This window comes from Mesoplodon densirostris, chromosome 5, assembly GCF_025265405.1.
Source record: "Mesoplodon densirostris isolate mMesDen1 chromosome 5, mMesDen1 primary haplotype, whole genome shotgun sequence".
NCBI lineage: Eukaryota > Metazoa > Chordata > Mammalia > Artiodactyla > Ziphiidae > Mesoplodon > Mesoplodon densirostris.
Genome location: NC_082665.1, coordinates 39,879,151 through 39,951,239, shown reverse-complemented (window position 1 = coordinate 39,951,239; position 72,089 = coordinate 39,879,151).

Genomic DNA, 72,089 nt, shown 5'->3' with positions numbered 1-72,089 from the left:
ACACAGATCTGCTTTCATATAGTGTCAAAGAGCATAAATTCAATTCACTGCTATTTCGTACTTATCAAAACTGGGCTGAAATGGATAACATCTGTGGAATATTGAATGAATGATATTTAACACTCTGCTCATTTATCAATCAATTTACATTAGTGATTTCAGAAAAATTAAGCTCTGGAATACTCTGTTCTAACAAGGCCTTGAGCAAACAGTCACTGTGTAATAGAGATGAAGGTGGGATTGTCTTATTTGGAGTGTAAGTAGACAGCCTTCATCCCAGCCACCAAGAACATGGATTTCCCTAGATCTAGAGAGCAGTGTTTGGGAAACCTCACTCTGACTCTGTTAATCTGGTTTGATGTATTAAGACATTCCCCCAAAGGATGTGCACCAAGGCCATGCTGTTCAAATCCCCACCACAGGATTTACCTCATTGAATTGAATGTGTTGTTAGGCCATGGATGTGACATAGGCCATGGATGGTGTAAGAAAGAAACGGTCCTTTGAAACTCATCATAGCATCTATTACAATTACGATGTTGACATATTTGCCATGATATCAACTCCTCTTTACTCACAGGAAAACTTTATTTCACATATCACAGCTAGGAATAATTATACTCATGTGAAGTCAGTTTGTGTTCATCTTTGGAACACCAGGGCACAAGTAATGTGTTCCTAATATTCATTGGTTACTTATAAGCTGATGGACAAATTTGTGGCTAAAATCTAGCAAGTGTACAGTGACCTCTGGCCATATTTTGTGTGTTAGTCTTTGATTTTGTGTGCTCTGGTTGTGTTTTTGTATGTTTACTTGGGGGTTGGTTTTAGACTTTGAGTTTATCTTTAACCTGTTTTTTTTCTCAAGTGAAAAAAAAAAGAATCTGATTACAGTATTTGTATTTTTGAGTGCTGCCTGAAATTCATGTTTGAGGGTCTTTGTTTTTGAACAAACAGGATATAAATTTGTTAGAATAATTTTAAAATGTATTATCTCTTTTTCCTCATCCATAAGAAGTCTTGGGTGTGTACATTAATTACGGCACCTTCTGAAGCTTTCTTTCTCTCTTCTCAATACTTGTCTTCTGTAAATCGACTTAGTCCTAATCTGTCTTTTCACACACACTATAAATAAGGTACTAACAAGTTTTCAAATATTTGATGTGCTCATAAACAATTAATTGTGAACAATCCTTTTACTTCAAAAATAATTTAGGTAGAAACATTTGTCTTCTACTTTTAATTCAAATACCTCCTAGGTTCCCAGTTTGGTACAAAAACTATAAATGCAAAATGCTTCCAAAATCTTAACAACTGGACAGAGTAATTGGATAATAAAGGCAGCCACTAGTGCCCTTGTACTTCATTAGCAGAAAACTAAATAGAAGAGCTTTTAAGAAATGTTTTTAGAAACTAAGTGAATACACCAAAGAGAGTTATTTTATGCACAGAGATTTCAGACATGTAAATTGAGTTGAACTTTGTTTGCATCCATCAACCTGTCCTCAATGAGGTTAACCAGGAATTTTGTAAAGCTTTGTTACAGTAAATGATATATCTAAAATAATAATAGTCTCCAAATTATGGTCTATTAGAGGTAGCAACCTTAACATTGGGGAGAACAGAAATTTAACTTTATCGTTTCCAACCATACTTCAGGGTAATAGGGGTGTTTCAGTGACACCAATTGACTGACCAAATTAATAGTTAGTCCTCAGGTGTCCTTAAATAGTTAAATAATTTTATTAAGAAACACTCTTCTTACAGCATCTGGCTCAACATAACTACCTGACTTAAAATAAATATTTCCCAATGTTAAAAGATTATCTGCGTAATAGTCAGAGAGTCTAGCAGATCCCTAGGGATAATTAGACAGAATCACACTATGGAAACTGGGAGGCACATCAAGCATATAATTTCTAATATATTTTAAGCAGTGGCTCTCCACTTTTGCCCTGTAATTATTTCTCACACAATATGATCCATCCCAAGGCAGAATTTTTGTATATAAACATAACTTTCTGTGGGAACGACTAATGAAGGAGCAATGATCAGTGCTATCTAGCACAAGGACATGCATAAATCATAATCTCAAAATGCAAAAAACAGAATGAACTACTATATTAATCAACAGTTACAGTCCTCAATACATTGGTATCTTTCAAACTAATGACATAAAGTAGACTTTCATTCTAGCTAAAACTTTCTAACCCACAAAAGCAATATGAATATGTTTATTATTTCCAAATTTCCTAATATATTTTCTAATTAACTATAATTTGGGGCAACATATTAATAGCATTTCTATCAAAGCCAGTATTTTAATCAAACCAAATATTCCCCAACATGTTTTATACATTTATTTTTTTTATAAATTAATCTAATGTTTTTTATATAATAATTGTGTTCATCTCTAACTTACTTAAAATTCTGCCACAGGACAAAATCTGTAGACAGATTTTTACAAACTTGAGATCCAACATAATATTTGGAAACCAAGCAGACAATGATTGATAAAAAAGAAAATTAATATTTTTTTCTGTTCCACCTAGAGTCAAGACCAAGACAGGAAATTAAGCACCGTATTGCCTTCTAGGTTTTTTCTAGGTTTATTCACTGTGGAGTCAAAGAATCCTCTGTGTGTGTGTGTGTTGACAGTAAGGAGAGGTTTCTAACTTGACCTTTCATTCTTCCTTAGACCCAGGATTTTGTCACAGTTCCCGTATATGTGCACACCCTGCTAATGCCATATTATAAAGCCCTAGGGTTTGGCAGATGCCATCTAGGTAAATGTTATTCAATATCCCTTCATCCTTCGGAACTCTATTTGTCTCCTCCATTTGTTTTCCTAACTTTCCCTCCAGCTCATTCATTTAAAACAAAAGCAGGTCTTATATTCACGTATTATTTAATATATTTGGTGTTTTGAACTGGGAGAACTATTCTCTACATCTTGCTAATGTAATTCCAAAAACTTCCTTTTAATTATATTTTCTGAACTGCAGCAATTTTTATTATGCTTTAACCTGTTCCTTCTACGGAAGCCTGGATGAGGTGAAGTAGAAGTTACATCTACTTGTCCTTACTGGTTAGACATGTCCGGAGTTATTCTATTTCTCAAAGAAGAGGTTGAGCTAAAAAATGTAGGGGATTTTTAAAGTGGTCTTTTATTTTATTGCTGGGTCTAGCTCTTCCAATCAGAATGCAGAATAAACTCTAAGACTAATTACAGGCTTTGTCTGAATTGTGAAGATCTGGCCTAGATTTTGTTGGTGGGTATCCAACCACCAGATCTAGTAGCTAGTAGCTTTGTGAAGGGAAACAAGGAAACACAAAACAAACTCAAATGATTAGATTTTTTGTGAAGTTTATCCCAAAAGATGTGGCCACTTTGACAAAATAAAGACACGTGATGTGTAGTTCATTTGGATATTTACAGCACAATAATGGAAGACATTTCCATATATATTATTGAAATGTAATGAACTAGTCAGAGTCAGTGAGGGAATATCATTTTGGAAATATGGCATATATACACACACTTCAATAATATTTTTCAAGTTTGTCCAAAATAATTGCTATCTGCAGAGCAAAATAGTGGGCCAATTGAGGAATAGAAATATGAAAACAAACTCTCACTCTTCATGCCTTTTTGAAACTAATCTTATCACATGAAGCATGTTTTGCTAAGCCTCTCTATTTGATTTAATAATGAAAAAAAGAAGAGTAAATTATCCACTTCCATTTAATTGAATGATGAAATATTTGCAAAACTGTTGTTGGACCCAGTTGACATGAGGAAGAATTGTTTCCCTAAATATACTTGGCCTTCTCTCAGCCCTTTTAACCTCCCTGTCCCTAGATGAATATTGAATGGTTCTATCTATAAATTTAGAAAGAATAACCTGGGCAAGAATAACATGGGCAGGTTTCTCCTCGTCTTCTTGAAAGAGTTTCTAGACATCACAAGCTTGAGTTCACAATTCTGTTCCATTCCTTCTCTTCAATTTTATCTTGGCACTGCTTGTTAACTTTCTGAAACCTGATAGGGTAAATTCTAGGATTTATCTAACAAGCCAACTTGTCTCTCAAATCAATTTATGTTTTTCAATCTAACTTCTATCAGAAATAAAGATTATATTTTGGCTTCCATCTTTAACTTTTGTTTTATTACTTTAAAAACTGCTATTTATAAGAGGTCACCCCAGAGATCCCAATAAAACCATGTACATTTTCTATGGTTTCTTATTGAATTATATGTGCTCGATTGCTCCTTCTATATAAATTAAGACATAATTAATATCAAATCAATCTCTACCAGATTCATAGGAGATGTAAGTGTAAAAGCAATTAGAAGACCTACTTAAGAGAAAATTGTTGAAAAATGTGAAATCTGGTATGTTTTATCAAGCCATATAAATTGGTCACCAGGCTGATGCTGACTGAAAGTTTGTATTTTAAAGCATTTAAAATTTCATATATGCCAAAAAATATTCAGTTTCCCTCACAATTATTATATCACATCATTTCTGTAATGGTCTTTCTTTATTTAGAGATTACAAACCACAGGCTCAGACACAATCTTAGGGAGTACCTAATGCACTTGGCTTATTTTCCTGTAGAAACCAAAGACTGGAGAAATTGAATTATTTCTTCAAAATCACACAGCTAACCATAAACAGAGACACAATTCAATTCAGTTTTAGGAAAAAGATCAAACTCTTCAGATGTTTAAGTACTTACCCAAAGAGACATTTACTATTATTTAAATAATATGAAGGCTTACATTTGTTGAACAAGTCATATATGCTGAACACTGTTCTTAGCATTTTACATACATTGTCTCATTTCACACCACAAATTTACAGGATATACATATTATTATACTCATGTTCTAGATGATGAAAGTTAGACTTAGAAAGGTAACTTGCCCCCTCCTTGTATGGTGAGTAAATGCGGCAGCTGGGATGTGAAACCATGCCTGATAAATATGAAGTTAACACTTTACTCTGAAGCTAATCTGTCTCTTAAAGTATAAATGATTACCAATTTTCATCTTAGTTCTACATTTTTTCAATTTCCAACTTCTCCATCTTATCGTTATGGGTAAGCTTTCATTTAAGTTTGTGTTACAAACAAAATAATGCTAAAAGTAAACAATGTTCAAACACAGATACTCAGCAGTTTTCTTTTACTTGTAATATATAAATATGTTCCCAGAATCTCACACATAGAAAGGAGAACTTAATGTCAATAACCAAATTAAAATTTTAATTATCATAACTTTGCATCATGGCTTCTGTGCATTTTCACAAAATGCTTAACCTATTTTGGGAATCTGAAGACAAGTATACATTTATTTATCTATGATACAAACAAAAGTACACACAAAATATAATAATAATTAAAATAATAATAATTACTACTTAAGGTACTTGTTACTGCCTAGCATTTACTAAATATAAACTTGTAGTATAAAGTTTACTTTATACATTTAAGTACTAAGAGATAGATAATATTATTTATTCACCTCATACCCAGTTTACAGGTAAGAAAGCTGGGGGAAAGTAAGTAAACTTTAAGTTATCCAAGATTACCCAGGTATATCGTGGATTTAATTCTGAGTAGCCCAGCCACAGAGTCCATGATTCTAACCATTATTTGTTACTGCCTCAGTAAATAGTTTTGGGTCTTACTATACTTAAATTAAAACAATGGGATCTTTTGAACTGCCTAGTTCAACCAATTAAGCTCTATTGCTTAAAACTTATAGCAGCAAAAGACAAACCCAATGCAAAGTTCATTAGTTGTTAGACATTATTTATTATGTATAGATCACAGCTATAGAAAATACTATAAATACAGCATTGGACTTTTTTCTAGAGCAGCACTGTCCAATAGAACTTTCTGCAATGATGAAAAGTTTTGATATCTGAATTGTCCAATACAGTAGCCACTTGTGACTACTGAGCACTTAGAATGTGGCTAGTATGACTGGGGAACTGATTTTTTAAATTTTATTTAATTTTAATGAATTTAAATTTAAATAAAAGAGACCCATGTGGCTAGTAGCTACCATATTGAACAGTTCAGCACTAGAGAATGTCCTAAAATAATGGCTTTCAGTCCTTTATGACTGTGACTAGAATAAGAAATATATTTTACATCACAATGTCATATACCATAATTGTGTGATTGTTTCTGTATGCCTATAGCCAAAATGAAATTTTTACAAAATAACACTTACTAACCAACATTCAATCTGCTATTAGCTGTTCAATTCTATAGTTTAGTGAAAATTATGACTCACAAATTGATTTTATGGTATATGAACAGTTTGAAATCCATTTCACAACTCTTCAGCAAAGGATTTGTAGGTATAAAAGTGTCGTTTTCACTCTCATTTTCTAGAGAGCTGAAAGCCACTCTCAAGCGCCAACACAAGCTGCACTGAACATTTTACTCTTGTACACCTTTTACTGGGGCTAAAAGAAAATAAGAGTGCCTTGAGTCTTGAAAATAGAGAATCTCAGTGGTAGGTTTATTATCTGTTTTCAGTGGATCTGGTACTGATGGTTATAAAGTGTGTTCAGGAATGTTTGAAGATAGAGAACCTCCCCTTTTCAGGCCAAAAGTCTAAGAAGTGTGCTCAGGGATACGTGAATCTGCAAAGCACCACAGTGGATCTCAGGAGGAAGGCTAAGGAATTGATCAAAGCTATAAGGAAATCTAGGAAGGGAGACCAAGGCAAGGAACAAAAGCAGTCTTCCCTTTCCTGAGTACAAGAGTCTGCTTCATGTCTCAGAATCCACTTACACACACCCACCTTAGTGACTGAATAATCTCATCCTCAAAATAACAAAGGGACATATTAAAAATCTCAGTCACCGTTAGCATATGGCAAATCTAATGTTTATTGATGATGTCTGCTAATAAAAGTTCTTCCTTAAACAGTATATAAAAGTATTGACAAGTAGAATGTGTCAGGCTGTCTTGTGTTATCTCTTGTATCTGGATGAAGGCTATGGATCTTCCCTTTCAATCTATGAACTTGGTCTAGGCTTTTTAATAGTACTATTATAATAATTCAGCTTAATTGATTGCAAACAAAAATATACACAGTAAGTTATTGAAACAATTGTATAATCTTACCTTTGTGACAAGGAGTTTAAATTTTTGTTTTTCTTGTCCTTTGTGACAAGGAGTTTAAATTTTTTGTTTTTCCTGTTCCACTTATATGTGTTAAAATTAGGCTTACTATTAGATGTGTATGAAATCTTATCAGTGTGATCTGAAGTTGGAAAACTGAAAGTCAAACTAACTTTATAATAATTTTCAAAATCAGTGTTAATGTTTTTTTTTCTTTTTCCTTTTTGAATTGTTATTTAGGTTATCAAAACACTATCTCCTCTGTTTATTTATCTTCTCAACCCCACTGAAAATTTATCTATTTTTCTAAAGTCTTATCTTGAATTTGTTCTAAATGCATTGCCTGACCCTGCATTCCAATTTCTAAGCAGTTTGTGGGAAGTTTTTGTAAATTTATTTTACAGTATTCAATGTTAGAGATTAGCAAATTTATGTCAAGTGGGTGGATGTCTATACCAGAAAAATACAGATGAAAATGTGTTGTCTCATTCTCCATTAACCTCCATTCATTTTTTTTCACAAATATATTGTAGTTTTTTAAATATTCATGGGATTTTTCTCAGATTAAAATTTATCACAGGCTTATATAAAATAATTCAAAGAGAATATAGAAGAAAAAGAGGATAAAAATGAATTTGGGTGTTATTCTGTACATTTTCTCCCTGTTTTCAATTTTAGTATATGTGCTTTGAAGTAAGCATCACATAATGGTTTATAAAGTTTATGATCTTCAAACTTTCAAAGCCAAAGAACGTTTAATGTTAATTTTCTGAGGTGTCATGTGTTTGTAACAAATACACTAAAGATTACATTTTATTTGTTCGTTTATTGTGATGGTTTCTTAGAATGGTTTTCTTCTAAGAGGAGGAGAAAGTATAGGAATAATGATATTTGGTTGGATATTTTGCTCTCTTACAAAATCTATTTTTATTTCACTTATTGTGTACACTTCATGAAAATGTGCTCAAGTGATATAGAGTATTATATTTATGTGTGTATGTATATGTATAGGTATATGTGTGTGTTTATATATGTGTGTGTATCATCAATGTTAAAATAGGAAACTAGGGAATATAATCTTTCCAGCAAATAAAGATATGATTCTTTCTGTGTTCTGTAGAAACCCTGCCTAAAATTCCCAAAGATGCAAAAGACATGCCATTTTGCTAGGCTATACTTATTAAAAAGTAATTTTTTATATTGAGCCAAACTTTGTTTGGCTGTAACTTCCACAAGGTAATACTAATTATACTGTAAAAAAATAATAGCTGGTCTTCAAAGTGATATATTTTCAACTATAGGTTCCAATCATTAAAAGAGCTTTATTGATTTTCCTGTTAAGAGCATAATAAATTTTATGAATGACATATATTATACTATAAAGTATCTTTAATAAATAAAGTAACAATCATTCATAACCTTATAATCCAGAGAAAAAAAACTATTAATATTTTTATATAAGGTGTCAGCATTTTAGTGAATATATACATAGCCACATCTTAGATAAAATTTTTTTGAAACTACATAAAATTTTATGCCTACTTTGTTCCATTATGCAATGATATCTTATCATATATGTGTCTGTGTATATATATATAAAATCTAAGTTTTATTGGATGCAAGATATTCTATCACTGGAAGATAATATAATTATTTAATCAAATTTTTACTAATGGACGTACACATCATTTGCTGTATTTGCTTTTCTAAATAATGCTGAAATTAAAGTCATTTTTTGTATAAATTTATGTCTTTGAGGACATCATTCTATTTGTAGTATTTAAGAATTTTATAGTCTTTTCTTAAAATTAATTTCTATAAATTAATTTGCTGGGTCAAGTTACTTTGTATATTTTTAACAACATTGATACATATTACCCTTTATATAGTGTCTGGCTCCTGAGAATGGAGAAATGGATATTTGAAACCAACTCCCACTGTGACCAACCAGAAAACCTGAACAAAGGGCCTTCCCTTTGATATCACTGGAGACTAACAAAGTAGTGTTTCTCATACATTTTAAATGAAATAACACCAAGTTCACAACAAATTCAAATTTTCCTTAAATCCAGCCCCTAGCTCATTTTACTAAGTCAGAATTTTCTTGATACTAAAATTTGAGAATGATATCACAAGAAAAGGAATATCAGGCCAATTTCAACTCTTAAAAGTAAATGCAAAAATAAAATTATCAAATAAATTGAATTAGAAGTACATTCAAAGTTAATATATCCAGAAATATAGAATTGTTTTTAATGTTTGAAAATTATGATCATCTCCATATATGGAAAAATCATTTTTTAAACAATTCAATATCAATTTATTATCAAAAATCCTAACACACTACAACTGAGAGGTTTTATTAACTAGTTAAAGGGAATCTACAGGAGAGGACCTTCAAGATGGCGGAGGAGTAAGATGTGGAGATCACCTTCCTCCCCACAAATACATCAAAAAATAATCTACATGTGGAACAACTCTTACAGAACACCTACTGAATGCTGGCAAAAAGCATCAGTCTTCCCTAAAGGCAAGAAAATCCCCAAGTACCTGGGTAGGACAAAAGAAAAAAGAAAAAACAGAGACAAAAGAATAGGAACAGGACCTGCACCTCTGGGAGGGAGCTGTGAAGGAAGAAATGTTTCCACACACTAGGAAACCCCTTCACTGGTGGAGACAGGTGGTGGGCAGGGGGAAACTTTGGAGCCATGGAGGAGAGTGCAGCTACAGGCATGCGGCCAGCAAACTGGAGAGATTCCCACACAGAGGAATGGTGCTGACCAGCACTCAACAGCCTGAGAGCCTTGTCTGCTCATCTGCCAAGGCAGGTGGAGGCTGGGAGCTGAGGCTTGGGCTTCAGATCCTAGGGAGAGGACTGGGGTTGGCTGCATAAACATAGCCTGAAGGGGTCTAGTGCACCACATGGAGCTGGGAGGGAATCCGGGAAAAAGTCTGGACCTGCTTAAGACGCAAGAGACTATTGTCTTGGGGTGCGTGAGGAGAAGGGATTCCTTCCCTGTCTGCCCACAGAAGGCAGAGAACTGCCTAAATTAGCTCCAGAGACAGGGGTGAGCTGTGGCTATCATCTTGGATCCCAGAGATGGGCATAAAATGCTAATGCTGCTGATGCAGCCACCAAGAATCCTGTGTGCAAGCACAGGGCACTATTCACACCTCCCATCCCAGGAGGCTGTGCACCCCTCCCAGGAGGCTGTGCATTGACTGGGTCCCATGATCCAGGGCCAACTTCCCCAGGAGAACACATGGCATGCCTCAGGCTGTTGCAATGTCATGCCAGCCTCTGCCACTGCAGGCTCGCCCCACATCCGTACCCCTCCCTCTCCCTGCCTGAGAGAGCCAGACCACCCTAACCAGTTGCTCCTTTAACCCCATCCTGTCTGGGTGGGAACAGATGCCTGAGGGTGACCTACACACAGAGGTGGGGCTGAAACCAAAACTGAACCCCAGGAGCCATGTGAACAAAGAAGAGAAAGGGAAATCTCTCCCAGCTGCCTCAGGAGCAGCGGATTAAATCCCCACAAACAATGTGATGTACCCTGGATCTGTGGAATACCTGAATAGACAATGAATCCTCCAAAAAATGAGGCAGTGGAATTGGGAGCAACTGTAGACTTGGGGTCTGCTGTCTGTGACTGATTTGTTTCTGGTTTTTATATTTTTCTTAGTACAATTTTTAGTGCTTGTTATCATTGGTGGATTTGTTTATTGGTTTGGTTGCTGTCTTTTTAAATTATTAATATTTTTTTCAATTTAAAAAAATATTTTTTAATATTTTATTTCAATAATTTTTTTTTCTTCCTTTTTTTCTCCCTTTTCTTCTGAGACATGTGGCTCACAGGGTCATGGTGCTCTGGCCTGGTGTCAGACCTCAGGCTCTGAGGTGGGAGAGCCAAGTTCAGGACATTGCACCACCAGAGGTCTCCCAGCCCCATGTAATATCAATTGGGGAGAGCTCTCCCAGAGATCTCCATCTCAACGTTAAGACTCAACTCCACCGAATGGCCAGCAAGTTGCAGTGCTGGATGCCCTATGTCAATCAACTAGCAAAAAAGGAAAACAACCACACCCATTAGCAGAGAAGCTGCCTAAAATCATACCAAGTTCAGAGACACCTGAAAACACACCACTGGATGCAGCCCTGCCCACCAGAAAGACAAGATCCAGCCCCACCCACCAGAACACAGGCACCAGTCTCCTCCACCAGGAAGCCTACACAAGCCATTGAAACAAACTCACTCACTGGGAGCAGACACAAAAAACAACAGGAACTATGAGCCTGCAGCCTCTGAAAATGAGACCCCAAACACAGTAAGTTAAAAAAAAAGCGAGAAGACAGAGAAATATGCAGCAGATGAAGGAGCAAGGTAAAAACGCACCAAACCAAACAAATGAAGAGGAAATAAGCAGTCTACCTGACAAATAATTCAGAGAAATGATAGTAAATATGATCTAAAATCTTGAACATATAATGTAGAAAATACAAGAAACATTTAACAAGGACCTAGAAGAACTAAAGAGCAAACAAACAATGATGAAGAACACAATAAATGAAATTTAAAATTCTCTAGAATGAAACAATAGCAGAATAACAGAGGCAGAAGAATGGATAAGTGATCTGGAAAATAAAGTAGAGGAAATAACTACCACAGAGGGGAATAAAGAAAAAGAATGAAGAGAATTTAGGACAGTCTCAGAGTCCTCTGGGACAACATTAAATGCACCAACATTTGAATTATAGGAGTCCCAGAAGAAGAGAAAAAGAAAGGGACTGAGAAAATATTTGAAGAGATTATAGTTGAAAACTTCCCTAATATAGGAAAGGAAATAGTCAATCAAGTCGAGGAAGTGCAGAGAGTCCCATACAGAATAAATCCAAGGAGAAATATGCCAAGACACATATTAATCAAACTACCAAAAATTAAATGCAGAGAAAAAATATTAAAAGCAGCAAGAGAAAAGCAACAAATAAGATACAGGGAATCCCTATAAGGTTAACAGCTGATCTTTCAGCAGAAACTCTGAAAACCAGAAGAGAATGACAGGACATATTTAAAGTGATGAAAGGGAAAAACCTACAAACAAGATTACTCTACCAAGGAAGGATCTCATTCAGGTTCGACTGAGAAAGTAAAATCTTTACAGACAAGCAAAACTTAAGAAAATTCAGCACCACCAAACCAGCTTTACAACAAATGCTAAAGGAACTTTTCTAGGCAGGAAATACAAGAGAAGGAAAAGACCTACAAAAACAAACCCAAAACAATTAAGAAAATGGTAATAGGAACATACATATTGATAATTACCTTAAATGTGAATGGATTAAATACTCCAACCCAAAGACACAGATTGGCTGAATGGATACAAAAACAAGACCCATATCGATGCTGTCTACAAGAGACCCACTTCAGACCTAGGGACACATACAGACTGAAAGTGAGGGGAAGGAGAAAGTTATTCCATGCAAATGGAAATCAAAAGAAAGCTGGAGTAGCAATTATCATATCAGAAAAAATAGACTATAAAATAAAGACTATTACAAGAGACAAAGAAGGACACTACATAATGATCAAAGGATCAATCTAAGAAGAAGATATAACAACTGTAAATATTTATGCACCCAACATAGGAGCACCTCAATACGTAAGGTAAATGATAACAGCCATAAAAGGGGAAATCGACAGTAACACAATCATAGTAGGGAACATTAACACGCCACTTTCACCAATGGACAGATCAACCAAAATTAAAATAAATAAGGAAACAGAAGCTTTAAATAACACATTAAATAAGATAGACTTAACTGATATTTATAGGACATTCCACCCAAAAACAACAGAATAATCTTTCTTCTCCAGTGCTCATGGAACATTCTCCAGGATAGATCATATCTTGGGTCACAAATCAAGGCTTGATAAATTTAAGAAAATTGAAATCATACCAAGTTTCAGTTCTGACCACAATACAATGAGTCTAGATATCAATTACAGGAAAAAACCTGTAAAAAAAAATACAAACATATGGAGGCTAAACAATACACTACTAAATAACCAAGAGATTACTGAAGAAATAAAAGGAAATCAAAAAATGCCTAGAAACAAATGACAATGAAAACACAATGGCCCAAACCTATGGAATGCAGCAAAAGCAGTTCTAAGAGGGCAGTTTATAGCTATATAATCCTACTTCAAGAAACAAGAAACATCTCAAACAAACAACCTAATTTTACACCTAAAGCAATTAGAGAAAGAAGAACAACAACAACAAAAAAAAACAAAGTTAGCAGAAGGAAAGAAATCATAATGATCAGATCAGAAATAAATGAAAAAGAAATGGAGGGAACAGTAGCAAAGATCAATAAAACTAAGAGCTGCTTCTTTGAGAAGATAAAAAAGATTGATAAACCTTTAGCCAGACTCATCAAGAAAAAAAGAGAGGAGACTCAAATCAACAGAATTAGAAATGAAAAATAAGTAACAATTGACCCTGCAGAAATACAAAGGATCATGAGAGATTACTACAAGCAGCTATATGCCAAGAAAATGGACAACCTGGAAGAAATAGACAAATTCTTAGGAAAGCATAACCATCTGACACTAAACCAGAAAGAAATAGGTAATATAAACAGACCACTCACAAGCACTGAAAATGAAAGTGTGATTAAAAATCTTCCGAAAAACAAAAGCCCAGGACCAGATGGCTTCAGAGGCAATATCTATAAAACATTTAGAGAAGAGCTAACACCTATCCTTCTCAAAATCTTCCAAAATGTAGCAGAAGTAGGCACACTCCCAAACTCATTCTACAATGCCACCATCACCCTGATAGCAAAACCACACAAAGATATCAAAAAAAAAAAAAAAAAAAAGAGAGAAAACAGGCCAATATCACTGATGAACATAGATGCAAAAATCCTCAACAAAATACTAGCAAACAGAATCCAACAGCACACTAAAAGGATCACACCATGATCAAGTGCAGTTTATCCCAGGACTGCAAGGATTCCTTAATATATGTAAATCAATCAATATGATACACCATATTAAAAAATTGCATGGTAAAAACTATATGATAATCTCAATAGATGCAAAAAAATCTTTCAACAAAATTCAACACCCATTTATGATAAATCTCTCCAGAAACTATGCATAGAGGGAACCTACCTCACCATAATAAAGGCCATATATGACAATCCCACAGCCAACATCATTCTCAATGGTGAAAAACAAAAACCGTTTCCTCTAAGATCAGGAACAAGACAAGATTCTCCACTCTCATCACTATTATTCAACATAGTTTTGAAAGTTTTAACCACAGATATCAGAGAAGAAAAAGAAATAAAAGTAATCCAAATTGGAAAAGAAGAAGTAAAGTTGTCACTGTTTGCAGATCACATGATACTATACATAGAGAATCCTAACGATGCTACCAAAAAACTACTAGAGTTAATCAATGAATTTGGTAAAGTAGCAGGATACAAAATTAATGCACAGAACTCTCTTGTATTCCTATACACTAATGATGAAAAATCTGAAAGAGAAATCAAGGAAACACTCCCATTTACCACTGCAACAAAAAGAATAAAATACCTAGGAATAAACCTACCTAAGGAGACAAAAGACCTGTATGCAGAAAACTATAAGGCACTGAGGAAATAAATTAAAAATGAAACAAACAGATGGAGAGATATACCATGTTCTTGTATTAGAAGAATCAACATTGTGAAAATGATTATACTACCCAAAGCAATCTACAGATTCAGTGCAATCCCTATCAAACTACCATTGGCATTTTTCACAGAAATAGAATTTAAAAAAATCACAATTTGTATGGAAACTCAAAAGACCACAAATAGCCAAAACAATCTGGAGAAACAAAAATGGAGCTGGAGGAATCAAGCTCCCTACTTCAGAGTATACTACAAAGCTACAATAAGGAAGACAGTATGGTACTGGCAGAAAAACAGACATATAGATCAATGGAACAAGATAGAAAGCCCAGAGATAAACCCACACACATATGGTCACCTTATCTTTGATAAAGGAGGCAGGAATGTACAGTGGAGAAAAGACGGCCTCTTCAATAAGTTGTGCTGGGAAAACTGGACAGCTACATATAAAAGAATGAAATTAGAACACCCCCTAACACCATACACAAAAATAAACTCAAAATGGATTAAAGACCTAAATGTAAGGCCAATCAGTATAAAACTCTTAGAGGAAAACATAGGCAGAACACTCTATGACCTGAATCACAGCAAGATCCTTTTTGACCCACCTCCTAGAGAAATGGAAATAAAAACAAAACTAAACAAATGTGACCTAATGAAACTTAAAAGTTTTTTCACAACAAAGGAAACCATAAACAAGACAAAAAGACAACCCTCAGAATGGGAGAAAATATTTGCAAATGAAGCAACTGACAAAGGATTAATCTCCAAAATATACAAGAAGCTCATGCAGCTCAATATCAAAAAAAATCAAACAACCCAATACAAAAATGGGCAGAAAACCTAAATAGACACTTCTCCAAAGAAGATATACATATTGCCAACAAACACATGAAAGGATACTCAATATCACTAATCATTAGAGAAGTGCAAATCAAAACTATAGTGAAGTATCACCTCACACCATTCAGAATGGTCATCATCAAAAAATCTACAAACAAAAAATGCTAGAGAGGGTATGGAGAAAAGGGAACCCTCTTGCACTGTTGGTGGGAATGTAAATTGATACAACCACTATGGAGAGCAATATGAGGTTGCTAAAACACTAAAAATAGAACTACCATATGACCCAGCAATCCCACTCCTGGACATATACCCTGAGAAAGCCATAATTCAAAAATATACATGTACCACAATGTTCATTGTAGCACTATTTACAATAGCTGGGACATGGAAGCAACCTAAGTGTCCATTGACAGATGAATGGATAAAGATTGTGGTACATATATACAATGGAATATTACTCAGCCATAAAAAGAAACGAAATTGAGTTATTTGTAGTGAGGTGGATGGACCTAGAGTCTGTCAGACAGAGTGAAATAAGTCACCAAGAGAAAAACAAATACTAACACATGCTAACATATATATATGGAATTTAAAAAATAAAACAAGTTTCTGATGAACCTAGGGGCAGGACAGGAATAAAGAGGCAGATGTAGAGAATGGACTTCAGGATACAGGGAGGGGGAAGGGTAAGCTGGGATAAAATTATAGAGTGACATGTACATGTATACACTACCAAATGTAAAATAGATTGTTAGTGGGAAGCAGCTCCATAGGACAGGGAGATCAGTTTGGTACTTTGTGACCACCTAGAGGGGTGAGATACGGAGGGTGGGTGGGAGAAGCAAGAGGGAGGGGATATGGGGATATATGTATACATATAGCTGATTCACTTTGTTATACAGCAGAAACTAACACAACATTGTAAAGCAATTATACTCCAACAAAGATGTTAAAAAAAGTAAAGGGAATCTACGAAACAACAATAGCAAATATCAAATTTTTTTTTTCGTGAGTTTTATTTTTTTATTTTTATTTTTTTAAATTTTTTGCCTTATAACAAATTTAATCAGTTATACATATACATATGTTTCCATATCCCCTCCCTTTTGCGTCTCCCTCCCACCCTCCCTATCCCACCCCTCCAGGCGGTCACAAAGCACCGAGCTGATCTCCCTGTGCTATGCGGCTGCTTCCCACTAGCTATCTACCTTACGTTTGGTAGAGTATATATGTCCATGCCGCTCTTTCACTTTGTCACAGTTACCCTTCCCCCTCCCCATATCCTCAAGTCCATTCTCTAGTAGGTCTGTGTCTTTATTCCTGTCTTACCCCTATGTTCTTCATGACATTTTTTTTTCTTAAATTCCATATATATGTGTTAGCATACAGTAGCAAATATCAAATTTAAGGAAGGAATTTTAAAAGACATTGGTCTCTAATCTAACAAGATAAATACTTAAATTACTACAACTTCTACTCAGCACTACAAAGGCAATACTTGGTAGTGAAATGTCAAGAAAAAGAAACTGAATTTCAAAAGATTGAAAAAGTAGAATTACAACTTAAAATGCTTAGAAAAATTCATTATATATATAAACTTTCATACCCTGTAACCAGTTTTTAATTAGGTTGTTTTTTAATATTGAGTTGTATGAGTTTTTTGTATATTTTTGCTATTAACTGCTTATAATGTATATCACTTGCAAATATCTTCTCCCATTCAGTAGGCGGCCTTCTCATTTTGTTCATAATTTCTTTTTCTGTGCAAAGTTTGATGTAGTCCCATTTGCTAATTTTTGCTTTTGTTTTCATTGCCTAAGGAGACATATCCAAAAAAAATATTGCTAAATTGATGTCAGAGTGCACTGTCTATTTTCTTCTATGAGTTTTATAGTTTCAGGTCTTATATTAAGTCTTTAATCCATTTTGAGTTTATTTTTGTATATAGTGCGAAACAGTAGTCCAACTTGAATCTTTTTCATGTAGCTGTCTACTTTTCCCATCACTATTTATTGAAGAAGCTGTCTTTTCCCCATTGTATATTCTGGCCTCCTTTGTCATAGATTAATTTACCATCTAGGTATGGGTTCATTTCTGGGCTCTCTGTTCTGTTCTATTGATATGTGTCTGCTTTTTGGCCAGTACCATACTGTCTTCTACAGTACCATACTGTAGCTTTGTAGTATACTTTGAAATCAGGGAGTCTGATTCCTCCATCTTTGGTCTTCTTTCTTAAGATCATTTTGGCTAATCAGGGTCTTTTGTGTTTTCATACATATCTTAAAATTATTTGTTCTCGTTATGTGAGTGATGCCGTTGTTTTTTTTTTTTTTTTTTTTTTTTTTTTTTTTTGCCGTACGCGGACCTCTCACTGTTGTGGCTTCTCCCATTGTGGAGCACAGGGCCCAGACATGCAGGCACAGTGGCCACGGCTCATGGGCCCAGCCGCTGTGCAGTACATGTGATCATCCCAGACCGGGGCATGAACCCATGTCCCCTGCATTGGCAGGTGGACTCCCAACCACTGCACCACCAGGGAAGCCCGATGCCATTGGTATTTTGTCATCAGTTGCATTGAATCTGTAGTTTGCCTTAGGTAGGATGGCCATTTTAACAATATTAATTCTTGTAATCTGTGAGCACGGTATATCTTTCCATTTGTTTCTCTTGTCTTCAATTCATTTCATCAGTTCTTATAGTTTTGAAAGTACAACTGTTTTACCACCTTAGATTAATTGCTAAGTATTTTATTCCTTTTAATGTGATGGTAAATAGGACTGTTTTCTTAATATCTCTTTCTGATAATTCACTGATAGTTCATTGCTAGAATATAGAAACACAACAGATTTGTGTCTATTAATTTTGTATCCTACAAATGAATATAGTTAATCATTAGTAGGTTTTTGGTGGTATCTTTAGGATTTTCTATGTCTACAAACAGTGACAGTTTTACTTCTTCCTTTACAATTTGGATTCCCATTATTTATTTTTCTTGTCTGATTCCTGTGGCTAGTGCTTTCAATACAGTGTTGAATAAAAGTGATGAGAGTGAGCTTCCTTGTCTTGTTTCTGATCTTAATGGAAGTGCTTTCAGCTTTTCACCATTGAGTATCATGTTAACTGTGGGCTTGTCATATATGGCAGTTATTATGTTGTGGTATGTTTCCTCTATGCCCACTTCACTGAGAGCTTTTTATCATAAATGAATGTTAAATTTTGTCATAAGCTTTTTCTGCATCAATTGAAATGATTATATGATTTTATTCTTCAAATTTTTAATGTGGTATATCACATTAATTGATTTGGGAATATTGAACCATCCTTGCATCCTTGTGATAAATTCCATTTGTTCATGATGTATGTCTTTTTAATGAATTATTGAATTTGGTTTGATATTTTTTTATCAAAAATTTATCAATATTCATCTATTAATAATAGATAATATTAATATAAATAATATTCAATTAATAATATAAATTGATAATATAAATATTATCAATATCTATGTTCATCAGTGATATTGGTCTATAATTTTCTTTTTTTTCTGATATCTTTGTCTGGTTTTGGTATTAAGGTCATCGTGGCCTCATGGAATGAGTTTGGAAGCATCCCTTTCTCTGCAATATTTTAGAATAGTTTGTGAAGGATGGGCATTAACTCTTCTTTAAATGTCTGATAGAACTCACCTCTGAAGTGCAAAGCCATCTGGCCCTGGACTTTTGTTGGGAGTTTGTTTGTTTGCTTGCTTGTTTGTCTAATTTCTGATTCAGTTTCATTACTGATAAGTGGTGTGTTCATATTTTCTGTTTCTTCCAGATTCAATGTAAAATTGGGCGATTGTACATTTCTTGGAGTTTGTTCATTTCTTCTAGGTTTCCGATTTTATTAGCATATAATTGTAGCAAATTCTTATGATCCTTTGTATTTATGTAGTGTCGGTTGTAACTACTTTTTCATTTCTGATTTTATTTTGGCCCTCTTTCTTTTCTTCTTGATGAGTCTGGCTATAGGTTTATGGATTTTGTTTATCTTTTCAGAGAGCTCACTCTTAGTTTTGTTGATCTTTTCTGTTGTTTTTCTGGTCTCCATTCATTTCTGCTCTGGTCTTTATTATTTCTTCCCTTCTACTAACTTTATGGTTTGTTTGTTCATCTTTTTTCTGGTTAGTTTAGGTGTGAAGTTAGGTTGTTTATTTGAGATTTTTGTTTGTTTGTTTTCTGAAGTAGGCTTGTTTTACTATAAACTTCCCTCTTGGAACTGCTTTTTTTTTTTTTTTTTTTTTTGAGTCCCATAGATTTTAGATTGTGTTTTTGAATTTGTCTCTAGTAATTTTGTTTTCCTCTTTCATTTCTTCAGTGACCTTTAGTACTTCTTTTTCTCTCAAATGTATCCTGATTGGACAATAAATTGTATGATCACTCTAATCATAGATTTTTATTTCCACTGCTTTAAATAAAAGTTAGCCTCTTGCAAGCAGACCCCCCTTTTGCAATTTCCCCTCTGTAAATGTGAATCTTAATGTATTAGTTGATGTTACTATGACATATCACTGTTAAAAATTGTTTTCAGATATTTGTTTATATTTTCCAAGCAATACTAAAATGATAATAATATTAGATTAGCCTGATATTTATAATAAGGAAACTGATGCTCAGACTTAAAAATCTCACATGGTGAGCCATGGATACACTCGGCTGCCTCAGGCATAATGCCACTGGAAAATTTATTCTATTATCCTAGATTTTATATTGGTATTAATAAAGTGTACATATAAATTACTTCCTTGCAGGAGCTAAATCACACTTTTGAGAACGTTTTCATAACAATGATCCTGTCTAATTTGTAGATATTGTTGTTCTTTTTTGTCTTGTTGCTCTGACTTCTTGTGGTGTCACAAGGGAATTCTGTCACTTGCCCCAAGTATTTTAAGAGCACAGGTTTAGTTGTCTTTATAGTTATTATTATTATTATTATTATTATTATTATTATTATTTTGTCAGCTCATTTCAGGCTAGAGAATTCCAAGGCTTTATTATTTTTTACAGATCTTTGCTTTTGGAAATATATTAGCTTTGAGTTATATTTCCTCTTCCCATCATATTTGTTCCCATTAAAAGTAATACTTTTTAATCCAAAATTTCATAATGAGTTGAAAAATAGAACTTCATCTTGGATGTTACTTGTGTGCCTACCCCAAACTATAAATTGTCACTGTGTCTGTGTGATTGACTTTCAAGCTAAATAAACTCAGTGAGATTTGTTCTGTTATCATTATTCAATCTCTTATTGAAATTGTAGTCTATTCATTCTTGCCTAAAATGACTTTAGATCTTGCTGATTCTTCTATAATCTCCCAAAAATACAATTAAAATTATTACTTATGAATGAATATTCATTATTTATTGAAAAGTCCTATGTATTTTGTAATTTCCATCTGTGAGTTTGACTGTGAAAACGTGAATAAGTGCAGCAATTCCTAATCCATTCCGTTTTGAATAAAATGCATCAATGTCAATTTTTTAGATACGTGAACATAATAAAATGAAGTTTTTTTGTTTGTTTGTTTTTATGCGGTACAAGGGCCTCTCACTGTTGTGGCCTCTCCCATTGTGGAGCACAGGCTCTGGACACGCAGGCTCAGCGGCCATGGCTCACGGGCCCAGCCGCTCCAGGACATATGGGATCTTCCTGGACCAGGGCACGAACCCATGTCCCCTGCATCGGCAGGTGGACTCCCAACCACTGTGCCACCAGGGAAGCCCAAAATGAAGTATTTTTATATGAACAAAGTCTGCATTTCTTTACCAGTGTTATAGGAGAAAATAAAGAGGTTTCAAAAGTCATTTATTATTTGGCTTTAAGGTTACTGTTAGTCTTATTTTTTTCAAGTATTTATAATCCTCCTCTTCTAGTTAGTTAAATAATGCATTTTTGCTATTATATGAAAAATAAACAATTGAAGCTTAAAATATCTCCCACATTGCATCACTTTCATTTTGTTCTTCAGTATATTACAAAATATGAGCAAACCGTTGTTAACTTGTCAATTATGAAAGTGAAAATTTGCTTTATTATTATATGATGAAAGCAAAATTTCTTCAGATGAATATTTCCTTTCTTTAAATTCTTAAAAAGAATGGGAAACATAAACTAACCTGTGTCACAAAGGATTTTGCTGCTTAAATATTTTATTAAAGGGATTCTTTCTACTATGTAAACAACAATTTGCTTTCTTATTTCTAATGAGTTTCACCTTGATATAAATGTGAACTCTCAATTCTATTTCCTTCCTGATTCTGCCTTCTGGCAGAACTAATTCAAGCATAAGTCTTCATAACTCTGTGCTTGGGTCATTTCTGTGGAAATATAAAGTAAAATGAGATAGTTAACCAACTTAAGGTACTCTATAACTTGTGCAATGTGTGCAATATTTACAAAGATGAAGAGAGTTAAAGAAAAGCTATTGGTTTCAAATGGTCTTCAGGGAGAAGAAATAGCTATGACATACTTGGCCTTGAATGTGATTCTGAAAGTTTTATGATAATGTGCTGTCTACCAACTTGCCACACATGTCACTTAATCAACTAGAAGAATAAAGGTGCCAGGGTAGACAGTTCCCATCAAGATGGATTCTTATATGCAGCGACCCACTAGCATCATATTTCATATTTTGAAGCTTCCCTTATTATCATTTCATCTTTTATTTAATATTTCAACTCTATGGTTTCTGCCATGCCCTTGTTTTTACTACACATATTAATAAAAATTCATGCAGCATCACATTTTAAAAAGTATCTTGTCATAAAAAAATCAAGAAAATATTGTGACTTCTCTGAACTCTGGGCAAGAAAGGAGTTTTAAGCATAAGTCTAAAATGAAAAAAGGATTGAATGATAAATAAGAGAAGTCAATTTTAGGCAAAATATTAATTTTTATTATGCAAAAAGTTATAATCAAAGCTTGAAAGTCCAACAGAAAAATGTTAACACATATAAACATATAACCTTCCACAAAAGAAATACAAATGACAAAAAATTAGTAATCAATAAGATGCAAAGAAAAATAATTCAAGACTGTCATTTGGCTTCTCAAATTAACAGAGATTCAAATACAGTTAGAGGTCTGGAATGAAGATGAAAGAGAGACAGGGAGATAGAGATATATTCTGGGCTGGAGAGGTGCAGGGAAAAGATTCAGATTACTAGCCCACTTTTAGAAATTTATCAGGAAGTATTCAGTATCAGGAAGGAAGTATTCAGTGATGTACACAGATATTAAGCTTCATTACAGACTTGCTTTTAAAAGCAAAATAAATATTAAAAAAATAAAGGTCCAAGAAACAAATTATTTTGCATATACCTGGAGAAACATTTCATTTAACCTTTTTTTCTGTGCCTAATATTCTAGGAATTGTGCTCAGTATATATTATTAATGAAATAAAAAGCAACTTTTACTTTCTTTATCTCTGTATATACTATATGACCCCATGGTTAATTTGGTTAATTCCTGCAAAATAAAATTATTAATGCTTTTCACATTCTTTATATATTTCCATATTTTCTAGTCTCCACAATTTATGTATTACTTTCCTAATGAGAAAAGGATTTTAAAGTAATACTATAACTTTATTGACATATCATTAACTGATTATTTTCTTTAGATACTGTGTGAATTTATCCTTTCTATAACTACATGCACTTTTTAAGAAATGAATTATTTGTCTCTGAAAAGGTATTTTGTGTGAAAGTCCATAAAGATTATATCATTATTAAGTAATTTGGAAATACTCTCTTATAATTCATAAGCTAATATACAGGAAATTTATTGAGACTTAACTGGACTGTATCAGCTTTATAAAACTGTTGGCTCATCTACAGCATATAGAGGTGAATTAAAATTTTGGATGTCTGTTTTTTTAATTCAATCAAATAAACACTTCTGTCTACCCTACCAAATAGTTAAAGAATAATCTGAATAATTATTTCATTCAAATATAGTCAGTTTTCAGATTCATCCCTGTAAACTATATGCAACCCCTAGGCAAGACTAATTCTATGTAGCCAGACCCTAGCCATCCTGCCAGCTAGCTGACCAAGATGCTTGAGCAGGCCCAGCTTAAATCAACAGAGGATGTCCTGGATCAATAGAGTTGCCCGGGCAACTTGTAGACTCATGGGAAATAATAAAGGATTTTTTTTTTGTTTTAAGCTATTAAAGTTTTTTTTGTGGTATGAGGGCCCCTCACTGTCATGGTCTCTCCCATTGAGGAGCACAGGCTCCGGACGCACAGGCTCAGCAGCCATGGCTCACAGGCCCAGCTGCTCCATGTCATGAGGGATCTTCCCGGACCGGGGCACGAACCCGTGTCCCCTGCATCGGCAGGTGGACTCTCAACCACTGTGCCACCAGGGAAGCCCCTAAGCTATTAAAGTTTTAAGTGGGTTTTTATAGAGCAGTAGCTATCTGATAACTGTATTAAATAAAGCACGTTTCTAAATTCTTTACAGTATCATATTTAATTATCTTTCTGATTTTAATTCACTACAATTATAGGATTTCCTACAAACTTTTGAGAATCTGTTCTCAGATCCAGCCTTTAATAAGCTATTTTAAATATCTTAGAATTAGATCCTGAGAATATGATTTGGCCCTATATAACACAGTCATTTTTAGTTATAATAACTACATAATCACAAATATAGGAAAAGTAAAAATAAAGAATATTTGCCTTTGAGGAATGTAATAAACTATAAGCAATATTTCATTATTCAGAAATGAGTCAGATAAAGTTTAGCCCTGGATTTGTCCATCTCCCTACTAATGTCAACTGGTTATTGGCTAGGTGAGTGTAGGCAAAGCACAAACATTATCTTTCATTTCCCCTTTCCTTCCCTCCCCTTAGTGTCTACTCTCACTCTTCCCAGATCAACAGGGTCTTTCAACAAACTCTGAGTCCCCAGTTAATGATTTCAATCTAGGAGATTAATATGTCCCAGGTCTTAATTATGATTTTACTCATTTTTCTGACCCTGAAAAACTAGGCTGACATTATAAATATAATAAGCAGAATATTTGGAAAATAAAAGTTTTCTTTTGTTGAGAATAACAACTACAATGAAAAAGCTTAATTCCTTGCTATCCTCAGCACTTTATCCATTAATATTTTAGAACATCCTAATAATATGTTATCTGCTTAATCATTATCTGCTTAATCATTAGAAGCCTATTGACTTTATTCATTGAGTGAAAACAGATGGCTCCAAATTAACTAGTGAATAGGTTCACAAATCTTAAAAATTATCAATATATCAAGAAATGCTTCTAATGAACATATGTGGGAACTTCTTATTTCCCAAGGCTGCCTTCTGAAAATGTGAATGTAGAAGCAGTAATCTTTAGAAAGGAGATGAGGTAGACTACTTCACTAGACAGCAATGAGACCTATATTGGGTGAGGTACCTGTATTTTTCAGCAAGATGATTGCCTACCATAGCATTCAATTCTTGCAGTCTGTCATGTGGCTGATATGGTGAGAATTAGAGCAATTTATCTGGGTCAGAGTGTTTACTGAAACTCATTAAAATGTAAATATATTACTTGAGAAAGGTAACACTGTAAGTCACAGAATGTATTAATAATTTAACATGTATTATATTATTCTAAAGTTCTAATAATTGATCTGTTGACAAAGCACTTAGAAGATACATTCACTTGCATTTTTAATAATAGGCTTCTCAAACTCAAGATTATTTGTACTCAATTCTTCATCTCCACCATCTGCATAGTCCCCTCACCTGTTATTGACTGAATGTGCCCCCTAAAATCATATACTGAAGACTTTATTCCCAATGTGATTGTATTAGGAAGTGAGAGCTTGGGAGGTAATTAGGTTTAGATGAGGTTATGAGGGTGGATCCCCGCACCCCACCCCCATGATGGAATTAGTGTCCTTATAAGAAGAAGGAGACACCAAATCATCCTCTTTCTACCATGTGAGGACAGAGCCCTCACGACTGTGAGTATACAGAAGGAAGCTTCTGTTGGAATTCAGGGAAAGGACACCCACTAGAACAACCCATGCTGGCATCCTGATCTCAGACTTTCAGCCTCTAGAACCCTGAGAAAATACATTTCTGTTGTTTAATCCATCCAATCTATGGCATTTTATTATAGCAGTCTGAGCTGATTAGACACCACCCACTCAACCATCTTCTCAATCCAAGAACCTGGGAATCATGTTTTGTTCATTTATGGTCTGCATATCTCATACCTAAACCAGCAGCAAGTTCTTTGGACTATTTTATTATGTTTCCTGACGAAAATCTTCCAATGGCTGGTCCTGCAATAATAATGCAATCTAAACTACTCATTTTAACCCATATTTACCTCTCCAACACTTCCCTTACCACTTCCCTCTTGATTTACACACTTCAGTCACATTAACTTTTCTGTTACATGCATCACAAAGTCCATTCCCAACTAAGGCTCTGTACTCCCTCTTGCTTTGCCTGGAAACCTCTTCTTTAATACCTTCTTGGGCTATCTCATCTTGTCATTCATTTCTCAGTGTATGGTCCTGCTGTCCAAAGAGCCCTTTTCTGACCATGCTCGCTAAAGTAGCTCCCAATACCACACTTGTCATACTTTATTTCCTTCTGGGAATTTATCACTGTCTGAGTGATTATTACTTTTTGTTTCTTTGCATGTCTTATTTCTGTCTCACTTTACAAAATATATCCAATAAGATATGAATGTTATTTATCTTATGAGTTGCTATATCCTCAATATGTACAACAGCACCTTAATATATCAAAAATGACTCAAGAAGGTACTTTAAGCAGTATGCTAAAGTACGTTAATAAATTTAATTCTATAACACATTTAAAGAAATTTTGTTTACCAAATATATATGATATGCAATACAAAATCATAATTCCAGTCAAATGTTTGAATCAGAAAAGAAACTTTTAAATAAAGCATAACAAGATCATAGCAGGATTTGCCCTTAAAATATATTTATAAATTGTTCAGCCTCTTTGGTATTTTCTGAACAGAAGCAAAGTAGTAATATTTATAAAATATACCATAAAATAATTTTTCAGTTTGCTATATTTTTCAGTAAAACATGTTTACTAATATAACTGTGACAAATTTAAAAATAGAGGAAATTATATTCATTAATAACTCCTCCTCCCACACACACAGATTAGGAAAATACAATTACCATTCAATATCAGTTAAGTTATCCAATCATGCATTCCTTTCATAAGCATATATAAGTTAATGACTATGTATGAGGGTAAGAGTGGCTTTCATATTAGAAAGCAAAGATATTTGTAAATGATACAGTCCTGTCCTCAAGGAAATTCATTTAGGTAAAGAGACAGACATGAAAATAAATGACTAAAATGCAATGGAGTTATACAGTCAAAAATAGGCATGTACCTAGGCTAACATGGAATCATAGCGGAGGAGGTTTGCAATAGTTGAAACGCTGTGGGGAGAGGGAGGAGGTGGTTCTGAGCTGAATCTTAAAAGGTGACTAGATGTTAGGAAGACAAGGAAAAGAGGGTGAGTCTATGTAGGGGGCTATGTGAGAGGCAAAAAATAACACAAAAGTATAAGAGATGAGGAAAAAGCAGGTAGGACTCATTAGATACTGCTTTGTCTTCTCACTTCTTTGTTCATCGATCTTTCATTTATTCCCTAAACAAATATTTGAGTAGCTCGTATTAGGTGCCTTGCAGGTACTATGCAAGACACTTCATAGTAAAGAGTTTGAAATTTGTACTATAAGTGAGAACAATAGATTTTATGATGGCTTGTATTTTAGGATACATTACTCTGGCATTTCAGTGGAGAGATAAGTTGAAGGGTTTAGGACTGCAGACAGGAAGGCTGTTGTAATAATCCATGCAAAAGTTGATAATAGTCTTCATTAGGGCAGTGGTAATAGAGTAGAGAGAATGAGACAGATTGAAGAAATATTTAAGAGAATACAGGGGATATGGGAACATATGTATATGTATAACTGATTAAATTTGTAAAATAAAAAAAATAAAATAAAAAAAGAATACAGTAGCAGATTTTACAAGTGAGAGAGAGAAGTAATTGTCAGCCATATGAAGTGAGCAAGGAGAGTTGATTAACCTTTGTCTTTTATCAGTTCCTTAATAGCTTGAAAGGCAAAGGTTTTGTAAAATGGCAAGATCTGTCTAGTCTAGGTGCTCCAGCTAAACTCTCTTGAGAAGGAGAAAAGAAGTTGTCTCTTTTCCTTCTTTCCATGTTGCCCTTGCACTGGTGTCAGAGCCTTACAGACTTCTCTCCCTGAAGGAAGAAGTCTGTAAGACACTGCAGGTCAGAGGAGAGACAAGAACTCCCACTCCAATCTTGTCATTGTTCTTTAGTCTGTTCCTCTCTTAGTAGATATATCATGAAACTAAATGAGAAAAGAAGAGATATCTGAGCATTTTGCATGTGCACAGCTTGGATTTTTACATACTGCCCTTACTAAATAAAAACCAGGAAGGGACTATTTAATTGACCCTCTGCCCTTGGGTTGGATTCCAACTAAAGATTTCAGTGTAGCCTAGGCTTTTCATTTACAATCACCAAGACAGAAAACAGTATAATCATTGTTTTACAGTATGATTTTTAATTACCAGCATATTTTTAATGTTTATGTAAGCAAACTTGCTTTCTTTATAAAGATGGATACAAAATTCCAAAACACTGAACTTAAAAAAAACTAGTTCAATTCTTAAACAGAAAATTCCAATAAAATTTTTCTAATACAAAGTATCTCACCAGACTATTATAACAATTGGATTAATTTCTGATTAAAGAATTATTCTAATTTAATTATCTATAAGTCTAGATAAGATTATATTTGCAAGTTCAAAAATATCTTGTCTCCTTTATTTATAAATATACTACTACTCATATATAAAAATATATTTCAATTCTTAATGAATATTTATTTCTAACTATAATGTAAAGAAATGAACAGGTAGAATGTGTAAAATAGATAGCTAGTGGGAAGCAGCTGCATAGCACAGGGAGAGCAGCTCAGTGCTTTGTGACCACCTAGAGGGGTGGGATAGGGAGGGTGGGAGGGAGATGCAAGAGGGAGGAGATATGGGGATATATGTATACATATAGCTGATTCACTTTGTTACACAGCAGAAACTAATACAACACTGTAAAACAATTATACTCCAATAAAGATGTTAAAAAAAAAAAGAAATGGACAGGTAGAAAAATTTAAGTTCTACATAGTGGGTAAATTATGTATTTTTTCTCTTCTACTCTAATAACATTGAGTGTTACTCATTATTTCATTTTCATTTAACAACATTCTGGAAAAACTCTTATTTAATCTAATTTAAGTATTTCCTTTCTAAAGGACATTACATTATGCAGTTAGACAATCTTGAGTGTGTCTTTAATAAAAATCTGTGGAGATCTTAAATATTTTCCAAAGGTTTTCTGTTGGATAAAATGAAACTGGAAATCTTTAATATTTGGATATTATACCAAAATCTATGATTGACATTCCCATCAATTATAAATTAAAATATTTTATTCTTAAAGTGCATTTAATCACATGATTGAGAGAACAACTTAGGCATTGAAACAACAGAGTGATTGCAATAACTTTTGGTATCTTTATTTTTTTAACTGGTATATTAAAATTAATTACATTTATTTTAGCCTTAAAATGATAAGAAATTGACTAGAATAGCTAGTACAAAAGTGAATTAAAATAGTAGTGGCAAAGATTGAATGAACTCTAGGTCATAAGTGGGCTGCAGGCTCTTTCATTATACTTAAAAATTAAGAAGCATTAAGAATTTTTAGACTATAGTCCAGCAGGATTTAAAATATAGAAATATGTCATTTTACTTTAAGTGCTTCCAGATAGATAGGTAGATAAGTATAGATATAAAACTTTATATCTATATATAGATATAGATATCTTATCTATACAGTTTTAGAGTTTTAATTGATATTTAGTATGCAGAAGTGGATAAGCATCTATGCTTATATGATGCTTCAATTTTTCAACAACATTCAGTCAACTTGTGTACTTTGCTTTGTGTAAAGGTCATATTTGGGTGCCTGACCTCCTCTGTAGCATGGAGTAGGAAGGTGGGGAATAACAGACCTGCCTACTTTTACATATACCCATCACCACCAGCAGCCTGACAAACTGTCTGAAATTCCCTGAATGTCTGAAATTATGTAGGATATTATGTGACTATATTAACTGTGATGGATAATGCAAAAAGTTAAGTGTTTTGTAAAGTATACAGAGCTATAAAAAGTGTAAGCTATTATCAGCACACAAGTCATACTTTGTCATTATTGTTTTTATCATGTCTACTAAAAAAAAGAAACTATCATTTATCTAAAAAGGCATTAGAAAAGTTCTATTTGAACACATAAAAGCCATCTCTAATAATGAAATGTTACAAATATCAAAAAGAATATATTTATATAAATATCTTGTCAATAAATATTTAAATATTAATCTATTTAAATATCTTATCAGTAAAGATTGTTATATATATTTTTGTTAGTTTTCCAATAGAATTTCAATATGTCATAATTTAGTAAATTTCAGTGAGTTTGGATACTAAATTATACTAAATTATATTCTTAATTTTCTCTTTGTTTTAAATGTAAATGTAATACCAGTATGCTAAAACCTATTTTACTTAGGCATATTCTTAATAATTAAAGGCATTCAACAATCGTAAGCTTGCAGTATTTAACAGATTACTATTCTATGAAGAACAGTAGGATCTCTTGGGCAGTCTTTCTGTGTGGAGTTTTATTGATAATACATTTCAGGACACTGTAATACAAAAATTAACAAAGAAAAAATATTTCATCATCTCTTGGGTATTGTCTAATGCAAATTTTACCAGTTCTTTTCTAAGGCAAAACACAAACCTCTCACCTATTAAACATGATAAATTAACATAAAAGATACACTGGAGTCCAAAGACAAAATTAAAAAGATAGTTTTACTCACTGGGAAGTCCAAACACAATGGAAGAACTTGAATTATTTTTACTTTGTGCAACAAAAGAGCCATGAAAAGCATGGTAAACTCAACAAGCATTGTCTTCTTATTTGTACTTTCTATTTGAGAAGAAGTATTCTTTAGTATATTAAATAACTATATTCACCCAAAATAGTAAAATTCTATTTATTGAGTCCATTTTCTATTAACATTTAATACATATTTGAAAGTTATTTCATTCAGAAAAATGTTTCAAAATAACAAAATTGGAAATATAATATCTAAATTAAAAAAGAAGGCAAGAGCAACAATTAGAAGATAAATGGCTTTTTACAATGTCAAGGAAGGGAAAATTAGTTCGGTTTTGGTCCAAGGGGAAGAAAATTGTTTCATTAAGAAGAAATGTATTCCAATAAAGGTCTCAAATTTCTGTAATTGAAAATTTCAACTAAGTTTATGCTCTAATTCAATCATCCATCTCAAAAGATCTCTGTACTTGAGACAATCATGTTTCTACTTTAAACAGACTATGCATCATGATAAAACTTTCCAATATGGGATAAAAATTCTGATGGATAAAATTCAAAAATTTATCCCTAAAAAAATGTGCTGCTAAAGAAATAAGCGAACTGTAAGAATCTCCAAAAAGACAAGAAATGCAACCCAAGAGATAAAAAAGAAAAAACAAGAACACTAAATTTCCTTAGGGACATCTGTTGAACCTTGGTCTAAGGTAGCCTGAAGATTTTGTTTTAACTGGCTGAGCACCATAAATGGGGCAAAGCCTGAATAGTAGGTTAAATCAGAAAACTCTTCATAAAGATAGAAGTCTGGAAAAAGTATTATTTTCAGTATTTCAAAAAATACTAAAATTCAGAAGATGTTTGGGACACTTTTATTTTGCCTAAAGAATCCAAATCTCTCATGAGATTTTCTAAACATAGTCTGCTGCCAAATATACTTGACATCAAAATTGACTATCATGTAGTGCTAAAACTATAAGCTGAAGATTTAAAGTTGTCCTAGGCAGGTTCTTGCCCCTACTTACCTAAGAGGAGCAACACAAATAGTCTCAGAAAAAAAGAACTTTAAGTAAAGACTTCAAAAAATCTCCAAGATTTATTTTTAAGAATACAAGGTTATCAAAAATGATAAGTAGATAATTGTTACCCTGAGTGAAAGTTAACTGAACAAAAATTTTATAGTCAGGATTTAAAAGTCTATAATTATTGAAATTATCAGATACATAATATAAAAATTATATATTTAATATGCTTAGAGAAACAAAACATAGAATTCAAAATATGAGAAAACAAAGAGATTATCAAAAAGATCAAGGTAGGTTTGAAAAATAAGCAACATATAAATAAACATATATATATATATATTAAATGCAATGTAAATATATACCTGAATAAAAATTCAATGCAAGATTTCTTGTGTCTGATATTTATAAGCCAAATTAGCACAACCAACTCAAAACTATGACTCATAAGTATAACATTAACAAAATATTTCTTTAAAATAATTGAAGATTTGACAAGATCAAAAGATGATGTCAAACTCAAAACCCAGGGAAATAAATATGTAAGAAAATTTCTTTCTTTGAGAATAAATGCTGAGGTTGGCAAATTTGAATATGGTGTTGGGGGAATAAAATAAAACCACACTGCTTACAGAATATGGGAATTATTTAAAGATAACCATCTCCTTCATAAGGTTAGGATCAACTGAGGTTGACCAACATTAATTGGAACTGACAGCCCAAATGTAACTCAACTGGATCTTCTGAGAAACCTCAAGCCTTAAATTTAGTTTAAGGTTGTCTTACACTAGCAGCAACCACAGTCAACTGGCAAACAAAGACATCTTTTTCTTTAGTCTTCAATTATACTTTCATGTACTTTTTTTTGTACAATGGCATGCACACAGTCAAAGCAATCAAGGCACTCAAGAAAACAATTCAGTGTAAGTTTGACTACAGAAACAGACAAGGAACAGACACAAAATGATTTTGATATTGAACATTGGACTCCAAATATAAAGTAACTAATATATATAAATAGCACATATACATATAAAGTCTATATATAAAACTATTTTAAAATATATAAGCCAGAGGAAACTATAAAAAATGATAGTGAATATAAAAATCAAATCAAAATAAATCTAGAAGTAAAAAACAGATTAACTAAAATTAAAATACTATATATAAATAATATTTATAGTACCATAAATAATATATGGTTTTATAACTATTTAGACTAAACTGAAAACATAATTGGTAGACTGAAAGAGAGGTCAGAAAAATTACCCAGACTTGAAAACACAAATTTATATCTATGAAAAATACAATGGGAATAGAAGATGAACCCTTAAGGTCTAATATGCATTTAAATATAAACTCAGAAGAGAGGATAGGAAAGACACAAAATGTGAACAGTAATCACTAAGTATTTTTAAAACTGATGAAAATTATTAAGCTATAGAATCAAAGAGCCCAATTTATTTAAAAAAGAATAAATAAAAAAATTCACACACAGATACATGATAATAATACTGCAGAAAACAAAATACAACAAATTCTTGAAAGAGCAGAGGAGGAGGGAAGACAGATCATCAGTAATGAACAGTGAGTGGACCAGCCTCAGACCAGAGAGTACACTTCGAATGATAATAGAACTCTATATAAAACACACCACACAAACACACACAGCCACACACACACATTACAATTCAATTTTCTAAATTTTTGTTTAGTATGATGTTTAGCAAGGTTTCTATTTGTAAGGTCAATGAGCAGAGGTCAACTGCATTTTTTAAAATAAAAAGTTGAAAATTTAAAATAATACATATTTGTAATATTTAAAAAATAAACACTGTCTAGAAATAAATCTAACAAAAGTTACAGAAGAGCTATATTATAATGCATTAAATATTTATATAAACCATTGAAAAACTCAGTATTATGAAGATGTCTTTATTCCACATATTGACTTGGGGATTCAGTTCAGTGTCAATGAAATCATAACCAGCTGTTTTGTGGAAATTGATAGGCTGATTCTAAATTTTAATATTAGAACAAAGAACCAAGTGTAAGCAAAATTTTCCTATAAAAGAAGTCCATGGAGGGAGAGGATGTATTATATAGTTTTATTAAATAAAGCATTATGGTATTAGTGTTCAAGTATAAATAAATGGACCAATATATTTATGAAAATATAACAGAAAAGACATTACAGATCATAAAGAAGAAGATGGGCTATTCTAGTATTTCTCATTCCAATATAAGATTCAGCTGTCAGACTTAGTTTTGCTTTTGTGTTCTGTGGTGGGTTTTAACATTTTCCATCCCTTTACTCTGGTTTTCAACAAAGTTACTATGCTTCATCTAGGTGTGGTTTGTTTTGCATTTATCTAACTTTGAGTTCATTGTGATTGGTATCACTCAGCAAAATTTTGATAATTCTCAGCCATTATTTTTTTATTATTTTGAATTTTTTTAATACAGCAGGTTCTTATTAGTTATCTATTTTATACATATTGGTGTATATGCATCAATACCAATCTCCCAAATCATCCCACTACCACCACGCCCCACTTTCCCCCTTGGTGTCCATATGTTTGTTATCTACATCTTTGTCCCTATTTCTGCCTTGAAAACCAGTTAATCTGTACCATTTTTCTAGATTCCACATATATACATTAATATATGACATTTGTTTTTCTCTTTCTGACTTACTTCACTCTGAATGACAGTCTCTAGATCCATCCACGTCTCTACAAATGACCCAGTTTCGTTCCTTTTAATGGCTGAATAATATTCCATTGTATATATGTACCACATCTTCTTTAGCCAGTCATCTGTCGATGGACATTTAGGTCACTTCCATGACCTGGCTATTGTAAACAGTGCTGCAATGAACATTGGGGTGCATGGGTCTTTTTGAATTATGGTTTTCTCTGGGTATGTGCCCAGTAGTGGGGTTGCTGGTCATATGGTAATTCTATCTTTAGTTTTTTAAGAAACCTTCATACTCTTCTCCATAGTGACTGTATCAATTTACATTCCCACCAAGAGGGCAAGAGGGTTCCCTTTTCTCCACACCCTTTCCAGCATTTGTTGTTTGTAGATTTCCTGATGATGGCCATTCTGACCGGTGTGAGGTGATGCCTCATTGTAGTTTTGATATGCATTTCTCTAGTAATTATTGATGTTGAGCAGCTTTTCATGTGCCTCTTGGTCATCTGTATGTCTTCTTTGGAGAAATGTCTATTTATGTCTTCTGCCCATTTTTTGATTGGATTGTTTGTTTTATTTTAATATTGACCTGCATGAGCTGTTTATATATTTTGGAAATTAATCCTTTGTCTGATGATTCATTTGCAAATATTTTCTCCCATTCTGAGGGTTGTGTTTTAATCTATTTTATAGTTTCCTTTGCTCTGCAAAACTTTTAAGTTTCATTAGGTCCCATTTGTTTATTTTTGTTTTTATTTTCATTACTCTAGGAGGTGGGTCAAAAAAAGATCTTGCTGTGATTTATGTCAAAGAGTGTTTTTCCTATGTTTTCCTCTAAGAGATTTATAGTGTCCGGTCTTACATTTAGGTCTTTAATCCATTTTGAGATTATTTTTGTATATAGTGTTATGGAGTGTTCTAATTTCATTCTTTTACATGTAGCTATCCAGTTTTCCCAGCATCACTTATTGAAGAGACTTTTTTTCCTCTATTGTATATCCTTGCCTCTTTGTCATAGATTAGTTGACCATATGTATGTGGGTTTATCTCTGGGCTTCCTATCCTGTTCCATTGACCTACATTTCTGTTTTTTGTACCATTACCAGACTCTCTTGATTGCTGCAGCTTTGTAGTATAGACTGAGGTCAAGGAGTCTGATTCCTCCAGATCCGTGTTATTCCCTCAAGATTGATTTGGCTATTGGGGGTCTTTTGTGTCTCCATACAAATTTTAAGATTTTTTGTTCAGGTTCTGTAAAAAATGCATTGGTAATTTGATAGGGATTACATTGAATCTGTAGATTGCTTTGGGTAGTATGGTCATTTTCACAATATTGATTCTTCCAATCAAAGAACATGGTATATCTCTCTATCTGTGTCATCTTTGATTTCTTTCATCAGTGTCTTATAGTTTTCTGATATATATATGCATGTAGCTGCATATATTACAGTATATATTTTTTCATATATATTTTCTGGATTTTCTGTTTGTTCTCATTATATGGATTTGTTCATTACCTAATTCATTGTTACAGGGAAAAGAACTCTGGTAACTTTTTTTTTTTTTGAACCTGAAAACTAGACACTGCTCCTAACATTTCACTACAGTTGAACTCTGTTTTATGTAACTATATTTTAGGACTATAAATGTCTGTAGGCTAAAATTTTCCATATTTTTACTCGTTTAGTTTTATTGTTACATGGGCATCCAAACAATATTGTCACTGATATAAATTGATGATTCAGTTGAAACAGGGACAAGTTCTACTAACTTTAACCATTAACATAGCTGCCCAGGTCTACTGATTGGTTTCAACAGAAAAATGTGTGCTCCAACATCTTCTGCTGACTTCTTCATTTTCTTAAAAACCAATTTACTTGCAGATAGGGAGAGAAAAGCAGGGTATGCATACTGGTGAGAATTATGAAACAAAGATTAATGAATGGTGCTTATCAAAGACTTGCTGAAGTTATGTATTTTGCACAGGTTTCCTGATACAGCAGTCATGCATTCATTCAGTCTATAGAGTTTAGGACATAAAAATGGAATCATGTCAGATGAGTGAGCTAAGGATATGTGAGCACTTGAATGGTAGCAATGCATTCCACATACTTCACCTTAATAAAGCTGGGCAAGTCACCCTTCTTATACCTCATTTTTCCCCCTGTCAGCTAAATATGGGTAACAGTTTTAAGAAATAAAGGATATGAATGGTATGCAAAATACTTCAACTTTTAATTTACTCTCAAAGCTCTGTTTGACTTTTCAGCATGCCTGCTATGGTACCAACAGGTAATTTAAGAGAAATTAATCTGCATTTAAAAAACTAACTATAGATACATTTAAAATGTTCATATAAACTGTAGTTATAATTCATAGTACCAGTATAATAGACTTTTAGTGATTGTTGATATCAGATAAATAATTTTGAAAATATTGGAAGCAAGATTTAAGTTGTCATTGTAGCACGCTGTTCTCTTTACTTACATTTAGTGAACTGTATCCTAATTAGCTTCTAACTAAACTATTAGTAGCTTACTTTGCATGTCAAGCCAACTATACATCAATAACAAATTATTACTCCAATATGCACACCTTGAAAGATTCATAATACATCCTGTAATATCATTTCCTTTCCTTGGTCAAAAGGACTAACAAGAATATTGGGCAGTGACAAAAATCTTTCTTTATAGAGCAAGACACTTGTTTATCTAGAATGGAAATCACAGTTTCAAGATAAATCCAGATCTCCATCTAAATATCACCTCTGCTTTAGGGTTATTTCAATCCAAAATATTTATTCACCATTTGGTTACAGAGGAGGGGAGTTGGGAAGTGGGTAAAATAAGCAAAGAGGGTCAAGAGGTACAAATATCTAGTTATAAAATAAATAAGTCATGGGATGTAATGTACAGCATCATGACCATAGTCAACAATATTGTATTTCGTATTTGAAAGTTGCTAAGAGAGTAAATCTTAAAAGCTCTCATCACACACACAAAAATTGTAACTTTATATGGTGATGGATGGTAACTAGACTTATTGGGGTGATCATTTCACAGGATATACAAATATAGAATTATTATAATGTATACATGAAACTAGTCTAATGTTATTGTCAATTATACCTCAGTATAAGAAATAATATTAAAATAAAGAACAAGCAGCAATCTACTAACCAAAAAGAAACAAATACTTTGTATTAATAAAAAAGTATCATGTTCTTAAATAAAACTTTATACCTCATCATTTTTATGATAAACTGACATTTTGTTTGTATCAACATCTTATTAGACATTTAAAGATTTAAAGTTAAATCAAGTTAGAAGTATTTATAAGATGAGCATAAAATTTTAACTCTCTCTGAGACAATATAAAACCACTATTTACATATTTTTAGAATTAAAAAAATTATGTTAGAAGTTGATGAAGTGATGACAAATTCACTGAAGTTAGAAAACAAACAATAAAATGTAAAAATAAGAAAAACACATTAGCTGTTAAAGCAATAGGGTCACTGAGCTATTTGGGAGTCATAGCTGCTGAGGGACTAGATATTTGATAGAGCCACACAGGAAGTTTTCTGACAGTGATTTTTCTACATGACAAGAAAAAACTTTTACCTTGGACTCTAAGAAATAGCTATCTCACTAATAATAATAATACAGTAATAATAATTTAACTTCCCTCCTTTTCCCCAGCCACCCTTACAGTTTACTTTAGCAGGAAGAAAGTTGACCTGAAGAAGAGAATGTAGCTACCACCACACAGGGTGATAGTGACATGTTAATAGGTGAATGAGATAAAAGGGCTGATGGTTGCAATCAAGCTTAAGTGGCTTTTTTTGTTTTTTAATTTTTTTTTTACTGTAGAACTCCTTAAAGCATGTACTGAAGACATGAGTGTAGATTATGAATCTCTGGGAGAAAATACAGGATACAAACAATATTTATTAGGTTTTTATGACCACATGTGGTTAGAAGATTTCTAAAATGGCCCCCCAAGATTCCAAGGTCCCTAATAATACATGTCCCCTGTTATTAAATCAAACACTAATTTAGGTTCTGCTATGAAAGTCTTCTGCAGTTGTAATTGTTTCCAAATCAATTGTCTTTAAGGTAGGGAGATAATACAAGGGGCCTGATTTGATAGGTGAGGACTTTAAAAAGAGATAGTTTTCTTTAGCTCATTGCAGGAAAGAAAATCAGAGATTTGAAGCACAAGGAAAATATAATGATTTATTGCTGAATTGAAGATAGACATGGCCACATGACAAGGAATGCATGTGACCTCTAGAAGCTGAAGTAGCCCCTGGCTGACAGCCATCAAGCACTCTGTATGACAGACTCTAGGTCTATCCACCTCATTACAAATAGCTCAGTTTCATTTCTTTTTATGGCTGAGTAATATTCCATTGTATATATGTACCACATCTTCTGTATGCATTCATCTGATGATGGACACTTGGGTTGTTTCCATCTCCGAGCTACTGTGAATAGAGCTGCAATGAACATTTTGGTACATGTCTCTTTTTTTTGGGGGGGGGGCTTTAGTGAGAAGTTTTTATTTATTTATTTTATTTTATTTTTATTATTTTTATAATTTTTATTAGTTTCTGCTTTATAACAAAGTGAATCAGTCATACATATACATCTGTTCCCACATCCCTTCCCTCATGCATCTCCCTCCCTCCCATTCTCCCCATTCCACCCCTCCAGGCGGTCACAAAGCACCAAGCTGATCTCCCTGTGCTCTGCGGCTGCTTCCCACTATCTATGTACCTTACGTTTGGTAGTGTATATATGTCCATGCCTCTCTTTGGCTTTGTCACAGCTTACCCTTCCCCCTCCCCATATCCTCAAGTCCATTCTCAAGTAGGTCTGTGTCTTTATTCCTGTCTTACCCCTAAGTTCTTTTTTTTCCTTTTTTTTAATTAGTTTCTGCTTTATAACAAAGTGAATCAGTCATACATATACATCTGTTCCCACATCCCTTCCCTCATGCATCTCCCTCCCTCCCACCCTCCCCATCCCACCCCTCCAGGCGGTCACAAAGCACCGAGCTGATCTCCCTGTGCTCTGAGGCTGCTTCCCACTATCTATCTACCTTACGTTTGGTAGAGTATATATGTCCATGCCTCTCTTTCGCTTTGTCACAGCTTACCCTTCCCCCTCCCCATATCCTCAAGTCCATTCTCAAGTAGGTCTGTGTCTTTATTCCCATTTTACCCCTAGGTTCTTCATGACATTTTTTTTTTTAATTCCGTATATATGTGTTAGCATACGGTATTTGTCTTTCTCTTTCTGACTTACTTCACTCTGTATGACAGACTGTAGGTCTATCCACCTCATTACAAGTAGCTCAGTTTCATTTCTTTTTATGGCTGAGTAATATTCCATTATATATATGTGCCACATCTTCTTTATCCATTCATCCGATGATGGACACGTAGGTTGTCTCCAGCTCCGGGCTATTGTGAATAGAGCTGCAATGAACATTTTGGTACATGTCTCTTTTTGAATTATGGTTTTCTCAGGGTATATGCCTAGTAGTGGGATTTCTGGGTCATATGGTGGTTCTATTTTTAGTTTTTTAAGGAACCTCCATACTGTTCTCCATAGTGGCTGTACCAATGCACATTCCCACCAGCAGTGCAAGAGTGTTCCCTTTTTTCCACACCCTCTCCGGCATTTATTGTTTCTAGATTTCTTGATGATGGCCATTCTGACTGGTGTGAGATGATATCTCATTGTAGTTTTGATTTGCATTTCTCTAATGATTAAAGATGTTGAGCATCCTTTCATGTGTTTGTTGGCAGTCTGTATATCTTCTTTGGAGAAATGCCCATTTAAGTCTTCTGCCCACTTTTGGATTGTGTTCTTTGTTTTTTTGCTATTGAGCTGCATGAGCTGTTTATAAATTTTGGAGATTAATCCTTTGTCAGTTGCTTCATTTGCAAATATTTTCTCCCATTCTGAGGGTTGTCTTTCGGTCTTGTTTATGGTTTCCTTTGCTGTGCAAAAGCTTTGAAATTTCATTAGGTCCTATTTGTTTATCTTTGTTTTTATTTCCATTTCTCTAGGAGGTGGGTCCAAAAGGATCTTGCTGTGATTTATGTCATAGAGTGTTCTACCTATGTTTTCCTCTAAGAGTTTGATAGTTTCTGGCCTTACATTTAGGTCTTTAATCCATTTTGAGCTTATTTTTGTGCATGGTGTTAGGGAATGATCTAATCTCATACTTTTAAATGTACCTGTCTAGTTTTCCCAGCACCACTTATTGAAGAGGCTGTCCTTTCTCCACTGTACATTCCTGCCTCCTTTATCAAAGATAAGTTGACCATATGTGCGTGGGTTTATCTCTGGGCTTTCTATCCTGTTCCATTGATCTATCTTTCTGTTTTTGTGCCAGTACCACATTGTGTTAATTACTGTAGCTTTGTAGTATAGTCTGAAGTCAGGGAGCCTGATTCCTCCAGCTCCGTTTTTCGTTCTCAAGATTGCTTTGGCTATTAGGGGTCTTTTGTTTTTCCAAACAAATTTTGAAATTTTTTGTTCTAGTTCTGTGAAAAATGCCAGTGGTAGTTTGATAGGCATTGCATTGAATCTGTAGATTACTTTGGGTAGTAGAGTCATTTTCACACTGTTGATTCTTCCAATCCAGGAGCATGGTATATCTCTCCATCTATTTGTATCATCTTTAATTTCTTTCATCAGTGTCTTATAATTTTCTGCATACAGGTCTTTGGTCTCCTTAGGTAGGTTTATTCCTAGATAGTTTATTCTTTTGGTTGCAATGGTAAATGGGAGTGTTTTCTTGATTTCATTGTCAGAATTTTCATCATTCGTGTACAGGAATGCCAGAGATTTCTGTGAATTAATTTTGTATCCTGCTACTTTACCAAATTCATTGATTAGCTATAGTAGTTTTCTGGTAGCATCTTTAGGATTCTCTATGTATAGTATCATGTCATCTGAAAACAGTGACAGCTTTACTTCTTCTTTTCCCATTTGGATTCCTTTTATTTCCTTTTCTTCTCTGATTGCTGTGGCTAAAACTTCCAAAACTATGTTGAATAAGAGTGGTGAGAGTGGGCAGCCTTGTCTTGTTGCTGATCTTACTGGAAATGGTTTCAGTTTTTCACCATTGAGGACGATGTTGGCTGTGGGTTTGTCATATATGGCCTTTATTATGTTGAGGAAAGTTCCCTCTATGCCTACTTTCTGCAGGGTTTTTATCATAAATGGGTGTTGAATTTTGTCAAAAGCTTTCTCTGCATCTATTGAGATGATCATATGGTTTTTCTCCTTCAGTTTGTTAATATGGTGTATCACATTGATTGATTTGTGTATATTGAAGAATCCTTGCATTCTTGGAATAAACCCCACTTGAGTTTGGTGTATGATCCTTTTAATGTGCTGTTGGATTCTGTTTGCTAGTATTTTGTTGATGATTCTTGCATCTATGTTCATCAGTGATATTGGCCTGTAGTTTTCTTTCTTTGTGACATCCTTGTCTGGTTTTGGTATCAAGGTGATGGTGGCCTCGTAGAATGAGTTTGGGAGTGTTCTTTCCTCTGCTATATTTTGGAAGAATTTGAGAAGGATAGGTGTTAGCTCTTCTGTAAATGTTTCACTGAATTTGCCTGTGAAGACGTCTGGTCCTGGGCTTTTGTTTGTTGGAAGATTTTTAATCACAGTTTCAATTTCTGTGCTTGTGATTGGTCTATTCATGTTTTCTATTTCTTCCTGATTCGGTCTTGACAGGTTGTGCATTTCTAAGAATTTGTCCATTTCTTCCAGGTTGTCCATTTTATTGGCATAGAGTTTCTTGTAGTAATCTCTCACAATCTTTTGTATTTCTTCAGTGTCAGTTGTTACTTCTCCTTTTTCATTTCTAATTCTATTGATTTGAGTCTTCTCCCTTTTTTTCTTGATGAGTCTGGCTAATGGTTTGTCAGTTTTGTTTATCTTCTCAAAGAACCAGCTTTTAGTTTTATTGATCTTTGCTATCGTTTCCTTCATTTCTTTTTTATTTACTTCTGATCTGTTCTTTATGATTTCTTTCCTTCTGCTAGCTTTGGGGGATTTTTGTTCTTCTTTCTCTAATTGCTTTAGGTGCAGGGTCACGTTGTTTACTCGAGATGTTTCCTGTTTCTTAAGCTGGGATTGTATTGCTATAAACTTCCCCCTTAGAACTGCTTTTGCTGCGTCCCATAGGTTTTGGGTCATCGTGTCTCCATTCTCATTTGTTTCTAGGTATTTTTAAATTTCCTCTTTGATTTTTTCAGTGATCACTTCGTTATTGAGTAGTGTGTTGTTTAGCCTCCATGTGTTTATATTTTTCACAGATCTTTTCTTGTAATTGATGTCTAGTCTCATAGCATTGTGGTCGGAAAAGATACTTGATACAATTTCAATTTTCTTAAATTTACCAAGGCTTGATTTGTGACCCAAGATATGATCTATCCTGGAGAATGTTCCATGAGCACTTGAGAAAAATGTGTATTCTGTTGTTTTTGGATGGAATGTCCTATAAATATCAATTAAGTTCATGTTTTTTAATGTATCATTTAAAGTTTGTGTTTCCTTATTTATTTTCATTTTGGATGATCTGTCCATTGGTGTAAGTGGGATGTTACAGTCCCCTACTATGAGTGTGTTACTGTCGATTTCCCCTTTTATGGCTTTTAGTGTTTGCCTTATGTATTGAGGTGCTCCTATGTTGGGTGCATAAATATTTACACTTGTTATATCTTCTTCTTGGATCGATCTCTTGATCATTAGGTAGTGTCCTTCTTTGTCTCTTCTAATAGTCTTCATTTTAAAGTCTATTTTGTCTGATATTAGAATTGCTACTCCATGTTTCTTTTGGTTTCTATTTGCATGCAATATCTATTTCCATCCCCTTATTTTCAGTCTGTATGTGTCTCTAGGTCTGAAGTGGGTCTCTTGTAGACAGCATATATATGGGTCTTGTTTTTGTATCCATTCAGCCAATCTGTGTCTTTTGGTGGGAGCATTTAGTCCATTTACATTTAAGGTAATTATTGATATGTATGTTCCTATTCCCATTTCCTTAATTGCTTTGGGTTTGTTATTGTAGGTATATTCCTTCTGTTGTGTTTCTTGCCTAGAGAACTTCCTTTAGCATTTGTTGTAAAGCTGGTTTGGTGGTGCTGAACTCTCTCAGCTTTTGCTTGTCTGTAAGGTTTTAATTTCTCCATCAAATCTGAATGAGATCCTTGCTGGGTAGAGTAATCTTGGTTGTAGGTTTTTCTCCCTCACCACTTTAATTATGTCCTGCCACTCCCTTCTGGCTTGTAGAGTTTCTGCTGAGAGATCAGCTGTTAACCTGATGGGGATTCCCTTGTGTGTTATTTGTTGTTTTTCCCTTGCTGCTTTTAATATGATTTCTTTCTGTTTAATGTTTGACAGTTTGATTAATATGTGTCTTGGCGTATTTCTCCTTGGATTTATTCTGTTTGGGACTCTCTGTGCCTCCTGGACTTGATTAACTCTTTCCTTTCCCATAATAGGGAAGTTTTCAACTATAATCTCTTCAAATATTTTCTCAGTCCCTTTCTTTTTCTCTTCTTCTTCTGGAACACCTATAATTCGAATGTTGGTGTGTTTAATGTTGTCCCAGAGGTCTCTGAGACTGTCCTCTGTTCTTTTCATTCTTTTTTCTTTATTTTGCTCTGCATCAGTTATTTCCACTATTTTATCTTCCACCTCACTTATCCGTTCTTCTGCCTCAGTTATTCTGCTATTGATCCCATCTAGAGTATTTGTCATTTCATTTATTGTGTTTTTAATCAATGCTTGATTCATGTTTAGTTCTTCTAGGTCCTTGTTAATTGTTTCTTGCATTTTGTCTATTCTATTTCCAAGATTTTGGATCTTGGATATAGAATCTTGGACCATCTTTACTATCATTATTCTGAATTCTTTTTCTGGTAGACTGCCTATTACCTCTTCATTTGTTAGGTCTGCTAGGTTTTTATCTTGCTCCTTCACCTGCTGTGTGTTTTTCTGTCTTCTCATTTTGCTTATGTTACTGTGTTAGGGGTCTCCTTTTTGCAGGCTGCAGATTCGTAGTTCCCGTTGTTTTTGGTGTCTGTCCTCAGTGGCTAATGTTGTTTCAGTAGGTTGTGTAGCCTTCCTGGTGGGGGGGGACTAGTGCCTGTGTTCTGGTGGTTGATGCTCGATCTTGTCTTTCTGGTGGACAGGTCCACGTCTGGTGGTGTTTTTTGGGGTGCCTGTGGCCTTATTATGTTTTTAGGCAGCCTCTCTGCTAATGGGTGGGGTTGTGTTCCTGCCTTGCTAGTTGCTTGGCTTAGAGTGATCAGCACTGTAGCTTGCTGGTCGTTGACTGAAGCTGGTTGCTGGTGTTGAGATGGAGATCTCTGGGAGATTTTTGCTGATTGATATTATGTGGAGCTGGGAGGTCTCTTGTGGACCCATGTCCTGAAGTTGGCTCTCCCACTTCAGAGGCACAGCACTGACTCCTGGCTGCAGCACCAAGAGCCTTTCATCTACCCGGCTCAGAATGAAAAGGAGAAAAATTAGAAAGAAAGAGTTAGTAGAAGTACGAAAGAGAGAGAGAAAGAAAGGAAGAAGGAAAGAAAGGAAGGAAGGAAGAAAGAAAGAAAGAAAGGAGGGAGGGAGGAATGAAAGAAAAAGGAAGAGTGAATGGAAGAAGGGAGGGAGGGAGCAAGGAAGGAAGGAAGGAAAGAAAGAAAGAAAGGAAGAAAGAAAGACAGGAGGGAGGGAGGAAGGAAAGAAAAAGAAAGTGAAAGGAAGAAGGGTGGGAGGGAGGGAGGAAGGAAAGAAAGACAGACAGGAGGGAGGGAGGAAGGAAAGAAAAAGAAAGAGTGAAAGGAAGAAGGGAGGGAGGGAGGGAGGAAGGAAAGAAAGAGAGAAAGAAGGAAAGCAGGGGCGGAGGGAGGGAAGGAGGAAGGGAAGGTAGGAAAAAAGAAAGAGCAGGTAAAGTAAAATAGAATAAAGTATAAAATATAATAGTGTTATTAAATTTAAAAAGTAATTATTGAAAAAAAAAACCGAACAGATAGAACCCTGGGACATATGGTGGAAGCAAAGCTATACAGAGAAAATCTTACACAGAAAGATACACATACACATTCACAAAAAGAGAGCAGGAGGAAAAATCAAAAATCTTGCTCTCCAAGTCCACCTCCTGAATTTGGGATAACTCGTTGTAAAAAGAGGAAAAGGGCGAAAAGTCTGAGATCTTGCTCTCTAAGTCCACCTCCTTAATTTGGGATAATTCATTGTAAAACGAGGAAAAGGGGGGAAAGTCTTAAATCTTGTCCTCAAAGTCCACTTCCTCAATTTGGGATGATTCGCTGTCCATTCATGCACTCCACAGATGCAGGGCACATCAAGTGGACCATGGAGCTTTAATCCGCTGCCTCTGAGGCTGCACAGAGAGATTTCCCTGTCTCTTCTCTGCTCTCACAGCTCCCGGGTCTCAGCCTTGGACCTGGCCCCGCCTCTGCACGTAGGTCACCAGAGGGCGTCCGTTCTTTGCTCAGACAGGACGGGTTTAAAGGAGCCGCTGATTCGGGGGCTCTGGCTCACTCAGGCAGAGGGGAGGGAGGGGCGCGCAGTGTGGGGCGGGCCTGCGGCGGCAGAGGCCAGTGTGACATTGCACCAGCCCGAGGCACTCCGTGCGCTTTCCCGGGGAAGCCGTCCCTGGATCCCAGGACCCCGGCAGTGGCGGGGTGCACAGCCTCCTCAGAAGCAGGTGGTGGAGAGTGACCTGCGCTCACACACAGGCCTTGTGGTGGCAGCAGCAGCAGCCCCAGCATCCCACGCCCGTCTCCGGGGTCCGCACCTTCAGCCACGGCTTGCGCCCGTCTCTGAAGCTTCTTTAAGCAGCGCTCTTAGTGCCCTCAGGGTTCCTTTCTTATTTGCCAAGTGTGCTTTCAGGGGCTTCTGCAGCACAGCTGATTTGTTTTGTTTGAGGGCTCTGACTTTAACAGCAAGTTTCCTGTGGGGTGTCTGCGAGCCAGGAGACGCTGGTCATCTGAGTGCATCCAAACCAGAAATCAGACTTTTTTTGTCCTTTGTGCTGAGTTTCACTCGCTCGTATGTGGTGGTACTGCACCGGGCACTTCAGACGAGAGTTCCTAGTGCAAAACGACTGCACCTGCACCTCAGCTTAGACGCTGCAGACGACTCTGTGATTCAAAATGGCTGCAGCAGTGAGCCGTGTGTTGCCAACATTCTTTTGCCTTGAATTTAGTCACATGACCACCACCAGCAATGCCAGACAGTGTAACCAAGCAGTGGGTTCATCAAGAAGAGGAAACAATTTGGGGGATGTGACAGACATTTCCATCTCAGTATAACTTCCCATCTGTTCAAGTTTTTATTGAGTTGTTAATTATCTTTAAGTTGTTAAATCCCTTAATTCTCTTCATTTCCTTAAGAATTACAGATGTATGTTACCTAAAACTTTTGTATAGAATCTATATGTAATAGCCTGATTGCTCCTAAAATGATTCCCCATGGTATATACACATTTATGGATAATATGTTGATAATTGAATTGTGGATTGTTAACATAAATTTTTAAAGCCTCTTTAGCAGTACATAAGAATTAATATCTCCACAATGACATCTTTAGTTTACTAATTCATATCTATTATCAAAAGTCTATTTTATAAATAGACCATAGATACCAGAATATTTGAAGAAATATGAGAGATATTCCATTCTAACCATATATTTTATTTTTAAAATTTTTTCATAGTATAAGTTTTTGTATTAATTTTTATTTTATATTGGAATATAGTTGATTAACAATGTTGTATTAGTTTCAGGTGTACAACAAAGCGATTCAGTTATATATATATTGAATACATGTATATATTATTTTTCAAATTCTTTCCACATTTAGATTATTACAAAGTATTGAGCAGACTTTCCTGTGCTATACAGTAGGTTCTTACTGGTTATCTATTTTAAATATAGTAGTGTGTACAATCCCAAACTCCCAATCTATCCCTCCCTCCCACCTTTCCCCCTGGTAACCCTAAGTTCATTCTCTAAGTCTGTGAGTCTGTTTCTGTTTTGTAAATAAGTTCATTTGAATCAATTTTGTTTTAGATTCTGCATATAAGTAATATCATATGATATTTGCCTTCCTTTGTCTGACTTACTTCACTTAGTATGATAATCTCCATGTCTATCCATGCTGCTGCAAATGGCAGTATTTCATTCTTTTCAATGGTTGAGTAATATTCTATTGTATATATATCTTTGTACCACATGTTTTTCTTTTCATCTATTGATGGACATTTAAGTTGTTTCCATGTCTTGGCTATTGTAAACAGTGCTGCCATGAATATTGGGGTGCATATAACCTTTCAAACCATGTTTTTTCCTGGATATATGCCCAGGAGTGGGATTGCTGGATCACATGGTAGCTCTATTTTAGTTTCTTAAGGAACCTCCATACTGTTCTCCATAGAGTCTGTACCAATTTACATTCCAACCAACAGTGTAGGAGGGTTCCCTTTTCTCCACACCCTCTCCAGCATTTATTGTTTGTAGACTTTTTGATGATGGCTATTCTGACTGGTGTGAGGTGATATCTCATTGTAGTTTTGATTTTCATTTCTCTAATAATTAGTGATGCTGAGCATTTTTTCATGTGCCTCTTGACCATCTGTATGTCTTCTTTGGAGAAATATCTATTTAGGTCTCCTGCCCATTTTCTGATTTTTTTTTTAATTGAGCCATATGAGCTGTTTGTAAATTTTTGAGATTAATCCCCTGTCAGTCACATTGTTTGCAAATATTTTCTCCCAATCGGTGGGTTGTCTTTTCATTTTGTTTATGGTTTTCTTTGCTGTGCAGAAGCTTTTGTGTTAAATTAGGTTCCATTTGTTTATTTTTCTTTTGATTTCCATTATTCTAGGAGACAGACCATGAAAGATATTGTTGTGATTTATGTCAAAGTGTGTTCTGCCTATATTTTCCTCTAATAAGAGTTTTATAATATCCCATCTTACATTTAGGTCCTTAATCCATTTTGAGTTTATTTTTGTGTATAGTGTTAAAGAATGTCCTAATTTCATTTTTTTTCAATACAGCTGTCCAGCTTTCTTAGCCCCATTTATTGAAGAGACTGTCACTCCTCCATTGTATAGTCTTGCCTTCTTTGTTGTAGACTAATTGACTATAGGTGCATGGGTTTATTTCTGAGTTTTCTATCCTGTACCATATTTCTGTATTTGTGCCAGTTCCACACTGTTTTGATGACTATAGCTTTGTAGCATAGTCTGAAGTCAGAGAGCCTGATTCCTCCAACTCCAATTTTCTTTCTCAAGATGGCTTTGACTATTCAGGGTCTTTTGTGTCTCCATAGAAATTTAAAATTTTTTTGTTATAGTTCTGTGAAAAATGCCATTGGTGATTTGATACAGATTGCATTGAGTCTGTGAATTACCTTGTGTAGTATAGTCATTTTGACAATTTTGATTCTTCCCATCCAAGAACATGGTATATCTTTCTATCTGTTTTTGTTATCTTCTATCACTTTCATCAGCATCTTATAGTTTTCAGACTGCAGGTCTTTTGTTTCCTTAGGTAGATTTATTCCTAGGTATTCTATTATTTTTGATGTGATCGTAAAAGTGATTGTCTCTTGAATTTCTCTTTCTGATCTTTCATTGTTAGTGTATAGAATTGCAACAGATTTTTGTGTATTAATGTTCTATCCTGCATATTTACCAAATCCATTGATGAATTCTAGCAGTTTTCTGGTAGCATCTTTAGGATTTTCTGTGTATAGTATCAAGTCATATGCAAATAGTGACAGTTTTACTTCTTGTTTTCCAATTTGGATTCCCTTTATTTATTTTTCTTCTCTTATTGCTGTGTCTAGGACTTCCACAACGATGTTGAAAAAGTGGTGGGAGTGCACATCCTTGTCTTGTTCCTGATCTTAGAGGAAATGCTTTCATATTTTCACTGTTGAATATGATGTTAGATGTAGGTTTGCCATATGTGGCCTTTCTTATGTTGAGGCATATTCCCTCTATGTCCACTTTCTGGAGAGTTTTCATCATAATTGGGTGTTTAATTTTGTCAAAAGCTTTTTCTGCATCTATTGAGATGATCATATGGTTTTTATTCGTCAATTTGTTAAGATGGTGTATATCACTGATTGATTTGTGGAGATTGAAAAATCCTTGCATTTCTGGGATAAGTCCCAGTTGATTATGGTGTATAATCCTTTTAAGGTATTGTTGGATTCAGTGTGTTAGTATTCTGTTGAGGATTTTTGTGTCTATGTTCATCAGTGATATTGGCCTATAATTTTCTTTTCTTGTAGTTTCTTTGTCTGGTTTTGGTTTCAGGGTGATGGCCTCATAGAATGAGTTTGGGAGTGCTCCTTCCTCTATAATATTTTGGGAATAGTTTCAGTAGGATAGGTGTTATCTCCTCTCTAGATGTTTGATAGAATTTGCCTGTGAAGCCATCTGGTCCTGGACGTTTGTTTGTTGGGAGTTTTTTCATCACTGTTTCAATTTCAGTACTTTGATTGGTCTGTTCATATTTTCTATTTCTTCCTGGTTCAGTCTTGGGAGATTGTACCTTTCTAAGAATGTGTCCATTTTTTCTAGTTGTCCATTTTTTTGGCATATAGTTGCTTGTAATAGTCTCTTATGATCCTTTGTATTTCTGTGGTGTCTGTTGTATATTCTCCATTTTCATTTCTAATTTTATTTATTTGAGCCCTCCCCTTATTCTTCTTGATGAGTCTAGCTAAACATTTATCAAATCTGTTTATCTTTTCAAAGAACCAACTTTTTTGTTTCATTGATCTTTGCTGTTGTTTTCCTCATTTCTATTTCATTTATTTCTGCTCTGATATTTATGGTTTTTTTCCTTCTACTAATTTTGGATTTTGTTTGTTCTTCTTTCTCTAGTTGTTTTAGGTGTAATTTTAGTTTATTTATTTGAGAGTTTTCTTGTTTCCTGAAGTAAGATTGGATTGCTATAATCTTCCCTCTTAGAACAGCTTTTGCTGCATCCCATAGATTTTGGATCATAATGCTTTGGTTTTCATTTGTCTCTAGGTATTTTTTGATTTCCTCTCTGATTTCTTCAGTGATCCATTGGTTATTCTGTAGTATAGTGTTTAGCCTCCACATGCTTGTGTTTTTTATAGTTATTTTCTTGTAGTTGATTTCTATAGAGATTTTTTTTTCCATCTCATATATTTTTTTTTCTTTTTTTTTTATTTTACAAATTTAATCAGTTATACATATACATATGTTCCCATATCCCCTCCCTTTTGAGTCTCCCTCCCACCCTCCCTATCCCACCCCTCCAGGCAGTCACAAAGAACCGAGCTGATCTCCCTGTGCTATGCGGCTGCTTCCCACTAGCTATCTACCTTACGTTTGGTAGTGTATATATGTCCATGCCGCTCTTTCACTTTGTCACAGCTTACCCTTCCCCCTCCCCATATCCTCAAGTCCATGCTCTAGTAGGTCTGTGTCTTTATTCCTGTCTTACCCCTATGTTCTTCATGACATTTTTTTCCTTAAATTCCATATATATGTGTCAGCATACTGTATTTGTCTTTCTCTTTCTGACTTACTTCACTCTGTATGACAGACTCTAGGTCCATCCACCTCATTACAAATAGCTCAATTTCATTTCTTTTTATGGCTGAGTAATATTCCATTGTATATATGTGCCACATCTTCTTTACCCATTCATCCGATGATGGACACTTAGGTTGTTTCCATCTCCGGGCTATTGTAAATAGGGCTGCTATGAACATTTTGGTACATGTCTCTTTTTGAATTATGGTTTTCTCAGGGTATATGCCCAGTAGTGGGATTGCTGGGTCATATGGTAGTTCTATTTGTAGTTTTTTAAGGAACCTCCATACCGTTCTCCATAGTGGCTGTACCAATTCACATTCCCACCAGCAGTGCAAGAGTGTTCCCTTTTTTCCACACCCTCTCCAGCATTTATTGTTTCTAGATTTTTTGATGATGGCCATTCTGACTGGTGTGAGATGATATCTCATTGTAGTTTTGATTTGCATTTCTCTAATGAGTAAAGATGTTGAGCATCCTTTCATGTGTTTGTTGGCTGTCTGTATATCTTCTGTGGAGAAATGTCTATTTAGGTCTTCTGCCCATTTTTGGATTGGGTTGTTTGTTTTTTTGCTATTGAGCTGCATGAGCTGCTTATAAATTTTGGAGATTAATCCTTTGTCAGTTGCTTCATTTGCAAATATTTTCTCCCATTCTGAGGGTTGTCTTTCGGTCTTGTTTATGGTTTCCTTTGCTGTGCAAAAGCTATTAAGTTTCATTAGGTCCCATGTGTTTATTTTTGTCTTTATTTCCATTTCTCTAGGAGGTGGGTCAAAAAGGATCTTGCTGTGATTTATGTCATAGAGTGTTCTGCCTATGTTTTCCTCTAGGAGTTTGATAGTGTCTGGCCTTACATTTAGGTCTTTAATCCATTTTGAGCTTATTTTTGTGTATGGTGTTAGGGAGTGATCTAATCTCATACTTTTACATGTCCCTGTCCAGTTTTCCCAGCACCACTTATTGAAGAGACTGTCCTTTCTCCACTGTACATTCCTGCCTCCTTTATCAAAGATAAGGTGACCATATGTCCGTGGGTTTATCTCTGGGCTTTCTATCCTGTTCCATTGATCTATCTTTCTGTTTTTGTGCCAGTACCATACTGTCTTGATTACTGTAGCTTTGTAGTATAGTCTGAAGTCAGGGAGCCTGATTCCTCCAGCTCCATTTTTCGTTCTCAAGATTGCTTTGGCTATTCGGGGTCTTTTGTGTTTCCATACAAATTGTGAAATTTTTTGTTCTACTTCTGTGAAAAATGCCATTGGTAGTTTGACAGGGATTGCATTGAATCTGTAGATTGCTTTGGGTAGTAGAGTCATTTTCACAATGTGATTCTTCCAATCCAAGAACATGGTACATCTCTCCATCTATTTGTATCATCTTTAATTTCTTTCATCAGTGTCTTATAATTTTCTGCATACAGGTCTTTTGTCTCCTTAGGTAGGTTTATTCCTAGATATTTTATTCTTTTTGTTGCAATGGTAAATGGGAGTATTTCCTTGATTTCACTTTCAGATTTTTCATCATTAGTATATAGGAATGCCAGAGATTTCTGTGCATTAATTTTGTATCCTGCAACTTTACCAAATTCATTGATTAGCTCTAGTAGTTTTCTGGTAGCATCTTTAGGATTCTCTATGCATAGTATCATGTCATCTGCAAACAGTGACAGCTTTACTTCTTCTTTTCCCATTTGGATTCCTTTTATTTCCTTTTCTTCTCTGATTGCTGTGGCTAAAACTTCCAAAACTATGTTGAATAAGAGTGGTGAGAGTGGGCAACCTTGTCTTCTTCCTGATCTTAATGGAAATGGTTTCAATTTTTCACCATTGAGGACGATGCTGGCTGTGGGTTTGTCATATATGGCCTTTATTATGTTGAGGAAAGTTCCCTCTATGCCTACTTTCTGCAGGGTTTTTATCATAAATGGGTGTTGAATTTTGTCAAAAGCTTTCTCTGCATCTATTGAGATGATCATATGGTTTTTCTCCTTCAGTTTGTTAATATGGTGTATCACGTTGATTGATTTGCGTATATTGAAGAATCCTTGCATTCCTGGAATAAACCCCACTTGATCATGGTGTATGATCCTTTTAATGTGCTGTTGGATTCTGTTTGCTAGTATTTTGTTGAGGATTTTTGCATCTATGTTCATCAGTGATATTGGCCTGTAGTTTTCTTTCTTTGTGACATCCTTGTCTGGTTTTGGTATCAAGGTGATGGTGGCCTCGTAGAATGAGTTTGGGAGTGTTCCTCCCTCTGCTATATTTTGGAAGAGTTTGAGAAGGATAGGTGTTAGCTCTTCTCTAAATGCTTGATAGAATTCGCCTGTGAAGCCATCTGGTCCTGGGCTTTTGTTTGTTGGAAGATTTTTGATCACAGTTTCAATTTCAGTGCTTGTGATTGGTCTGTTCATATTTTCTATTTCTTCCTGATTCAGTCTTGGCAGGTTGTGCATTTCTAAGAATTTGTCCATTTCTTCCAGGTTGTCCATTTTATTGGCATAGAGTTGCTTATAGTAATCTCTCATGATCTTTTGTATTTCTGCAGTGTCAGTTGTTACTTCTCCTTTTTCATTTCTAATTCTATTGATTTGAGTCTTCTCCCTTTTTTTCTTGATGAGTCTGGCTAATGGTTTATCAATTTTGTTTACCTTCTCAAAGAACCAGCTTTTAGTTTTATTGATCTTTGCTATCGTTTCCTTCATTTCTTTTTCATTTATTTCTGATCTGATTTTTATGATTTCTTTCCTTCTGCTAACTTTGGGATGTTTTTGTTCTTCTTTCTCTAATTGCTTTAGGTGCAAGGTTAGGTTGTTTATTCGAGATGTTTCCTGTTTCTTAAGGTGGGATTGTATTGCCATAAACTTCCCTCTTAGAACTGCTTTTGCTGCATCCCATAGGTTTTGGGTCGTCGTGTCTCCATTGTCATTTGTTTCTAGGTATTTTTTAATTTCCTCTTTGATTTCTTCAGTGATCACTTCGTTATTAAGTAGTGTATTGTTTAGCCTCCATGTGTTTGTATGTTTTACAGCTCTTTTCCTGTAATTGAAATCTAGTCTCATAGCATTGTGGTTGGAAAAGATACTTGATACAATTTCAATTTTCTTAAATTTACCAAGGCTTGATTTGTGACCCAAGATATTATCTATCCTGGAGAATGTTTCACGAGCACTTGAGAAAAATGTGTATTCTGTTGTTTTTGGATGGAATGTCCTATAAATATCAATTAAGTCCATCTTGTTTAATGTATCATTTAAAGCTTGTGTTTCCTTATTTATTTTCATTTTGGATGATCTGTCCATTGGTGAAAGTGGGGTGTTAAAGTCCCCTACTATGATTGTGTTACTGTCGATTTCTCCTTTTATGGCTGTTAATATTTCCCTTATGTATTGAGGTGCTCCTATGTTTGGTGCATAAATATTTACAATTGTTATATCTTCTTCTTGGATTGATCCCTTGATCATTATGTAGTGTCCTTCTTTGTCTCTTCTAGTAGTCTTTATTTTAAAGTCTATTTTGTCTGATATGAGAATTGCTACTCCAGCTTTCTTTTGGTTTCCATTTGCATGGAATATCTTTTTCCATCCCCTTACTTTCAGTCTGTATGTGTCTCTAGGTCTGAAGTGGGTCTCTTGTAGACAGCATATATATGGGTCTTGTTTTTGTATCCATTCAGCCAGTCTGTGTCTTTTGGTGGGAGCATTTAGTCCATTTACATTTAAGGTAATTATTGATATGTATGTTCCTATTCCCATTTTCTTAATTGTTTTGGGGTCGTTATTGTAGTTCTTTTCCTTCTGTTGTGTTTCTTGCCTAGAGAAGTTCCTTTAGCATTTGTTGTAAAGCTGGTTTGGTGGTGCTGAACTCTCTCAGCTTTTGCTTGTCTGTAAACGTTTTAATTTCTCCATCAAATCTGAATGAGATCCTTGCTGGGTAGAGTAATCTTGGTTGCAGGTTTTTCTCTTTCATCACTTTAATTATGTCCTGCCACTCCCTTCTGGCTTGTAGAGTTTCTGCTGAGAGATCAGCTGTTAACCTGATGGGGATTCCCTTGTGTGTTATTTGTTGTTTTTGCCTTGCTGCTTTTAATATGATTTCTTTGTGTTTAATTTTTGACAGTTTGATTAATATGTGTCTTGGTGTATTTCTCCTTGGATTTATTCTGTATGGGACTCTCTGTGCCTCCTGGACTTGATTAACTATTTCCTTTCCCATATTAGGGAAGTTTTCAACTATAATCTCTTCAAATATTTTCTCAGTCCCTTTCTTTTTCTCTTCTTCTTCTGGAACCCCTATAATTCGAATGTTGGTGCGTTTAATGTTGTCCCAGAGGTCTCTGAGACTGTCCTCTGTTCTTTTCATTCTTTTATCTTTATTTTGCTGTGCAGCAGTTATTTTCACTATTTTATCTTCCACCTCACTTATCCGTTCTTCTGCCTCAGTTATTCTGCTATTGATCCCATCTAGAGTATTTTTTATTTCATTTATTGTGTTTTTAATCGATGCTTGATTCATCTTTAGTTCTTCTAGGTCCTTGTTAACTGTTTCTTGCATTTTGTCTATTCTATTTCCAAGATTTTGGATCATCTTTACCATCATTATTCTGAATTCTTTTTCAGGTAGACTGCCTATTACCTCTTCATTTGTTAGGTCTGGTGGGTTTTTATCTTGCTCCTTCTCCTGCTGTGTGTTTTTCTGTCTTCTCATTTTGCTTATGTTACTGTGTTTGGGGTCTCCTTTTTGCAGGCTGCAGGTTCGTAGTTCCTGTTGTTTTTGGTGTCTGTCCCCAGTGGCTAAGGTTGGTTTAGTGGGTTGTGTAGGCTTCTTGGTGGAGGGGACTACTGCCTGTGTTCTGGTGGATGAGGCTGGATCTTGTCTTTCTGGTGGGCAGTCCACGTCTGGTGGTGTGTTTTGGGGTGTCTGCAGACTTTTTATGATTTTAGGCCACCTCTCTGCTAATGGGTGGTGTTGTGTTCCTGTCTTGCTAGTTGTTTGGCATAGGGTGACCAGCACTATAGCTTGCTGGTCGTTGAGTGAAGCTGGGTGCTGCTGTTGAGATGGAGATCTCTGGAAGATTTTCGCCGTTTGATATTGTGTGGAGCTGGGAGGTCTCTTGTGGACCAGTGTCCTGAAGTTGGCTCTCCCACCTCAGAGGCACAGCACTGACTCCTGGCTCCTCAATTTGGGATGATTTGTTGTCTATTCATGTATTCCACAGATGCAGGGTACATCAAGTTGATTGTGGAGCTTTAATCCGCTGCTTCTGAGGCTGCTGGGAGAGGTTTCCCTTTCTCTTTGTTCTCACAGCTCCTGGGTCTCAGCTTTGGATTTGGCCCCGCCTCTGCGTGTGGGTCGCCGGAGGGCATCTGTTCTTCGCTCAGACAGGACAGGGTTAAAGGAGCAGCCTCTTCGGGGACTCTGGCTCACTCAGGCTGGGCGGGAGGGAGGGGGACGGAGTGCGGGGCGAGCCTGCAGCGGCAGAGGTCGGCGTGACGTTGCACCAGCCCGAGGCGCGCCGTGCGTTCTCCCAGGGAAGCTGCCCCTGGATCCCGGGACCCCGGCAGTGGCAGGCTGCACAGGCTCCCGGAAGGGCGGTGTGGACAGTGACCTGCGCTCGCACACAGGCTTCTTGGCGGCGGCAGCAGCAGCCCCAGCGTCCCACGCCCGTCTCTGGGCTCCGCGCTTTCAGCCGCAACTCGCGCCCGTCTCTGGAGCTCCTTTACGCGGCGCTCTTAATCCCCTCTCCTCGCGCACCAGGAAACCAAGAGGGAAGAAAAAGTCTCCTGCCTCTTCGGCAGCTCCAGAGTTTTCCCGGATTCCCTCCCGGCTAGCTGTGGCACATTAGCCCCCTTCAGGCTGAGTTCTCGCCGCCAGCCCCAGTCCTCTCGCTGCGCTCTGACCGAAGCCCGAGCCTCAGCTCCAGCGCCGCCCGCCCCGGCGGGGGAGCAGACAATCCTTTCGGGCTGGTGAGTGCCGCTCGGCACTGCTCCTCTGTGCGGGAATCTCTCCGCTTTGCCCTACCCAGGTATGTGGGGAGTTTCTTGCCTTTTGGGAGGTCTGGGGTCTTCTGCCAGCGTTCAGTAGGTGTTCTGTAGGAGTTGTTCCACGTGTAGCTGTATTTCTGGTGTATCCGTGGGGAGGAAGGTGATCTCCGCGTCTTACTCTTCCGCCATCTTACCCGGAAGTCCCTGTAGTTGATTTCTAATCTCATAGCATTGTTGTCAGAAAAGATGCTTGATATGATTTCAGTTTTCTTAAATTTACTGAGGCTCGCTTTGTGACCCAGCCTGTGATCCATCCTGGAGAATGTTCCATTTGCATTTGAGAAGAGAATGTATTCTGCTGCTTTGGGGTGGAATGTTCTCTACATATCAATTAAGGCCATCTGGTCTAATGTGTCATTTTAGGCCTGTGTTTCCTTATTGATCTTCTATCAGGATGATCTGCCCATTGATGAGAGTGGGGTGTTAAAGTCCCCCACTAATATTGTGTTACTGTTGCTTTCTCCTTCAACGTCTGTTAGTATTTGCCTTATATATTGAGATGCTCCTATGTTGGGTGCATAAATATTTACAATTGTTATATCTTCTTCTTAGATTGATCCCTTGATCATTATGTAGTGTCCTTCTTTGTCTCTTGTAATAGTCTTTATTTTAAAGTCTATTTTGTCTGATATGTGTATTGCTACTCCAGCTTTCTTTTGATTTTCATTTGTCTATATCTTTTGGTTGGAACATTTAACCCATTTATGTTTAAGGTAATTATTGATATGTTTGTTCTTATTTCCATTTTGTTAATTGTTTTGGATTTGTTTTTGTAGGTGTTTTTTCTTTCCTTCCTCTTTTGTTCTGTTCTCTTGTGATTTGATGACTAACTTTAGTATGTGCTTGGATTCCTTTTCTTTTGTGTGTGTGTATCTACTGTAGATTTTCGGTTTTCAGTTACCATGAGTTTTGCTATAGTAGTCTATATATAAACAAGATTGTTTTAAGTTGCTAGTCTTTTCATTTCAAATGCATTTCCAGTATCCTGCATTTGTGCTCTCCTCTTCTCACAGTTGCTGGTTTTGATATCATATTTGTGTGCAGATGATCTCCTACTTTTATTTATGTTTGCCTTTACTGATGAGCTTTTCCATTCATAATTTTCTTGGTTCTTGTTGTGACCTTTTCTTTTCTGCCTAGAGAAGTTCATTTAGCAATTGTTGTAATTCTGGTCTAGTGGTGCTGAATTCTCTTAGGTTTTACTTGTCTGTAAAGCTTTTGATTTCTCCGTTGAATCTGAATGAGAGCCTCTCTGGGTATAGTATTCTTGGTTGTAGGTTCTTCCCTTTCATCACTTTAAATACATTGTCCCACTCTCTTCTGGCCTGCAGAGTTTCTGCTGAGAAGTCAGTTGATAATCTTATGGGAGTTCCCTTATATGTTATTTGTTGCTTTCCCCTTGTTGCTTTTAATAACTTCTCTTTGTCTTTAATTTTTGTCAGTTTGATTACTGTGTATCTCAGTGTGTTCTTTCTTGGGTTTATCCTGCCTGGGGCTTTCTATGCTTTCTAAACTTGGGTGACTGTTTCCTTTCCCATGTTAGGGAAGTTTTCAGCTATTATCTCTTCAAATATTTTCTCAGGTCTTTTCTCTCTCTCTTCTCCTATAATCTGAATGTTGGTGTTATTTAATGTTGTCCCAGAGGTCTCTTAGACTATCCTTTTTTTTTTTTTCATTCTTTTTTCTTTATTCTGTTCTGTGGCAGTAATTTCTACCATGCTGTCTTCCAGCTCACTTAACCATTCTTCTGCCTCAGTTATTCTGCTATTGATTCCTTCTAGTGTATTTTTCATTTCAATTATTGTATTGTTCATTTCCCTCTGTTGGTTCTTTATTTCTTCTAGGTCTTTGTTAAACACTTCTTGTATCTTCTGGATCTGTGCCTCCATTCTTTTTCTGAGATCCTGGATCATCTTTACTATCATTACTCTGAGTTCGTTTTCAGGTAGATTGCCTATCTCCATTTCACTTAGTTGTTCTTCTCAGGTTTTATATTCTTCCTTCATCTGGGACAAATTCCTCTGCCATCTCATTTTGTCTAAATTTCTGTGATTGCAGTTTGCATTCCACAGGCTGCATGGTTATAGTTCTTCTTGCCTCTGCTGTCTGCTCTCTGGTTGATGAGGTTGTCTAAGAGGCTTGTCCAGGTTTCCTGGTGGGTGGGACTGGTACCTGCCCACTGGTGTTTGGGGTGTGTTTTGTCCCTCTGGTGGGCAGGGTTGTGTCAGGTGGTGTTTTATTTTTTATTTATTTTTTTGTGGTATGCGGGCCTCTCACTATTGTGGCCTCTCCCATTGTGAAGCACAGGCTCTGGATGCGCAGGCTCAGTGGCCATGGCTCACGGGCCCAGCCACTCCATGGCATGTGGGATCTTCCCGGACCAGAGCACGAACCCATGTCCCCTACATCAGCAGGCAGACGCTCAACCACTGCGCCACCAGGGAAGCCCCAGGTAGTGTTTTTGAGGCAGCTGTTTACTCATCAAGACTTTAAGCAGCCTGTCTGTTGATGAGTGGGTCTGTGTTCCTGCCCTTTTTGTTGTTTGGCCTGAGGCAGCCCACCACTGAAGCCTACAGGTTTTGGGAAGGACCACATCTTGATGAGAAAATGGCGGCCTCCAGGAGGGCTCATGCCAATGAGTACTTGCCAAGAGTGCCAGCGTCAACCCCCTGCCTCTGCTGGAGACCCTCCAATACTAGCAGGTAATTCTGGCACAGTCTCTTATGAGGTCACCACTTTTTACCTGTGTCCTCGTGTGCACCCGCCAAGAGTGGAGTTTCTAGTTCCCCCGGTCCTGTGAATTCCTGCGATTCAACCCACTGGTCTTCAAAGCCAGATTCTCTGGGGGCTTCTTCTCTCATTGCCAGACACCTAGGCTGGGTAGCCTGACATGGAGCTCAGAACTTTCACTGCTGTGGGAAAACTTCTATAGTATAATTATTTTCCAGTTTGTGGGTCACCAACCTGGCATGTTTGGGATTTGATTTTATCACTATTGTGCCCCTCCTACCATATCATTGTGACTTCTTCTTTGTCTTTGGATGAAGGGTATCTTTTTCGGTAGGTTCCATTGTTTTATTGTTAGTGATTTTTCCACAGTTAGTTGTGATTTTGGTGTTTCCATAAGAAGGGGTGTGCTCATGTCCTTCTACATAACATCTTGTCTCGTCCTCCCCTGTCTAAGCATATATTTTAAACAAATAGCTTTCCAAAGGTGTTATGTAAAGACTTTTTAGATAAACATTTTAAAATATTTCCTTTTGAAAATAAAGATATACAAAAGTAGAAGGAATAGTACTATGAACCACCACCTACTCATCACTTATTCAGCAATTATTAACTCATGGCCAAAATAGAAGCCTATTTTGAGTGAATGATAATACTCCATTTTTGTAAGGTATTGCAATTTTGGAATAATATTTTATTTAGTCAAGGGGGATTATTTAATAGTCCCAAATGTGTTGTCATTAGATCCATGTTTTAAAATTTGATGTTATAATAATTCAATGTGTAAATTATGAAATAAGAGATAAGAGCGCGGTGGTTGAGAGTCTGCCTGCCGATGCAGGGGACATGGGTTCGTTCCCCAGTCTGGGAAGATCCCACATGCCGCGGAGTGGCTGGGACTGTGAGCCTGTGTGTCCAGAGCCTGTGCTTCACAGTGGGAGAGGCAACAACAGTGAGAGGCCCGCACACTGCAAAAAAAAAAAAAAAAAAAAAAAGGCATAAAAGTTACTCAAACTTTTATGTAAATTTGTAAAAGATACTTTGAACTCTACTATTATTTTCAGTGCTCTTTGGTTTGCCTGGGAGTTTTAGTAATTTTAAAAGCTGAAGTCCACACATCACCTCAAAGGAAGGCATTATAATATCTACAGAGAAGATACAGTTGAAGGTGATACTGTCTTAACTCTCAAGAAATGTACTAGTGAGATAACATAGATAGATAAAACATAATAGAAAATATTATAAATTCAGTGGGAGAGATACCAAGCTTATGGGAATCAGAGGAGTAACAGAATATATACTGAAGTGAGGAATGGCTATAAAAAGTACCATGGGCTCTTTGATATGGGCTTCAAAGATTTGGTAAATATGCAACCATATGAAATGAGAAAATATTATAACAAGAAATATACATACACATAATTTCTATTGGATTGTCCCTAAGTAAGGTATTGAATCAAAAATTCTTAATAATCGGATTTTCTGGTGATGAACATTAGACTGAAAAATTATTTTAAATTTCATAAATATTTTGGAATATAGGAACCATAAATTTACTAAATCTACTGATGACACAGAGTTTGTAATTTAGTGACATGACACAGAGATGGCAGTAAACATCACTACAAAGCTATGTGATGGGACAGAAAATACTGGCAATAAAGTTCAGTATAGACAACACAGCTGATGATGGAGCCTCTATTCTAATCTGACAGGAAGCCAAGATATGTTGTCAAATATTTAATAAAACACCTAGTTAGCAATATTTTAAATAAAGAAGTGTAAATGTACAGAGTATGTTTACATTTATGTTGATTCATTCATTTATTCAATAGTCAATTGCTAATGCCTACCATCTGAGAAAGAGCCTCATATGAATTAGAAAGAAGGAGCAGCTAAATATTGTATTTCAAATCCCAGCTTAGATATCAGTTCCTCATTATGACATTCTTTGAAATATCCAAGAAAAACTAATTGTTCTATTCTCTGTGCACCCTTCAAACTGTATAAGCATCCAAATAAAACCATTTGTTTTTACCTTGTATTATAATTTGTTTGTTCCTTGGTCTTCTATCTTACTCTAATAAGTGAAATAAGTTCAATGGCCATTTCCATCTATGTTTTTGTTTTGTTTTGTTTTGTTTTGTTTTCTTAAAATCTAACATAGTGCCTAGCATAAAAGAAGTAGTGGCAAATCTTAAGTAAATGAATAAATCTACTGAAAAAAATGGTGTAGCGAAACTCAGTTTTTATTTGTGAATTTTAGAATTTATATTTGCTACTTTTTACTAATCAAGTTTATTTCCTTATTCTAGTGTTAAGTACAGTAGCAAGGAGAAGAAGACCAAATTTCGTGAGTAAAATTCATTGACAGTCATATATTTTCTTAACTATGGATGGAATGTTGCCTGTTGAAGTAAAATACTCTCTCCTTTCCTACCAATTGTGATTTGTGCCTTCTTAGTATGCCAATATAAGGGCAAGGTTTAAAATATATGTTCTATATTTTTACCCTTGGATACAGTAATTGAAAAAACCTGCAGTGTTCTTATTGAAAAGTCTCCACAAAAGATCTAAATAAACTCAGAAATTGGTGAAGTATGGGGATATTAAATGTATTTTTTTCTAGAGTAACTTTCAGACTTTAGAAACTTTCATAATTAGAAACTTTTTATAGCTTTTGCCATTCATTGTATATGATACATTTGAAGACTTAGATTTCTTTGTCTTTTGGACAGTGAAAGAGAGACTTATTCCAGATGAGTGAAAAACTACACAATTTATTATAATATTTCTGGAATTCATTCTTATTAATATCTGCATTTCTCATCAAAGTTCTAGAAATATAATTGGTGTCCCTCACCCCCAACCCCCAACAAAAATTTCCTATAGTTTCTTTACTCTTCAGCTCTAATAATTCACATAAAAAGGCTGAGAGGTCATACTGTAAACATGTAATGTGGTGGTTGATGGAGTGGAGAAGGACAAGTGTATGTCTTCCCTACCTGCTGAACTCTTACTTCTAAACCAAATCTGCTTAATTATGGAGCTAGGAAAAAAAAGTTAGGAAAGACAGAACAGTGGTAAGATGAGATAAATGGTATGAGAATTTATGTAGCCTATTCTAGAGTAGTCGTGTAACCTCAGTATTAGAATAAAAAAAAAAATCTTTCTAAAACTGTCCAGAGCCCTCTTGAAAGCCATTCCATTATGACTCAAACATCTTATTAGTTGTCTTTTGTTATTGGTTCCAGAAGTATTTGGGATAGTCATTATAGTTTATTCAGTGAATACTCAATTACATATATTATTAACCATTATAAATATCAGTTTGCAATTTTTTATCCCCTATATTTCTAAATGACAGTGCATTTTTCTTTCAAATGCTGGCATAGTGTACAGAACACAATAGTGTATCCATAAGACTAAACAGATTTTACATTATACCAATTAGTCTTTCTAAAATTAAATGTTAATGAATAAAACCCTTTAATAACCTTTAAACATTAATCAATTTTTAGAAAATATTACTGAAAAATAAAATAGCATTAGCTAAAACTTTTAAGAAAATGCTATAATTCAAAATTTTTAATGAAATAATGACTTTCAGGTGTACCTACTTCTTTTCAGTTCTTACCCACATATGCATGTACATTGTCATAATTATAACAATACTGTAAATTTTGTTTGTTTAACTTAGCATTATATAGCATGGATTTTCCATTTTGCCATGCATGATGAGCCATTTATTTGATATATTGTAATTTAAGTATTCTTCTCAATGAAATTTTTTTTTTTTTTTTTTTTGCGGTACGCGGGCCTCTCACTGCTGTGGCCTCTCCCGTTGCGGAGCACAGGCTCCGGATGCCCAGGCTCAGCGGCCATGGCTCACGGGCCCAGCCACTCCGCGGCATATGGGATCCTCCCAGACCGGGGCACGAACCCATATCCCCTGCATCGGCAGGCGGACTCTCAACCACTGCGCCACCAGGGAGGCCCTGAAATTTTATTTTAATTTTCAAATATTATAGATAGTTCTTCATAAATGTAGAATTTTTGCTTGGAAAAATTCACTAATCCCTAAAGTTAAGTTGGAAGAAAAAATAATAAAATACCTATGAAGAGAGTATATTTCAAATATATGTGTTTGGTTTCAAGAGAATTTTTAAAATATATGAACTAAAGATAAGTTATGAATAATATACATAGCTCTTGATATATTAAATCAAGGTATATTAATATATTATTTTATATTATATTATTATAATTTGTTTATTATGTTAAGCAACCTTTTATATTAGTTTTATAACTAACATCAAAAAGTATATATTTATTATTTTGAAAAAATAATTATATAAAGCCACAAAGAACTTTTTCTGATATTTAGTTGAGTTATTTAGGCTCTCTGAAACTTTGTGCTTTCCTTTAAAAATATGAATGGCGATGTCTACTTTGCAGAGTTTTTGTTTGTTTGTTTGCTTGTTTGTTTATTTGTTTTAAGGATTAAGGTTTTTTTTAAAGTATAGAAAGACCCTACTCTACTGCCTAGTATGTAATATAAGATCAAGACACATTAAAAATATGGGCACAATTGAGATACTTTTATATATAGAAATCAATTATACCCTACATTTTTCCAAATTTCATTTAACTGGTAAACAATTACTACTTTTAATCTCCCTCTGTATTTCTAAAACTTATCCATTTTTATTTGTAGAACAACCCAGTAGTTTAGCTTTTATAAATAAGATATATTGATGTTTCAGTTCAGATATGGGTTAGTTTCCACTCTTGTTGAAGTATGAACTTCAAAAATTTAAGGCAGAAACAGGACGCCTTTCTCATTTCTAAAATAATTAGAGTAATTATTAACCCATAACTTTTTATCTTTTAATTTTGAAATAATTACAGATTCATAATAATAGTACAGAAATGCAAAGATAGTATAGAGATGTCCCATGTAGCCTTCACCCAATTTCCCTTCATTAGTTACATTTTGCATATTATAATACAAAATAAAAATGGGAAATTGACCTAAGAGTAAGATGTCATTTTCTCTCATGTAAATTGGTGTAACCACCACCAGTCAAGGTGTAGAATTCTTATATCATCTCAAAGATTTCCTTGTCCTACCTTGTTATGGTCACAGCCATCCTCTCCCTGCCCACTATCCACAACTCCTGGCAACAATTAATCTGCTCTACATATCCATACTTTGTCATTTCAAAAATGGTGTATTAATCAAATCATACAGATTGAAGCCTTTTAGGATTCTGAATTATTACTCAGCATAATGCCTTTGAAATCTGTCCAAGTTGTGGCATGCATCAATAGTTTATTCTTTTTTATTCCTGAGTGTATTGCATTGTGTGTATATACCACAGTTTATTCACCGATTAAAGGCCATCTGGGTTGTTTCCAGCTTTTGGCTGTTACATAGTTGTTATGCACAATTGTGTGCATTTTTGTATGGTCATAAGTTTTTTTTTTTTTTTTTTTTTTTTTTTTTGCGGTATGTGGGCCTCTCACTGTTGTGGCCTCTCCCGTTGCGGAGCACAGGCTCCGGATGCGCAGGCCCAGCGGCCATGGCTCACGGGCCCAGCCGCTCCGCGGCATATGGGATCCTCCCAGACCGGGGCACGAACCCGTATCCCCTGCATCGGCAGGCGGACTCTTAACCACTGCGCCACCAGGGAGGCCCCTGGTCATAAGTTTTTACATCTCTGGGATAGATACTCAGAAACACAATTACTGGTTATATGGTAAATGTATGCAGGTTTCCCAGAATAGATGTACCATTTTATGTTCTCATCAGCAACTTATGAAAGATACGGTTTCTCCACATCCTTGAAAGAATTTATCACTGTCACTATTTTTTAGCTATTCTAAATAGGTATGTAGTTGTCCAGAAGAATTAATATAGCAGACCTAAGATGGTTATCATTATAAAGGCCTGCTTGTAAGGTTGGCTCTTGGCTGGCATTTTGGAGCTTGGATTTAGAAAGGGTTCCCATTATTCTCTGGTAAGGATGGCTCACAGTACCTTTGTACCGACACTTTGTACAATTTGGTTTACATTGAACACTTGCTCTCCTTCTGGGAGTCTGGGATGTTGATATACATTAGGCAGAGAGTGCCAACATGACCAGCTCCCAGTTAAAACCCTGGTCACTGAGTCTCTAATGAACCTCCCTGATAACATTTCACCTGTGTTGTCACACCTCATTGCCAGAGGAAGTGTGTCCTGTGTGGCTACACTGGGGAAGGAACATTGTAGACTTACACGCAATTTCCACTGGGATTCTCCCCGAGCACAGTTTCCCTTTGCTGATTGTGCTTTGTTCAATTTCACTGTAGTAAATCACAGCTCTAAATATGACTATATGCTGAGTCCTGTGAGTACTCCTAGCAAATCAGCAACCTGGGGTTGTCTTGTGAACCCCAACACAGTAGTATATAGCTCCTTAGTCTCAATTTGTGTTTCCCTACTGACTAGTGATACTGAACATCTCTCATGTGCTTATTTGCCATTTGTATATCATCTTTAGTAAAATGTCTCTTGTTTATTCTTTAACTGGATTGTACTTTTTGTTGCAATTGAGTTATGCAAGTTCTTTACATATTCTACATATGAGTCTCTTATCAGATATATGGTTTGCAAATATTCCCTATCAATATGGAATTATTCATTTCATCCTCTTAACGTGGCAAAAATTTTAATTTTGATGAAACTAAATTTATTACTTTTCTGTTTATGGATCATGCCTTTGAGGTATATCTAAGAACACCTCACCAAAGCCTATGACCAAGAATGTTCTCATATGTTTTCTTCTAAAAATTTTATAGTTTACCATTTTACATTTAAATCTATGATCTTTTTCAGGTAATTTTTTGCATAAAATGTAAGACTTAGATAAGTCTTAATATAGGGTAGTGTGATTTCTCCCATTTTATTCTCATTTTTCAAAATTATTTTAGCTATTCTAATTCATTTGCCTTGGAACATAACTTTTAGAATTATCCTGCCAAATCTACAAAAAGTCTTGCTGAAGATTTTGATAAGAATTGTGTTAAACCTGTATAATTGGCATCTTTGCTATACATAGTTTTCCAGTATATGGACAAATATGTATCTCCATTTATTTATACCTTCTTTGATTTATTTTATTAGGATTTTATAGTTTTCAATGTGTGAGTTCAAGGCATGTACTTTTAGGTCTATACCTCAGTATTTCTCTCTTTTTTTGAATGATTGTAAATTGTATTATATTTTTAAATTTTGATATCTATATATTCACTGCTAGTATATAGAAATATAATTGATTTTTTATATATTTATCTTATATCCTGAAAACTTTCTGTACCCTCTAATTAGTTCTAGGAATTATTTTTGTAGAATGCTTGGGATTTTCTAAAAGCCATTATGCCATCTGCAAAGAGAGATAGTTTTATTTCTTTTTTCTGATCTGGGTTTCTTTTTTTCCTTTACCTTCTGCTTTCAACTTTTTTTTTCTGTGTCTTTAATTTTCAGACTTCTGACTATGATGTATCTTGGCATGGATTTCTTTAATTTTATACTGTTTGGGGTTTGCTCAACTTCTTGAATATGTTGGTTCATATCTTTAAAAAAATTGTTTTAAATTAAGTTACACTTGACATACAATATTATATAAGTTTCAGGTGTATAATATAGTGATTCAATATTTTTATATTTTTTGAAATACCACATTAGGTTCAATTACCATTATCATAATACAAAGTTGTTATAAAATTATTGACTGTATTTCCTGTGTGTACATTACATCCCCGTAACTTTTCTTTTTTCTTTCATTTTTTCTTTTCTTAATGAGATCTCTGTTATTTTTAAAAATTTTTTATTAAGGTATAGTTGATTTACAATGTTGTGTTAGTTTCAGGTGTATGGCAAAGTGAGTCTGTTATACATATACATATATCCACTCTTCTTTAGATTCTTTTCTCATATAGGCCATTACAGATTATTGAGTAGAGTTACCTGTGTTATACAGTAGGTCCTTATTAGTTATCTATTTTACATATAGTAGTATGTATGTGTCAATCCCAAGCTTCCTTTTGTGCCTTTTAATCCCCTTCACCAATTTCATCTGTTGTTGGTTTATCTCTTTTGCCAAATTTGGAATATTTTCAACTACTATTTCTCTGAGAAATTTTTCAGCCTCACCCTCTCTTTCTTATGAACAATTATCACATGACTGTCATCTCTTTTTTTTTGTTGTTCCACAAGTTCCTGAGGCTCTGTTTATTATAATTCCAGCCCATTTTTTGTCTAAGGTTAAGATGGAGTGGTTTCTATTCTTCTAATCTTCAAGTTCACTGATTCTTTTCTCTGCCCCCTCTATTCTGTTGTTAAACCCATCATTGTTGGTTCTTTGTTTTTGCTGTTACTACATTGTCTACTTATAGAATTTATATTTGGTTCTTCTTTATATCTTTTATTTTCTTGCTGGTATTTTCTGTTTCTTTGGGGAGATATTTTTGATTAGTTTTAAACATATTTATAATTGCTAGTTGAAATATTTTTATGATGGCTTTCCAATTCTTGTCAGATGATTCCACCCTATCTGTCATGCATGCTGGTGTTGATTTCTGATGAAATCAGAAATTTTCTTTGTTCTTTGTATGACAAGTGATTATCAGTTGAAAACTGGACATTTTGAGTATTATATTATGAGACTCTGTATCTTATTTAACTTTGTAATTTGTTTGTTTGTGTTGACTAGTTTTTTGACATCATTCCAGAAGAGGAAGGAGGGTGGGTATTACCTCCTTAGTTACAGGTAGTTGTGGAATTCCAAGTTCTCTTATTGACCTCCACTGACTGGGGAGCGGGTTCCTCATTATTGGGTGAAATTTTCAGCTGCTGATGTGCCTCTGGGAGAACCAACATGGCCTGAAGAGACAAGAATGCCTTGTTACTCCTCCCCACAGGACTTCCACTGTCCTGTTGGTAGAGGGAGGGCTCATTAATGTTGACTGGTAATGAAAACTTTTCTCTTCATAAGGCCTTTTCTTATGCCATCCCAGTAAGGAAGGATGCCTCATTTTCACAGGACAAGGGTGGAATACAGTCTCCCCATCTGGTCTCCATTCACACTGGGAGACAGGATGAAATTCTGGCTTCTTACTCAGGCTTCTCTGTTGTAACCCTAGTCTTGGCTCCCCACTCAGCCTTTTCTGCTGGGGTGGAGAAAGGGCCACAGATTTTTCTGTGGTGTTTGCTTGAAACAGACAATTTTTTGACTCAAATATTTCTGTCTTATCAAACTGCCCTTTTTTCCTGGTCTTTGGTTGTGGAGAGCCACATTTTATTTGTTTTTTTGGTTTGTTTGTTTGTTTGTTTTGTCTGTGGCTATTGACATTTCTGGGTTGCTAGCTTCTCCAGCGCCAAGTCTATGGAAAATGGGACAAAATGAAAAAATTTTGTCCTCACCAATGTGTCATTCCTTGAGTCCCAAGGCTCCTAGCTGGTCTGTCTTCTCTCCACATTTCAGAGTTTGTTTTCTATAAAATATCTAGAGCTTTTAGTTCTTTCTAGTGGGAGGAATAGGATAAAAGTACTTACACTCCATCTTTCCAGAAGTGGAAATACCAAATCTATAGGATTTTAGTAAAGAATAAATGAGATAAATTTTATCAAGGGTATAGAACAGTAACTATTTTTTAGGAACATTTAATAATTTTTAGTATCCAACTCCTACATCTGCATAAATATTCTGAAAATTAATTGAAAGAGTAATTACATAAAATGAGAAATTAACTTTCCTCATTGAGGATATGATATATATTAAATTTACACATTAGTTAATCATCTTCTATCAAAACTTGCATAGTTTGTCAGAAAGTGAAGATTTTTAGAATACAATCTACTAAATGAAAGTCACATTTCTTCTGTACAGCACTTGTATAGATTTAATTATTTTGAAATCTTTGGTACAAGCTCCCAATTTATATTTCTTAAGCATAATTACTAAAAAGGAATTGCATCAACTGGTCTCACTGCCCTATTGCTTTCCCATCTGTTCTTGACATTTAAATGGATTTTCTGAGGATGAAAGAACATAATAAAAAAGAAAAAGAGAGAAAGTGATCAGAGCATTAATAGAAAGAGGTCAGACTGCTGAATTCTCTCTTCCACTTAGCAGCTTGTGACCTTAGAAAGTCTGCAGTTGTAGATAGTACACTTGCTAGTTAAGCTGTTCCACATCGTTTTATTCATAAATATTTATTCATAAATAAATATTATTTTATTTGTTACCAAATTAAAAAAAAGATAGTGGATAAAGCACGATCAATTTAACAGAGTCTTTATCCCTTTTTTCTTTATGTGTAGACTCATGGGTTATTACATGTACTATCTTTCAGGGATTTGGCAGGAACACCCTTTACTGAGAACTTGCAAATTTTCTGTTACCTAGTTTTCTTACTGTTTCATCCCAACCCTCCTGCTTACACAGCACCTTCTCATTTTTTATGTGTGTCTTTTCACTTTTATTACATTAAATGTTACTCTTCCCAAAGCCTTTGAATGGAGCTCTGTGTTCTTAGGAGGAAAAACAAAATCTAATAAGCAAAGCCAAGTTTGAAATCCAATAAAGAAGAACCTCTAGAAATTATTAAAGACTTCACTGACAGAGAAATTACACCTTGATATCCCATTTCCTCATCTTTTCACTGTAGTAGAATCAGTGAAATCAATATATCTGAAATGAACTGCATACAGTTCATTCAGAAGAATGGCTCTGGCACACAAGTGAGCAGCTTCTAAAAATTGTCAAGACTGCTTATTCCTTGAAACAGTATGCACAGAGTTTTAGTAAGGTTGCATTTTTAAAAAATTTATCTAAATTGAAAAAAGTGAATGCCAATGCTTTTGATGGTTCCACAGATAGATGCTAATGGACCCCAATATTAAAAATTGAAAATCCCATAACACAGTCACAATCTTATAAAAAGGTCATGCCTGTTTCACATTTGGAACTCAGGAGCATGAGGATTAACAAGTGTTTACAAATAGGGCAGGTAAACAAATCGTTTATTTGGAATTTAGTTTGGAAGCACCAGTATCTAATCTTTCAGAGAAAGAGTATAAACAACATCTAGATCAGCTGGGCACAGGAAATATAACCATCCAAGAGATAAGAGACAATCGTACACACAGATAGTATAGAGACCCTTATATTTCTTCTATTCTGTCCACACTATTTGTTTAAGTTTAAGGAATAAATATATGTTAATATATACTTATTGCTAAATGTAAGTGACAAATTGAAAGATAAAATCATTAAAGAATAATACACCAAACACATACCAGGTACCACATCAGGCATTTTTGCATGCATTTCATTTACTACCCCAAATTCCCCTGCAAGTTAGGATGTAATAGCTTATTCTAAACTTGTAAGTCACAGTTCCTGATATACTCCCAGTTTCTTAAGAGATGATCCATCTACAGGCCTCATTAAAAATATGGCATTAGTGTAGAGCAACTAAGCCTGTGTGCCACAACTACTGAATCTGTGCTCTAGAGCCCATGAGCCACAACTACTGAGCCCACGTGCCACAACTACTGAAGCCCATGTACCTAGAGCCCATGCTCTGCAACAAGAAAAGCCACCACAATGTGAAACACACACACCACAATGAAGAGTAACTACCACTTGCTGCAACTAGAGAAAGCCCGCCCACAGCAATGAAGACCCAATGCAGCCAAAAATAAATAAATAAATAAATAAATAAATAAATAAATAAATAAATAAATAAATAAATGGCCTTAGGTGGTCATGAGTTTTACTAGGTGATTTTCACTGTATTACACTCATTTATATGAGTTTTGTTCAGGTGTAGGTCCCTCATCCAAGATCAGTCAAAATGTGGGCTGTCAGCAGAAAAAGATATTCTAGGCCAAAAAAATTTATTCTTATGGGAATTTCAGTGTACAAATGGAAACAATCTATCAGTGGGTAGCTATATCAGTCAAGGTCCAGTCAGAAGAGATAACCACATCAGATATTTGAATAGAGAAATTTTAAATAGAGACTTTGTACATAGATAACTTAAAAGGAAGGAAGAAACATTAAGTTTATCATCCCTAAAGTGAAACACCTACGGCCCCTAAGACTGGAGAATAAAAGGAAGAGATTTGAATTATTAAGACAGAAGCTTAGACAAGAGAC